This window comes from Trachinotus anak, unplaced genomic scaffold, assembly GCF_046630095.1.
Source record: "Trachinotus anak isolate AG129_WGS33_773 ecotype Australia unplaced genomic scaffold, CSIRO_AGI_Tana_v1 ptg000033l, whole genome shotgun sequence".
Classification (NCBI taxonomy): domain Eukaryota; kingdom Metazoa; phylum Chordata; class Actinopteri; order Carangiformes; family Carangidae; genus Trachinotus; species Trachinotus anak.
In genome coordinates, this window is record NW_027273884.1 from 8,215,905 (window position 1) to 8,287,993 (window position 72,089).

General features: G+C 41.3%; 2 protein-coding genes and 1 long non-coding RNA gene across 4 annotated transcripts; 2 read left to right on the top strand and 1 right to left on the bottom strand.

Annotated features, from left to right (window-relative positions):
* Nucleotides 1-17,810: 17,810 nt before the first annotated feature.
* Nucleotides 17,811-27,024, bottom strand: LOC139614099 (uncharacterized). The gene is made up of 3 exons (XR_011686901.1): nt 26,890-27,024; nt 24,479-24,551; nt 17,811-23,300 (listed from the first exon to the last, which is right to left on the bottom strand). It is a non-coding gene; the product is annotated as an uncharacterized lncRNA (long non-coding RNA).
* On the top strand, nt 26,578-33,830 carry dio2 (iodothyronine deiodinase 2). The gene is made up of 2 exons (XM_071471243.1): nt 26,578-27,068; nt 28,277-33,830. Exons 1-2 carry the CDS (start codon nt 26,844-26,846, stop codon nt 28,865-28,867), a joined length of 816 nt encoding a protein of 271 aa, XP_071327344.1. The 5' UTR covers nt 26,578-26,843; the 3' UTR covers nt 28,868-33,830.
* Nucleotides 33,831-35,456: 1,626 nt separating this feature from the next.
* Nucleotides 35,457-52,184, top strand: LOC139614171 (E3 ubiquitin-protein ligase TRIM35). 2 transcript variants are annotated; one of them, XM_071471342.1, is made up of 6 exons: nt 35,457-36,399; nt 37,975-38,070; nt 38,274-38,504; nt 41,202-41,224; nt 48,811-48,929; nt 50,407-52,184. In XM_071471342.1, the coding sequence occupies exons 1-6, from the start codon at nt 35,794-35,796 to the stop codon at nt 50,973-50,975; spliced, it is 1,644 nt and encodes a 547-aa protein (XP_071327443.1). In that variant the 5' UTR covers nt 35,457-35,793; the 3' UTR covers nt 50,976-52,184. The 2 variants fall into 2 exon arrangements, with proteins under 2 accessions (XP_071327443.1, XP_071327444.1); XM_071471343.1 differs by having other exon boundaries at nt 35,460-36,381.
* Nucleotides 52,185-72,089: the final 19,905 nt, after the last annotated feature.

The following is a 72,089-nucleotide window of genomic DNA, read 5'->3' on the forward strand; positions in this document are numbered from 1 at the left end:
AAATTTGGGTCAAATGTTTACAACAAAGGGACTTATGTTTATAAATTGGACCTTGCCATGGTGTGTAAGTTTTATGTGCATGTTAAAAAAATCCAAAAGATAATTTTGTCAGTGAAGTTGATCTGCAAACCTTTTGTTACTATTGAATGTTCTGTTGAAGCAAGAGATTTCTAGAATGCTTAAACAGTTCTTTGACCTTTTCCCACAGAAGAACATAGTTGCAGTGAAAATCCCTTCTGGTGTAAGAGCACTCTAGTTTCTGAACATTACAGCTAGATTAGTTCCATGAACTCCAATATATTTTTCAGTGCTTATTTGAATTTGTTTTTCCCTATTTTCAGATGCAGCAGGTCTGTATAAGCCCAGGCACAGCACGAATTTTGGCAAGTCATTCTGGAAAAATTGTGTTTCACAAAACCAGTATGGTAAAGAGGCAGATTTTTCATCAGTAGGTTCTCTTTGAAGTCATCATACCAATATCTGGTAATTGGAAACAAACCATGGTGGCTCAATTCAGTGTCCCGCACAATCATCCAATGCTAGTTTGGAACTAAAGCTCTATTTACATCCTAATAAATAGCTACAATTGGCTAAAGATTGGCAGAGTCCATCAGGCCTAAGAAGTTCAACAAGGCATTGGCCATCTTCTGCAGCATATGTGACTAACAGACTTTGCAAGTGTATGCCTGAGGCCACTTCAGCCAAATATGGGTGTATCAACTTGCACTCACTTTTGCTGTAAAACAGAGGTCTATCTGAACACCAGGGCCCATGACTTGTCCATCTAGTTTGGAGCTAAAGCTCTGTTTACATCATAATAAATAGCTACAATTGGCTAAAGAGTAGCAAACTCCAATGATCAAAGAAATAAACAGTTCTACTTTCTCCCTACAGTTCACAAGGAACCCCACACATGGACCTAACAGAGCTACCTATAACATTTCCTTGTACATTCTTTCCTGGGACCCCTCTCCAGCAGACATCCAAGTTACCTCAAAGGCACTTTGAGACACACCATTTCCTGGATATACAGTGCATCCAGAAAGTATTGTGTGGACAAAGTGAAGCGCTGTGAATACTTTCCGGATGCACGGTACAATTTGGCAAATGGTTTTGCCAACTAATGCTCTCCTGTTCACAACTGACATCAGCAGCCTAGACAGGAACATCAGTACACGGTCAGAGACATCTTCCACAAATATCTAGTTTAACACAGACCAGCTGGAGAGATCCTAAAACTGTTTGAAATTTGTTTAAAATGCAATGACTTTGAATTTGATATCAAACGGTACTTGAAAGTGGAGGGAATGGCAATGGGACACAGGTATGCGCCCTCCTAAATGAACCTTTATATGAGCCAGTGGGAGTGACAAGCACTAAATAAATATTTAAGTAAGTCTTTGTTACGTTTATGTTACGTTTGGGTCTGTATAGAATGGTGTGTTTGTGTATGGGGGTTTGTTTGCTTTTTTTTTTTTTTTTACCCCTGTGCTCTCTTCTTCCTCTTTCTGGCTTCCTCTGTCCCTCCTCTCTCCTTTTTCCTGTTATCTCCTGCAGGAATAGGGGCACCTGGAGTCAATGAATCCTCTGATGGTAGAAATAGGAGGAGGAACCAGGTGAGAGAAAGGGGAGAAATTAATTTTTGGCCTCCAAACCAGTGGCACATTGCTGGGGTTTCTTTTCCCAGTTCTGCTTTTTGTTCCCAGCATGGTTAAGAGTGCTGGGGTTTATTATGTTAATTTGTTTGCTAGTTTTCAGTCTTTGTTTTGATTTTAGTATGGGTTAGGTTTCATTTTCAGGTATAGTCTAGGGGGGACGAGCTGGCTACGACAGCCAATGGTGTGGCTGGCTCATTGCGTCCTGATCTTTGGCTTCTTTTGGATGGGATCTCACCCCCTTTTTGTTTGTTTTATACTTTGAGTATGTTATTATGGTTATAATAAGGCTGGTTGTTGATTTTTGCTTAATCAAGCAAAAATTTATATGTGCCGGTCCCTGGAGCCTTTGTTTGTTCAGGGAGGCCGTAAAAGCCTTGTTTTTATTTCAATTTTTAGACGACATCATAGGAGCATGGCAGCATGGAAAGGACACTGTCCAGGAATTCTGGCCAACAATGAAAAATTTAAGAAACACAGAGTTATCTCATCTCTGAAAAAAGATAAAAACTTAATATGTGTTCGTCAGAACCAGATTCTGCAGGCAACAGGTGCGGATATAGGGGGCAAGCTACTGGGCCTTCAAACAAGGGAAATACATGTTTCCCACTTGGGAGAGCCAGTGCTCCAATTATGGAGAGAGTCACCCTCCTCAGTCAAAATGTGGTATATTGCATCAGTTGTCAGTGTTGTAGTCTCCTCTATGTAGGGGAGACAGAACAAACACGTTTGAATAGATTAAGACAAAACATTATACACAATATATACAACATTGGCAAAGGATGACTGAACACCCCTTTGGTTATTCTAAATATCTGTCCATCACTGGCCTGCAAATGTGTGCCACATGCATAGAGGCCCAGAGAAAGAGACAGGAAAGGCTATGGATCAAGAGACTTAAAAAATAAAATAAAAGTCCCCTTTGGACTCAACTTAGTTTAGATATGGTTTAATGATTCTTTCAGGTTGGAACTGTGATGATGCCTGTCAGAAAAAAAAAACTCTTCTTGAATCCCCCTTTTTATCGTTTTTCCTTCTGCCTCCGTCCTCAGAAGACTTTTAAACTCCAGCTCCAGCCTTGATAGGCCAGAACTTGAGGTCATCTCCAGTCTCCAGACTCATCTGGGCAGCATGTATTATTATTATTACATTATTTGCAAATGATTGTATTATTTTTTATGCATAGATTGAAGCACTTATTGGCAATAAATCGTATACCGTATGCTGCTGCATTTGTAAGAAACATGCATTTGTGGGATGAGCAGCAGTGCTGAGTATGTGGGTTGTGCCCATGAAAGATTTGGCAAATCTTCTCTGCCAATGCCAAACAGCTTTTTTTGCTGTCTCTCTTGACTTGCACCTGGGGGTACCAGAAGCTTTCTTTCTTTCCAACAGTATAATATTTATTGCCAAGAAGCATTGTCACAACAAAGAAATTATCTACCAAACACAAATTTCCTTACTTTTTGTGCTTAGTTTAGATCAAGAGTAGGCTTTTTAAGTAAAGGTTTAATTACTGCAACCTTAAAAGCCTGTGGCACATAACCTGTTGATAAAAATATGTTAATCAGACTTAATATTTCCTTTAATCAACATGATTAAAGGAAAAAACATGAACAGCCTTGTGGGAACACGGTCTAGAAGACAAATCGATGGTTTAGATGAAGAAACTGTTGAAGTGAGCTCAGAGAGATATACAAGGGAGAAGCAGTTTAAATATAAACGAGGTTACAGTTGACTCTGAGGCTGCTGAACTGGACAGTACATCTGAGTCAGCTGTGGGGAGAAGATTGTGAATTTTTTCTCAAATAGATACAAATAGATATTTTATTTGTAAAGAAGCGCGAAAAGTCATTACTACTGAGGGCTAAAGGAATAGATGGTTCAATAGAGCTATGGCTATCAGTCACCCTGGGTACAGTGCTGAACAGAATCATTCTTGTTTTCCTCTATTAACGATGAATAATAGGAGGTTCTGGCTTTATGCAGACTTTTTTTTTGTATGTCTTTCCAAACTTTTAGAAATTCTTCCAGATTAGTAGAATGCCACTTTCTTTCTAGCTTCCTTGAACTTTGCTGTAAAGCTTGTGTTTCTGAGTTATACCTTGGAGCCTCCTCTGACTCATTACCTTTTTTCTCAGAGGGGCCACAATATCTAGTGTTGTACGCAGTGAGGCTGTATGTTAATATTAAAATCACTTACTATGATGACTTTATCTGTGCTGAGAACTAACTCAGATAAAAAGTCTGAGAGAAGTCTAAGAACTCAGAGTAAGGGGCAGGTGGACGATATACAGTAACTAGGAGTACTGATTTTTTGTGTTTTCCGGTTTGGGTGTGACAGACTAAGAATAAGGCTTTCAATTGAATTATGATTAACCTTAGGTCTAGGATTAATTAATAAATTGGAGTGATAAATGGCTGCCACCCGTCCTCCTCAGCCTGTGCTTCGAGGAATGTGAAAATTAATATAAGTGGGGGGTGTTGATTATTTCAGACTAACAGATTCATCCTGCTGCAGCCAGGTTTCAGTCAGACAGAGTAGATCTACATGATGATCAGTTATCAGATCATTAACTAGTAGAGACTTAGATGAGCATGATGTGATATTTAATAATCCACATTTTATTATCCTGTTATTTGATTCTAGTACAGTGATTGTTGATCCATTTTTATTACGTTTTCTAGTGTGTCAGACTGTGACTATGCCTCCTGGTCTCAACTCTGGGTGCCACAGCTTTGGCTTTCTAATAAACTAAGTCAGAGTCCTAGATATGAGAGCAGCTCCATCCAGCGTGGGATGTATGCTGTCTCTTCTAATGAGACCAGGTCTCCCCCAGAAAGTCTGCCAGTTATCAACAAAGCCGACATCGTTGGCTGGACACCACCTTGACAACCAGCGGTTGAACAATGACATGCAGCTGTACATGTCATCACTGGTCAGAATAGGCAGGGGCCCAGAGAACCAACACTGTTTTTGCATAAGTAGGCGCAGACTCCACATTAATCTTGGTGACCTCCGATTAGTGTAATCGGGTGTCATCTCTGCTGATGTGAATAACAATGCTGCTGTATTTATGCTTATCCTTAGCTAGCAGTTTGAAATTTGACTCAATGTTGCCTGCTCTGGCCCCTGGAATGCATTTGAGTATGGCCGCTGATGTTGCCAATAACCAGAGTTTGTTTCTCAGCGGGTGTGAGTGGGAAGTACCTGTTAGAAATGTGAACAGATCGTGGTGAACCGTGGACTTTTGCTTAGGATTATGCTCCTTCTTGTTACAAACAATCACCCAGCCACGCTGGCTTCCCAGCTGCTCGGGAGCTGCTGAGGGGAGAGTAGGAGCTACAGAAGGAGCTACACTGGGTTGGTCTGCACCAGCTACTGGGGGCTGACTAACTAGAGAAGCTAACGATATGGTTTCCATAGTGCAGAGGAGGCAGAGGAGTAACTAAACATGAAGCACAACAAGCAAAAGAGAGCAGGAGATGAGAGGGAGAGAGAGAAGCCATCGCTAACTAAAAGAAGGAGAGAGTTAAGCGTGTTCGAAAAGAACAAGTGTACATTTAAATGTACAACAGATAATTAGCAGTTGTAATGAAAAAAATACAACTAAGATAGCTGAATTCAGAGAGAGCAGCAACACACACAACACCAACACCAAGCAACCAGAAGTGACACAATACACTTACCGCAGCATGTCAGCTGTTCCTGTCTGTTCAGAACAGAGACATAAATATGCGACAGGAGGGAAAGATTGTCCATGAGCACATATTATGAAGCAGGAGAAAAATCTGCTAAACTACTTGCTTACAAATTAAAAAAACAACAACCAGGAAATGCAGTTCATAAAATAAAGGACCCTATAACAAAGTCCATACAGTATAAAGTAAAAGATATACAACAATCATTTGAAACTTTCTTTGTATATACAAAGCCCAAAATAGATGGAACAAAGATGGAAGCCTTTTTAAACCTGGTAAAATTATCCAAAGTGAATGATGAATGAAATAAGCTTCTAATTAGTAATATTACAGATTAATAAATTAAAAAGGCAATATCATCTCAAAAGTCAAAAAGGTAGCAGGACCAGAAAGGTTTCCTGCAGAGGAAATTAAAGATCTGCTCACCCATACAATGAAAGCCAAATATAATCATGTGCTCAGGACTGGCATTACTCCTTCTTGAAAAGAAGCAGTGATATCTCTGATACCAAAACAGAGTAAAGATAAATTTGACTGGGGACATTCAGATCTTTACCCAAAATATACTTCCCCTGATAATTACTTTAGTTCATACAGGCTTTATTCACCAAAGGCAGACACAATATAATATTTGTAGATTGTTACATGTGATTGAACAGATAAACAAAAATAAACTCCAGGCAGTATTATTGAGGCTTGATGCGGAAAAGGCATTTAATCAAGTTAACTTGGAGTTTCTTTAATGAATTTTGGACAAATTTGGATTTCATCAGATCTTTTATTAAAACTCTTAAAGCATTGTATAATAACCCAAAGGCCAAAATAAAAATAAACAGAGCCATATCAAACTCATTTGACTTGAAAAGAGGGACCAGACAAGGTCAGACTATTCAATAAATAGTGCAAAATAGTCATGGACTTAATGGCTGTCCATTAAGTCCATTACTGATCAAGATTATAAAATTTATTTATTTGCAGATTTAATTAGTCTGTCAAATCCTAAGAGTTCAATTTTAGAATTACTCCCATTCCTATATGCTTTCAATTTATTTTAGGGCTATAAATTGAATATTCAAAAGACCCAAATATTAAGTTTCAATTACATACCTAGCTGGACAATATGATCTATTGTCCAATAATATAATATCCAACTAAACTGGGACTTGGATCACATGAGGCACCTTGGTGTAAATATTCCAAAAGACATCCAAAATTGTACGACTTAAATTTTGAACTGTTAAGTCAGAAAATAAAAGATGTTATAAGGAGATTATGAACTGATAAACCATTTAACGAATGGGATACATTAAAATTGTGATACATTTGGCAAGGGAAAAAAACCAAGGATAAGAATTCAAACTCTACAATTGGCAAAGACAAAGCGAGGGCTTGCACTCCCCTGCCTAAAAGACTAATACACATCAACCCAATTGAGGATCTTGTATTGTTGGTGCAATTCTGATTATCAGTCAAGATTGAAAGAAATTTAAGAGAATGTATCTGGTGCTGTCCCAATTCAAGCACATTTAGGAGACAAAAGACAAATTAAATGCTTGTTGGAAACCGGTAATAAATGGATCAATGTATCTTGGTTAAATCTTATCACTAAGAATGACTTGCTCTTAGAGATAAAGATTCTGAAATGGTGGTCTTATGACCTTGACTTTACCCCAAATAAATCAGATCCGAGCTATAAGGGATGGGTAAATTGCAGGCTCTCCTCATACTGTACCTTTTTTAATCAGGGGGAAGAGTTTTTAGACATTGAAAAGACTTCATGGTTTAAGCAATAGTGACTTTTTTAGATTTCTTCAGGTATGTCATAACTTAAACAGTTATATGTTAGAAAGTCAAAAGGCATTTGAAAACAACGAATTAAGTTTTTATTAATGTTTACAGGACAGATTATAGGCTGAAAAGATAATCACTTTATAGTGGAGTTTATAGGGGACTTCAGGAGATTAAAATAGCAAATATGACTTATATAAAACTAAAATGGGAGATAAGCTGCATTTAGTCTACCATAGTATATTTATTTATTACATTAATCATAATGCCTAGTGCAGGGCATGCGCCACAAGACACTGCACGCACTATATGATGCAGACTTTAATTAGCTCCAGATCTATAAGTGCTCTTATTATTGGAGTTGTTCTGCCTTTGATGTTAAACGTGTACACAATATAGTAAGTCTTTAATTATTTTCGATGTTAGATCTTTACTTAATTACAATTCCCACATTGTAGGCTATATGGTAGTATGTGCATCATGTAAATAACTATTATATTAAGATTTGCATCAGCTGATTTTACAGCATCATATGTAAAAACTAAAAAAAAAGAAACAACTATTGCTGCACATACTTTTCTACAGGCCCTCTGAGAAAGTTGGTGTTTTGTTGTTGAACTTCACCTTGAACACTCCAAAGAAATTGCTGTGCTCCATTTGGTTGCTGGCTAACCAAGAGAGCTTCAGGGGTGTTGCAGACCGCTTTGATATGTCCAAAGGAACGCTGCATTATGTTTTTATCAGACATTTGCAAGGTCCTGTGTGGACTGAGGAAGGTATACATAAAATGGCCCACAGAGGATGAACTTGCAAAACTGGCTGTAGTGTTTAAGCTTGGATTTAACACAAAAAACAGGATGTCTCTCACATCGTTAACATGCTGCTTTATTCTGCCTACTACAGGTAACCTAGCCAACCACACATCACTCAAGGTTAACCCTTAACCTCACGGAGGTGACATACACTACATCCCTTCCCTTCTTGGATGATTTCTTACATCATAACTCAGTAACATAAATGTTGACCATAAACCAATTCTTAATACTGTTTTAAACAACATGTCAAACCCAAAATAGCATATTTACCTTTCAGTGCTATCTTTCTCAGAACTCATACACTGTATCGTGTTCTAACAACTAACAGCAACTGCATTGTAAACATAAATAAAGCGCAAATAAAAATTGTAATGATATTCTTCAGTTATAACAGGAAATACTTTCAAAACTTTTCATGCCTGACAACATAACCAACTTTCTCACCAAACAAAACAATGACCTGAATGGCGAGGGGTGGACTACCCTGCCATTGCCGGAGATCATTCTGCTCCATTATGGCAATGTCTATTTAAGTGACAAAGTCATTAAAGTGAGTGGGCACTCTCCTGACTCTCTGAGGTCTACAGTCCTGTGGAGAACTTTCATTCGTGGGTGTGTCAGGGGGTTGGGTATTCAGCTTCTCTCCAGTCACACAATTCGGCACAACTGTCTCTTGTCCAGGCTGAATCCAGTGCTTCACAAATGACACATGACGCATCATCTTCTTGCCATCCTTTTCCAGAATGACTGAGTTTCCTTTCCGGTCCTTCACGGTGTATGGATCTGGTTCAAATGGTGTTGAAAGTTTGTTCTGCTTTTATCTGACGGAGCAGAACCCTGTTTCACTGTGCTGATCTTTGCTTTTTTGCATTTGTCTGCATCCATGTGTCATTTCTCCTTCCTCATAGCATCTGTCATGCGAACAGCAGCATCTTGTCTCATAGATTCTCTATTTGCTTGAGGCCAATATAGTGTGACATGGCGATGTGTGATTCCACTCTCTTGAAGATATGTTCTGAACTCCTTAGACAGAAATGGAGGGCCATTGTCTGTCACCATGAATTCTGGGAGTCCATGAGTTGCAAACACATGTCTCAGACATTTGATTATGTTCACTGAGCTGGGGCTCCGGAGGATATCAACATTCACCCATCTGGAGTAGTAGTCTGTCAGTACCAGTAGATGGTCTCCTGATAGGAAAGGTCCACACAGGTCTACAGCAAGCATCTGCCATGGTGTGGCTTGGAGCTCTGTCCTTGTAATGGGGACATCTGATGCTGTTGAGCCATTGAGTTGACAAACATGACATGACCTCACCAATTCCTCTTCTTCTCAATCGATACCAGGTCACCACACTTTTGTTCTCAGCCTTTGTTTTGTTTTTACTAGGCCTTGATGTCCCTTGTGTGCTAACATCAGCGTCTGCCGTCATGCAGCATGGTGGTTTTGGCTAGCGGATTGGACTTTGGTGAGTAGATCGTCTCAAGGGGCTTATGGCTGGTGACAATAAATCTTCCATAGAGAAATACATGAAATTTCTCACAGGCCCACGTAATAGCAAGGGCCTCTCTTTCAGTCTGAGAGTACCGGCGTTCTACATCAGACAAGGCTCAGCTGGCATAATAGACAGGTTTGTGTGTTCCATCACTTTGCTTCTCCCTCAGTATTGCTCCTAATCCCACTGGACTAGCATCCACAATTACGTGTGTTGCAGCATCCTGTCTGAAGTATGCCATTACTTGTGAACTGGCCAACTGTCTCTTTAAATCCCTGAATGCCGTTTCCTGCTCAGGTCCCCACGTCCATTTGCAGGCTTGTCTTGTGAGCCTCCTCAATCGTTCTGATATAGTGTCAGATTAGGGATGAACCTGCCACAATAGTTTACTAGCCCTAGGAAGCTTCTGACCTGGCAGCATTTGTTGGATTTCCCTTGTTTTCCACAGCCTTAATCTGTGACTGAGCTGCTCCATTGTCGTTTTTGGACAGCACATGACTCATGAATTCCGGTTCTGTCATTCGGAATTGGCACTTTTTGGCATTGACTGTCAGCTGTTTCTCTTGCAGCCGTTGAAAGACTTGGTGCAGTCTCTCATCATGTTGTTGTATGCTTTCTCCTGACACGATGATGTCATCAGATAAGTTGTGCACTCCAGGAATGCCTTGAAGGACCTGTCTGATGATATGTTGGTAGATCTCAGGTGCGGATGAGATTCCGAACATCAGTCTCTTATATCGGCATAGCACTGTGTGTGTGACAAATGTGGTGAGCTCCCTGGCTTCCGGCTCCAGCTCTATTTGATGATATCCCACTTAAGATCTAACTTTGAAAACACAGTGGCTCCTGTCATGTCCTCCAGTATTTCATCTGTGATGGGGGTCTTTCTTGCACTATGGCTTCATTTGCTGAGCCACAGGTTTTACACTGTTATCTAAATGAAGTGCAAGCTGAAAATCTTTCATTGAACGGGCATTTGGCCTCCTCAAGGGGAATTGGAGATGCCTGAGGTACCTGCCCATGGAAGACCTTAACATGGTCCCAGTGATAATCACAGCTGCATGTGTTCTGCACAATTTCTGTTTAAGGAAGAGGGATACCAAATGGAGGATTGTGAAGATGTGGCTGGCAATGATGACAATGAATGTCAAGCAGTCGACCAATGCTACAGGTCAGGCAAAAGGGATGAACTTGCTTTACTTCTGGTATAGGATGACTGAAGTTCTGTTTAAATACTTTTTTGTTCACCTACGTTTTCACAAGTTTGTTTCATGAAAGAATGCAAATGTAAGATACTAAAAAGGCACAATGGTGTTGAAGATTGCATTTATTTCATTGTAGCACAGGAGCACATAATGCTGTTAAACAAAATAAATAAGCGATCAGAACATGGCAAGTTCCTATTCTTTTTTTGTTAAAGCATTAACAAATTGTATTAAGATGTCATTCCTTTCATTTGCCACTTCCATAGCTTGTTTTTGAAGCTGTATGACTTCTGACATCTGCCTCCTCTGCCCTGTGACATGCTGCACAAACCACAGAGCCGCTTCTGATGTGGACTTTCTCTTTTTACCATGTCCTGCTGATGGCTTAGGCTGAGAAGTGGATGGTCCTGGGCCATCTGGGTCTGATGAAGATCCTGAGGGGAAAGAATATAAAACCTGACTGTCTCAAAATGGTATTGATGAAGGCAACAGACATCACTTTCCTTCAACAAATACATTTTGCTGTTTTCACGTGGACACAAACATGTCTGCATATTGTAAATAAGAGTCATGTGCACACAAAGCTACTTCAAATGGTTAAGTAAACCTCTACCTACCTGAGCCACACATAAATCCATCCTTGAAATAATGCAGTTAGCAACACTAACTATTACATTGTATTATACATAGTTGTTAATAGAACATCACTTGAGTAATTGAATATAAAAGCTTAAAATTAAGACCCAACGTACAAGATTTTAGAGATGCATCAAGATACAATTCTCTTTTTGATTAACAAACTGCACTCATCTGTTGTGTCTATTAATGTTGACGTTGCACTAAAAAAGTCCACAATTAAAAATATCAAGTGACATCGAAGAAAATCACCAGAAAATGAGGACACAGTCTGGACAGGATTCCACGCTGGGATCATCAGCCAGGAGGTCCTCCATTGAAGAGAAGTTGACCCAGCTGCTGGTACCACTCCCAGTCTTCTTCTTGCTGTCTTCTATAGTTTTGTACCTAAGAACAAAAACCCAGATGCAGCAAATGTGTTCAAGAAGCCCCACTCCCAAAAAATGATAATGCCACTACCAAACCAACCTGTGTTATAATTGCCTGAACCTATTGTCACAGGCCTCTGCTCCAAAGTCATAGCTTTTAGCCAGCATTTCTGCTGCACCCTTTTTCCATACTTCTTGTTTCTTTAATACAGGAGACTGAAAGTCCTCAGCCATTTGCTATGCTAGACTAATTAGAAGCAAGGTTGTTTCATGTGTCCATGGCTTTGTAGCTACATCACATTTCTGTGCCTTAATGGATTAGGCACAGAAAATATGTGAACACCAAAATTGTGCTCGAGAAGAGAACTAAACTTAAAATCTACCTGTATGCATTTGCTGGGGGTTCAAGAGTGGTGCTGGAGCAGAGGCAGGTGATGGTCCAGTAACAAACAAATTTAAAGGTTGAGGAGCTGGGGACAACTGCAGTGACTGAAGAGCTAAAGACTGAAGAGCTGAAGACAACTGCAGCGGCTGAGGAGGCAGAGACAAATTCATTGGTGCAGCAGCAGTGTGTAGGCCTAGTGGTGCTTGAGGCTGTTCTGAAGGGACAGTTGACACTGAAAGGTGAGCACACATTTCACCAATGAAGCCAATCATGTAACTATGTTGAAATGCTTTTAAAAACATGATAGATTTTGTGGAAATAAACACATACAACAGCCCTGTGACGAAGAGCGCTTCATCACCTGACATTGTAGATATGGCACCATGCACTTTTGACTGTTAGGGATATGGAAACACATGCACTTCAATAACTGCACAAGCACTTTAATAGGAGTAACAGCACTTTATTGAAGATTTGCACAATACATTTGATAACATTGCATTTTGCACATTTGTATGGCTAGACTTTGCACTATTGATGATTGGAATATTTGTCTCCATGGTTATTTGTCCTTTTTAATTGTGATCGGATGGCGGGTGCTGTGTAGGCCACGCAGCTCCACCTAGAAAAGAGGGACATGGGAGTAAATGTGCAGCCATGTGTTAAGGAATAAGACAATGAGCTTAGAGTTGAGCCAAAATAATGTAATGGTTGATGTAATGTGTAGTATGTGCAATAAGTCTATGAAGGTGCAATGAGGGAGCATAAGTGGGTTAACTACTCACCAGTTTCTTTGTCTGTAGGGTGTTCAGGCAAAAGGCTTCCCCAGACAACAGACCCCATGTTTTATAGTTCCGGGGTAAACCAAGTGTAAATTGGTGTGGGGTGGTTCAGAGATGTGTATTTTATTGTAGTAGATGTAATGTGGGGTTTTGTTTTGTTTGGTAGCGAGGAGGTGAATGTGTGTATGGGGGTGTGAGGATATGTGTGTGTGTGTGTGTGTGCGTGGTTGTAAGAAAAGAAAGGGTGTTAATATGTGAGCAGGCACTGGATCCCTGTGAGTGGAGTCTCCCGAGGTAATTAGCCAATACACAGTATAAAAAGGCGCCATTTTAACAACTTGTGTGTTGCTGTTCTGATGCTGGGTGATGCTTGCTCCTGAAGAGGGATGAATAAAAGGCCTCATCTGTTAAATCTGCCAAACCTGCCTATGAGTCATTTTTTTTGCTGTATCGTCCAACTGTAATTGTGGTCCATCTTACAAGCCCATAAAATAAATTCAAATTAGATAATGATTAGCTTATTATATATAAAAAAGCAATACTATAAAATACTCACGACAAACATGTCTTCTAACATCATCCAATTTTGTAAACAACAAGTAATATGATGGGGTTTATATACACGTCGTTGCAGATTGGGTAACCCCTTTCCCACACCCACCAAACAGGAGAAAATGTATCTCAAAGGCCGTTGCACACCATTGATGGAACGTCAACGACAATGCAATGTTTACCCCATGTTTGGGGTAACCTGGAAAACGTACCAAAACAGTGCAAAATGTTTTGAGATTGAACGTGCCTCAGCTGTGCCCCTTTGTTCTCTCTCTTCGGTCGTCTCTTCATTGTGGGAGATACAAGGCTCTCAGCACCAGGTCAGCACCTGACTGCCACCTGGAACAACAGATCTCCTGCAGGCCTGTTCACAGGTCTGCTTCCTCAATGCTTCCTCAACAGAGTGCCTGCTTAAGAAACCAAGAGTGAACAAGTAATTCAGTGCCAGCTGCTATGACACCAAATCTGCCAGCTGAATCCTAAGCAACAGGAGCAACAGCAGAGTTAGTGTGGTGCTCCACACTAACTCTGCTCAAGAAGAACAAAGGGGCAACCAGTGGCCTCTTCTGCAACACCAAAGCCATACAGGACTTAACTCCACCAGGAAATCACACAGATTCAGTGGACTCTGTGAGCAACACTGGAAACACTCTTTTTGAGGTAAAGTTGATTGGGCGTAACCTTACCAACTTTATTGATGTACATGTACTGATCTAGTTAATGCATCTTGTTGTTTTGTCTACTTAGGTTGTGTTTAGCCTGTTAACTGATACTTGTATGTCCTACACACATACTTGTAGCGCACCTAGAACTTGCATGCAGCTTAACTTACCTTTGTGTCCCCCCACACACACCCACCTGTAGATTAGAGATTAAATTTTGGTACATTATAAATAATGCCTTAATTCTTTGTGGCATTGAGACAAGGTGCTAGAAACATTCCTCAGAGATTTTGATCCATATTGACATGATAGCATCATGCAGTTGCTGGAGATTTGTGGCTACACATCCAGGATGCAAATCTCCTGCACCACCAAAGGTGCTGTATTGGATTGAGACCTGGTGACTGTGGAGGGCATTTGAATACAGTGAAATCATTATCATGTTCAAGAAACCAGTTTGAGATGATCTGAGCTTTGTGACATGGTGCTTTATCCTGCAGAGAGCAGCCATCAGAAGATGGGTACATTGTGGTCATGAAGGGATGGACATGGTCAGCAACAATACTCAGGTAGGCTGTGGCGTTTAAATTATGCTCAGTTGGTACTAAAGGGCTCAAAGTGTGCTACCACCACAAGCCTGAACTGTAGATACAAGGCAGGATGGATCCATGCTTTCGGAATGACGCAGCAGAAATCAAAACTCTTCAGACCAGGCAACGTTTTTCCAATCTTCTGTTGTTCAATTTTGGTGAGCCCATGTAAATTGTAGCCTCAGTTTCCAGTTCTTAGATGACAGGAGTGGCACCCAGTGTGGTCTTCTGCTGCTGTAGCCCATCTACTTCAAGGTTTGACATGTTGTGCGTTCAGAGATGCTCTTCTGCATACCTTGGGTGCAACAAGAAGTTATTTGAGTTACTTTTGCCTTCCTATCAGCTCGAAGCAGTCTGGCCATTCTGCTCTGACCTCTGGCATCAACAAGGCATTTTTGCCCAGAGAACTCACTGGATACTTCCTCTTTTTCAAACCATTCTCTGTAAACCCTAGGGTAGGATAGGGTGCAGGAAAATCCCAGTAAATCAGCAGTTTCTGAAATACTCAGACCAACCCGTCTGGCACCGACAACCATACCATGTTCAAAGTCACTTAAATCATCTTTCTTCCCCATTCTGATGCTCGGTTTGAACTTCAGCAGGTTGTTCTAACCATTTCTATATGCCTAAATGCATCGAGTTGCTGCCATGTGCCTGGCTAATTAGACATTTGCATTAACAAGCAGTTGAACAGGTGTACTTGTTGCCAGTGAGTGTATATCTACTAGTGTCTTTATTGTTGCAGAAGAATCTTGCGAACCTCTTCTCAGTAGAACTTACATCTTTCAACCTTACTTACTTTTGATGTGGTAATTTTGGTTGTAATTATTAGGTTAATTATTATTCAAAATTCCAAATCAACAGTAATCATTTTGAGACTACACAGTATTGGCTACTTTTGCCATTAAGGCTTGTGCCCATGAGGATAACACCAATTAATTTTGGAGTTATTATTTAATATTAATATTTTAAATAATAATATTTTATTATATTTTTAATAGCCAATAAATACTGATGCCCAGCAACACCAAATTTGGCATATAGTCTTGTAGGACTGAGATACACAATTCCATTATAAATGGGCAAGATTGGTCAAAAAACATGGCCGCCATCTGTTCAAAAACTTGGGTGGGGAAACTGTCCATAACTCAAGTTATCTTAGAGCAATCCTGATGAACCTCTGGGACATATGCCACTTTGTCCTGAACCTAAACACCAATACACTTAATACTTAAGTTATACACTTGTGAAAATATGAAAAAATAAAAATAAACAGCACCCCTGTGCAATTACTATATGGCAGACAAAATATTTCCAACATGGGCACTATTGAATTAATATTTTTCTAAGTCCCTCTATGGACTTCTACATTCTCTTGTTTAAGCCCTGGATTTTTATGACCAGTTGAGCTCCATGTTTTTTTGTGTCAAGTATGTCACAATCTGCCAAAACATTATGATTTATTACTGAGCAATTAACATCGCAATTAACATTGCTCAGTAATAAATACGATATACAATCTAATCACTTAATTTTAGAAGTGCTTTAAATGATACCAAATAAGTGAGGTTGGGAAAGTTGCTTGTTGGACAGTACATTCTAAAAAAAAAACAACACTGACCCTATGTCTATATATATTTGCTCATTTATATTTATTACATAATGGTTGCATTTAACCATACTCCATACTCCTAGTGTTCATGTTCTGCTGATGAAATCAATGAATTAATCATTTACCTGGTTGACAGAGGATGATTTTAATCTAAAAGGACTAGTGAATCTTGGAAACCCCAAAACAGTCTCCATTGTAACTTTTTTTATTGTTTGATAACAGAAATGAAAAATAATTTCTAGAACATTCCCCCTGTGCAGTAATTTTTCAGCGCTTGCTGTGGCTGCAAATACACTTGCAAAGAAATTCACTTAAAAATAGTGTGGAATCTTCAGTGCCACTATTAGAAAAGAGGTGTTTATATGAATCATAACCAAATATGTTTTGACATTTACATTATCTAATAAAACATTCCTGGGAATTCCATATTTGTGGTCATATTTATGAGGGGAGTCTCTTAATTAAAAGGTCTGTCATGCTCTTTTGAACTGTAGACGAGGTCTTTTTTTTTGACTAGCCTCTTACTTTTAGCATTTGTGCTGGCAGCCATTCAGTGTCTGTGTGTCTAGACTGGTTAGAATGACCTCTGCTAATCCCTTGTCTGAAGGGGGAGGAGCAGGATAAAAATAAGACTTTGCCCCTGGCTCATGCCCTCTGTGCCAACATAATGGTGACCATCTGGGTCTGTTTGTCTTTGTGCTAGCATATGTGTCTTCTTGTGTTCATATGTGACAGATGAAATAATGTCATTCATGTCAAGTACTAAAATGAACCAAAATGTATTGGTGGGGGGCTGCGGCTCAGGCGATAGAGCAGGTCATCCATTAATCACAAGGTTGGTGGTTTGAACTCTGGCTCCTGTAGTCTGCATACTGAAGGGTCCTTGGGCGAGACACTCAACCGCAAATTGCCCCAGATGACCACCATCAGTGTGAGAGTCTGTGTGTTGCAGAAGGGCTATGTACAGAACAAGCACTGTGTGAATGTGATCTTAATGACCACTTAAAGAGCTTTACATGACAATGTAAAGCTCTTTAAGTGGTCATTAAGACAAAAAATGCAACATATGAATGTGGTCAGCAACAATACTCAGACTATGACATTCAGACAGTGATTGATTGATATTAAATCATTCAAGAAATCATCCCCCACACCATTACACCACCACCGCCAACCTGGACTGTTGACACAAGGCAGGTTGGGTCCATGGATTCAAACTCTGACCCTGCCATCCGCTGCCTCAGCAGAAATTAAGAGTCATCAGACCAAGCTACTTTTTTCTGCCTTCTGCTGTCTGGTGAGCCTGTGTCCACTGCAGCCTCAGATTTCTGTTCCTGGCTAACAGGAATAGAACCTGACTTTGTCCTTTGATGTTGTAGTCCAGCTCAAAGTTTGACATGTTGTACATTCTCAAATGTTTTTTCTGCTTACAACAATTGTAAAGAGTGGTTTTCTGAGTTACTGTTGCCTCTATACTAGCTTCAACTAGTCTGGCCATTTGCTCCTAACCTCTTATCAGACAAAAGATTTTTTGTCCATAGAAATTCCAGGAGATCAGAAGTTTCAGAAATACTCCAATCAGCCCATCTGGCACCAACAGTCATGATGGTCAGAGTCTAAGTTTACATGTTGTAAGGTCTTGTATGTTGTTTTAATTGATTTTCAAGTAGTTATAAATTACACCAGAGTAACTTAATATTTAGGAGAAAATTTATTAATATTTAGTTTACTAATGCAGTGTTGTATTTTGCATGTTATGCTTCAGCACTGTTGGTTAGAGGGAGACTGATATGACAGTAACAATGCAAATGTCAGGGTTCAGTGATTAAAAACTACAATGCTGGTCTAATATGTTAATATGCATTTTGATGGTTGCATTTTGGGGCAGTTCACTGATGTTTTGCCATGTACAGTATAGAGGTTTAAAGTACAGAAGAGAGAGAGTGACCGATCTAAACAATGTAAGACCTGTTCTTGTATTTGTATTTATTTGTATGAGTTGGCTTGTAAAAATGATCAGCTGGCAGTCTTTGTGTTGGAGCCGTTGGCGCCAAATTAAACGTCTTTAGTGTTATTCATAGGCAGGCTCTTGCACCACTGCCGTTCAGAAAAGGTTCAGTTGTCCTCATTGGCCTCTGCCAATGCTGCAGAGAAGATCTGTTCCTGGTAGCAGTAGTTCTACTCTTTTCCCGGGTGCAGTGAAGAGAGAGCTATTGAGTTCCTTCCTGCTGCCCCCACAGCAATGGTGAAGAGAAGGTGAAATGAGCCTTTGCTGCCCCTGCAGCTGGGGTGAAGAAGAGAGGAAGGGGACCATCTTACCTTTGTTTTGTCTATGGAACAAAAGACAATGCGGTCTCATCCTCCATTTTGAGTTTGTTGGGGCCAGTGTAGGCCACTGTACCGCCCAAAGTAAATGCTACAGTCTCAGCACATGGCATCATCTCTAAATCCAGGTCCAACAGGTTCTTATAATATGAGTATCTTCATGACCCAAGTGCAGACAAACTTGAAACAAAAGCAAGTAAATGCAAATAGGGGTTCCTTAATAACTGCAACTAAGTCCAAAAACTTACAACAAACTGGTGCAGAATGAAAAAAACGAAGAATCTGAAGTGAGGTAATCCAAAAACTGGCAAAACCAAGGAACATGAGGAAACATAAGCGGGGGATGCCAGGCTGGCCAAGATGGAGCAATTACTCAGTGAAGAGAGTCTTCTCTCCACAGATCAGTTGCCCCCAGCTCAACCTACCTGTCTCAGGCATGAACGAGTGAGGCTGCCGCAGTTGCCCCCTCCAGAAAGAGGGCTAAATCTGAGGGCTAAATCAGGTGAAGAAGATATCAGCTGGGCTGGCCCAGATGAGATCTCTTGCCCTGACCCTCCACCATTGTGTTCAGATGGAGGATGCTGACACAACTGTTCCATCCTTACCTGAGTTATCCCCAAAGGAAGATATCTAAGTGATGGCCTCAGCCACCCTCTTTCACAGTGATGAGGAGGAAAGGGTTGTTCCATGTCTCAAAACTGGGTTCTCCCTTCTCAGCCCAAAATTCACTGGATGACACAGGGGCTCTATCAGGGTGTCATCCATGTGGCCCTAGCTTGTCTGCAGCTGGATGTGCCACCAGCTCTGTCCCATTTCACAGGGAAACCGTCATGATGGATGCCTGTCTACTACGTTAAACACTCAGATTTATTTACTTATTGATTCATGTGGCAGTTATGTACAGTTACTATTACTATTATTTGTCACATGATGTGTAGTGTTAGTCTAAGTCTAGTTAGTCTAATACCAGTTTATTTTGTGAACCACTCTTCTGAATCATAGAAATAACAGAGGAACATAAGAATGTAATCCCCACAAATTGCCTCTTCGGTGTACTAACCAAAGCACAGCAGATGCCAATGTTGTGTTATGTAAAGCAGACGCTATTTCCATATCTGTTTGTACACCCATCTGTTACTTTTTTTCCCATTGTCTTAATGTTGGACCAAGGCTTGTTCTCAACCCTGATACCCCCTTTTTTGTTTAGAATCTAACATTATCATTGTATGAAAAAGAATGTACTTTTTCTATGTTTAAAAGTTGTAGAGTTTAGCTTTAATATATTGTAAATGCTTTCACCTAACTGTGTGTGCTGGAGGTAACCCCAGTCAAGTGACACTCCCTATATAGGTTTATATAACAATGCTGTGAAATTTCTGACAGCCAAACCACCATGAAGGTCAAACTCTAGCCAAACACACTGCAGACATTACATGGATGAACTCTTAAAAACCAACCCAACTCTTTCGTAATATTATATAAGGTTATGCCATCTGCACAGACTTACTCATTGTTACATATTTGCCCAGTCGATGGTTAGGGTGATAGGGGTGGTAATAGAGTTCAGCACACTGTGTCACATGTATTGATTCCTTCTCTTCCAAGTAAAATCCCCTATACACACTCTGTCCCTCGACCCACATAGTATCCTGTTGGGCAGTGGACAAAACAACAGAAATGCAACATGTGATTTTCCATTTAGTAAAATGGCCCTGCAATGAGCACATAAGGGTTTGGTTTGGTTAAACTACATTATCATTTAAAGGTATTCTGATTAAATTATATTTTTAATATAACTGAACTCATTTTAGTTCAAAGTTAAGTGTTAATACAACCTCAAAAATTTGATTAGAGTTGAATCAACACATGTCTGTGTTCAAGGATAACTTCACCTAACATTGCATAATCTCACTCTGTCAACAAATCCTGCATGTTGCCCATGGCTCTTGAAATAAAGGCCAGTCTGTTGCACCCCATTAGTAAATGTGTAGGAATCAGTTAATAATGGACTTTAAATGATCCCCTCTTGAAGTAGTAGTTAGACAACTTAGTTCTTTGTTTTTGGTCATTTTGTAAATTTAGTGTAAACACTAAAGCAAATTATGTACAGTGTGAAACTATCAACATATTGTTTTCCAGTTCACACTATTGGTAAAACATTTTTCTAATCACTGACATTTAGAGATAAGTAAAATTACACACACTCAAGATTTACTGTACAGATGAAGGTAGATAAATGTTTATTGATACAGCACCACAATCCTCTGTCCTTTTAGTTTTAGTTTTTATATGTGTAGCATTGAGTTTGTGTTTCTCAGTATTAAGACCTTATTTTCCATAATCCATTACTTAGTGTCACAAATTTGATTTTTGTTTTCACAATATCTGTGGTGCACAAAAGTATGTTAAAATGTTGGCACATGGTGCTAGCTTTCTTGGTGATGGTAACTGATACAACAGCACAATCAGTCTCTCAGTGTCTGTTTTTAGATTGATATGGCATGTTTACTGAGTACACATCTGGCATTCATATGGAGGCATGTGCTGTGGAACATTCCAGTTAATCCATTCACAGAATATATGACATACTGAGAAGTTGAGCCATACCTGGAATGGAAAGTTGGCGAAGAATAAAAGGATTTTCATCTTTGATATGCGGCAAATTTAAGAACAAGCTACAGGCAGGATTTTATGATAGTGATCTAATACGATGGTGGAAAGACATAATGTGTATATTTCTTAAATTCTTCTGGGCAAGTGTCTTAGGTGGAATATGAACTGTCTTTGTAAATGTGAACCGTAAAGGAGCCGTTTGTACACTGTGCTATTGCTATATAGCCAGCATTAGCATTGACAGCTGTTTTCTTACCAGTCTTGCCGAGACCTTCAGCCATTGTTGTTTTTACAAGACATGAGGTTATAACACATCCTCTGAGCAGCTACTTCCTCATGACAGACTGTAATTCCAGTGACTCGCTATCAGAAAGTGACAAGATGGGCTAACTGCAGCATGCTAACTTCAATAGAAGAAAAGAAGTGATAGAAATTAAAGCAAAACAAAAAGCTTGCATTCCACCACTGGAGACAGCTCTTGGCAAGTAAAGGAATTGAGTTTGATACCTGCAGTGTTTCCACTAGACTGATAGCTAAACAGCTGTTAATGCTAACGTTAGCTATGTAGCATAAGCAAAACTTACAAATAGCTACTTTGAGTTTATATATAAATAACAAAGAAAAAATGGCATGATAGGTACAGTTCAGATCGTAAATATTTGAACAGACTGTGTGCTTCATTACTTTTTACTAATTACTTTTTACTAATTTTTATAAAATAATAGTTACTACATTAAAATGCCAAGTCTCAGCTTTAATTTGAGTAAGTTTGAATCAGCACAGAAGAAGAACTGTGTGGGAGATAGAGCCCTTTCAATACTTAGTGCCCAAAATTTAGGGGTTCAAAGATTATTGGACAGATACACATGAAGTCAAACAAAATCTTCAGATTTAATATTTTATGGGAAATCCTTTGCGGTCAGTGACTGTCTGAGGTTCATCAACAAATGCTTTGTATGTTCTGTGGTGACTATTCTGTGGTATTATAACCTCCACCTTAATCTAAATAGAAACTTTCAAGTGACAGTGAACCACATCTGAGCTCTTCTGTGCATGACATGAAACAACAAAGAGACAATTCTCACGGTCTGGACTGTATATTTGAACACAATTTTTTTTTTTAATTGGTTTAATTATATGGTTAACAACAGTAAACAACAGTAAGCAAACAGCCTGCAATGTTCAATAGTGGCAAATCATAAAGTTTGATGGCAGTGGCTGATTGTATGCTAACAATTAAGCCTGGCTCGATCTCAAGGCAACAAAATATTTGCAGAGTACAACAGTCTTGAGGGCAAAATCCTCATAAATTAGAAACTTTTTTTCCACTGAGGGAGACCACAGGATGTCTGCATCCATATCATTTCCATTACCAGGAAACTTTGACAAACACATAAAAAACAATGGTCAAAATAGCAGCAGATTCAGATTTTTAGTCCCTTGCATTAGACATGCATGGGATCTTCCATCTCCCATAATGCAACTGAGTAGCATGTTTGATTTGACCCTCATGCTGGAGAAACACTGGATGTGTTGTGGGTGTGTGGCAGCTACGAAAGGTCTTGGTTTTCATTTCGGCGCCCATGTTGACGGATAAGAGTGACACACTGCCTGCCTGAGATGCACATTGCTCATGTTGCAGAATCTAGAAGTTTGGCATCTCAACTATTTTTCACACATGATGCATCTTGCAGCAAAAACAGAGAAAAGAGCTGTGGATGTCATTTTGAAATCATACCAACAATGTTACACAAAACTGACACCTTCCACTATAGTCTCTGTGTCCAGGCTGAATCTGAACATGACATAGCATGACAAGCTAATACAGTTTAGAAGTCAATTTCAATTTGACACCAGTTAGGTTTACATTTGTATTCACATAAATTGTTCTATTCTATAGGTTAACTAATGCAAATTACAAAATGCTCCATGAAAACCAAGACTAAGGTGATTTTATATTAAGGCCTGTAACTCATCAGAAAGTATTGTACCCTCTAACGTTGTTCGCTCTTCTGCTGATGACGTGTCTTCTTCAGGTCATTGTGCCTACAGGGTCAGTGTTCTCTCACACGTCATCTTTGTACAGCAAGTCCTGCTGCAGGATGAGAAGGCTTCCTGTAGATTATAGATATGTTATCTTTATCATTGATGCAATTGCTGTAGTAGTGTAATCAGTGGGGATTAATCAACTTGGACAAGTGTAACACCAGCATTTGGATTCTGAGCAACAATGGTCCTTATGAGGTGTTCATCAGAAACGGTGTCACCCAGTCTCATTGTACAAGTACTGAACCCCAGTCATCAAGAGATCGATGTCAGTGACATGCCTGCTTCTCATTATCTGATCCGGGGAGAGATCATACCTGCATGTGTGTACAAATACATACAGCTATGAAGAATTAGGACAGATGGTGCCCACAGTATCAGCTGCAACTGACCATTTATCAACTCAGTTGTAAAAAGTTACATTTCACATACTATCACACAAGATTATATTGACTAGTGAACTGCAGAACATATCTGTTTTCATACAATCAGAGGCTATTTCCTATGCAGTCTACCGATAAGATGCAGCTGAATTACTGATTGAATTACTGACACGACTGGGCATCAATCTCATTAAATAGGTCAGTCAGGACAATAATAGCATCTGACACTTGTTCCTACTGTGATGTGTAATACTGAGTTGTGTCAGCTTGAACATGTTTTTTTTCAATATGGTATTTTGGAAAATAAGTTTCAGTTCAGCTCAGTTCACACACACAGACACAGTGTGACTTACTGTGTGTGTGAACCGAGACAGGAAGTGGAACACTCCAGATCTTTGTTAAGATTTCTTCAGTATCACGATAATTCACTGATAATTATCCATGGAAACATTATATTTCCTGTTTCTTGTAATAGATTATCTGTTCATACAACTGAAGACCTTTTAATGTGATGCTAGAATTTATTGGTTGCTTTCATTGTGGTTCTCACCTGTAACAGTATGTACATACATAGACATATACACCTGTTAACCTAAAGATTCTCTTTGAGTTTTATCATGTGATCATCATCATCATCTTTTACTCCTCCTCATCCCCGTTTTAAAAATGTAACACAGTAATGTTTAGTCCGAGGACATTTTAAATTGTCAGGAGCACTGGGACACTTCCTGGTGGCAAACGGCCAGGGTTTGGACTCGAAATCAGTATGCAACAGGTGAGCCAACATGAAACTTGAACAGCAATAATAATACAAGGAGAAATTAGTTGATGGACCTCACACCTAGGTCACACTGCATACTTCACCTGTGTGTGATGATACCTCTCTGAGCTGCTGCGGCTCCACACTGCAAGCATTGTTGCTGTTCCATTTTCTTCTCTGAAAAGTTGTAACAGAAAGAAAGGGCCCAGTCTTACATTCAGCACAAAGCAGCACAAAGCAAAGTGTCTTTGTTAGTTTAAGACTGATGCAGTTTTCATTTTCCACTCAAGTTGTTTAAATAGCAAATACACGTGCCCATCTGAGCACTCATGGGTGAGTTGGTCTTAAAATGAGGTGTGGTCTGGAGCGTTGTTGGTGCTTTGTTATCCTTGACCTACACAAACCTGGTCTGAAGTCAGTGGCTCAGTGTTTCAGTGTTATTTTAAGGACACATTATCAACAGAGTAATAAACGTGTGTGGTGACTTTTACAGACAGCCAAAAAAAAAAAAACCAAAACACTATCAGTATAAATGACTCTTAAACTCAGGTCCTGTCCTGTGCCATTGTTTTGTGCTGTCTGTCATTCCTGTGCTGAAAGTCTCTCTACTCCATCTTGCTGCTCTCTGTCTGGACATCTTCATCTTTCTCCTTCATGTCTGAACAAGTTTTAGGATTATTCTTCTGAACTGACACTAAACTGATCAAATGTGCAGTATAGAGGAAAAATATCTCAAATTCACTTCTATATTATTCTTCAAAATATTTACTATTATCTGACAATGACACAGTGACAATGTATAATCCTGTATTGTTAATCTTCCTGGCTCATCGTCTGGACATCTAGTTGAAGCTCAGAGATGCGGGAACTTCAGTCTTGAGGAGTTGAAGCTTTTATTTACCGACAAACCTAGAGTGAACAAACATTACATTGCTATGTTCACAGCTGCTAACTGCTAACTAACAAGCTAACTCTCTGTTCTGGTCACCGCCTCACTTCTCTCTCTCTCTCTCTCTCTCTCTCTCTCTCTCTCTCTCTCTCTCCCTTGCTGCTGCCTCTTAACAATGATTGCGCAGGTTTAATTTTAACTCGGGACTGCACATGTTTATGATGCTGTAATATCATAACTGATCTCATTACAGGAGAAGCTGAGTCACGGACAGTTTACCAAGCTCACTTTAGCTGTAGCTAATCACCAGTCAAATACGCAGGATTATCCTCAATGATCAAACCTCCACATTAAACTGCTATCCTCTCTGCTTACAGCTCCAGTCTTTGTTAACAGGACACGGCCACACCCACGAAAATGACAGAAATGACAAATACAACAGCTGGAAGTCAAAGTAGCTTCAGAAACAATACCCTGCTGGCACCACCAGAGGGCAGTAAATTACATGATGAATGCAAATAGGCATCATATCTTTGATGGGACAGAAAGCTGTTCTGAGGTCAGATGTGAGGAGAGATATCACTTCACTTCAGTATCATTATGATTGATGTCTGTTTTTAGCTTTAATTGCTCAAACACTGCTTGTCTTTTTTGTCCTGACAACACAACACTAGTAGGAACTAATCATTCTTTGTTGTGCTAACTTGATTTTATTTAAGTTCAGTTTCCTAAATTATACTGAGTAAAGTCAACTGTTCACTTAAGTCAGACTAACTTGTTTTACTTAAGTTGCTAACACTTGAAAAGAGCAAGTTAATTTTAGTTGACATTTTTAAGTTGGAACAACTTCATAAAATGAAATACACACAACTAAATTAAAGTAAACTTAACAAGTGGATATTGAGTCAACATAACTTAGAACTAATAGTTATATTTTCTTAGTTGTTTCAAGGCAATCGGATTCCTAGATTTTTTTATGATCAACTCTACAGTTTTTACTCAGAAATACAGGCAGCACAGTAACATCAGGAATTAATTGGCATCTGTGACATGATCAGGGTCAAGGAAAATATTGTTTCAAATATATTTAAACAATAATTAGAGCTTAAAATGGAGTGGACACCTGTAAAATATCATAAAATATAAATTTATGAATCTGTACTTTGTTAAATTACACATGGCTTCATGACTTTGTATTAATTTCATTATAAATTTGACAGTAGCTGCATTCGAAACGGAGAAAACACAAGAGGGCAAAAGGCCTAGCTGTGAACAGAGCTGAGGGAGGAGAGGAAAAAGGAAGGAGGGGACACGGGGTCTGCGCTACCTCTGACGTCAGAATCTTGCTGCCAAGATAAGCCGGGAGGTTTGATATGAAGTACAATGTTCGTCCTTTTAAGTGGAGTGATTGACACCCGGAGGGTAACGCAACAGACAACGTCTACCTGGTACACCTGAGTCTGGTTCAGTCAAAGGAGCAGACACTATGAGCGGAGCAGCTGAGTCCTGCGCAGTCTTGTGCGTAATGAAGGGCAGTCTGAAATAATTCTCCCGCCGCCATATAAAGGCAGAAAGGGAAAATGGGAATGGCGAGTGAGGATCTGCTCGTGACACTTCAGATACTACCTGGTTTCTTTTCTAACTGTCTGTTCCTGGCCCTGTACGACTCCGTGGTGCTTCTGAAGCGCGTTGTGTCGCTGCTCAGCAGCTCCAGGTCCGCCGGCTCCGGAGAGTGGCGCCGTATGTTGACCTCAGCGGGGCTCCGCTCCATCTGGAACAGCTTCCTTCTAGACGCCTACAAGCAGGTAAAACTAATGATCCCGTGTCCATTTAATGGTGCTTAAACTTAACTTAAGTCCCACCTGTCGACCTCTGATGAAGTATCAGGGCCAGTTTCTGTTTTTAGTGACGGAGAAGGATGTTTTTTTTGTTTGTTTGTGTACTGATGCAGCTGAGTTCATAGGTGTTTTGATTCATGTTTGTTTCTCATAGTTAGTTAATTAGTTAAATGTCAACCAACCGATAAAATCACAGCTGTACACTTTGTTCTGGATTCTTTTTCCTCTTCATCATGTTTTTACACCATATCACAGAAAGTGTATCTTACTGGTAAAAGATTAGTTACACTAAGGTTGGTTAATTGTCAACCCTCAGTTTAGCTGCTTGTAAGAGTATTACTCTGTCAGCAGTATTACAGTGTAAAATACTGTATCATAACTGCAGGTTAACATTTACTTGCATTGATTTTGAAGAAAATGTCAGTTGTATGACAGATGTTTATTTATTGATGTTAATGTTTCAAATTTGTGTTTGTTGAGTTTAATCAATGTGAAGCTGTCAGTAAATTAATTTTATTGTTTATGTAAAAGGAGATGTACTCTCATTAAAATGTTCATCCTTCTTCTTCGCCTCCATTCAGGTTGGATGTGTGGCTGTTTACAGCCTGTGCTTGACTGACATTTTTACCTCCTCTCTGTTAATTGTACCTGTGAGGACAGGAATGACCTTTATGATCCTCTGTGATTCTAATTAGCTCATGAAGTTTCATGAACTCATTTACATCCCAGCTGAATGTTGCATTCACACACTGTCACTTGTTGGGAAGAAGAGAAAAAAAAACATCTGTTATTCTATTATTCACTGGTCTTTGTTGCAGTAGTTGATTACCAAGTGATGGTGACACAGTCGACTGTATTAGAGTTAATATTGGATTTCATCGCGATGGGACTACCAGATGTATCATTGTATCTGTAAACCGGAGTAATGTGCTACTACATTTGTCTTCTTATAATTAGTCTAGTATTTGTATAGCTGAATATTCTATTGTGAACAAGTGTATGTAAGTAGGCTGGAAAATAAACTGATGAGCTGAACATAAATCTTTAACAAGAGAGAATGAATTCAGGAGTCCACCCGGCTTTACAGTATGACAACTATGAAACACAGTGGGTAAAAGGAAAACACTGTGTATCTTCTTGATGTGTGAACATTATTGACTCTTTTTATCCCTTAGGTGAAACTTGGCTGTGATGCACCCAACTCCAAAGTAGTGAAAGTGCCTGACGGCCCTTGGTGTAGCAGCAGTATCAGTAATATGACCAATGTGTCGACTGGTGCCAGGATCCGAAATGGGGATGAGTGCCGCCTTCTGGATTTTGAGACATCAGATCGCCCTCTGGTGGTCAACTTTGGCTCAGCCACTTGACCCCCCTTCATCAGTCACCTGCCAGCTTTCCGACAGTTGGTGGAGGACTTCAGCAATGTGGCTGATTTCCTGTTGGTGTACATCGATGAGGCTCACCCATCTGATGGCTGGGTGGCGCCTCCCATGAGCTCTTACTCTTTCAATGTACGGAAGCATCAGAACCTGGAGGAGCGGCTGGGAGCAGCACGCAAACTCATTGAGCACTTCTCCCTGCCACCACAGTGTCAGCTGGTGGCTGACTGCATGGACAACAATGCTAATGTGGCTTACGGTGTGTCCAATGAAAGGGTGTGCATAGTACAAAAGAGAAAGATTGCCTACCTGGGCGGTAAGGGGCCTTTTTTTTACAATCTGAAGGATGTGCGGCAGTGGCTGGAGCAGAGCTATGGTAAACAGTAGCTGCACAGAGGACACTTCCCTTTTTCAGTTGGGAAATACATTTGTTTTAGCATAAAAAGAAAAAAGAAATTGTGAAGCAAAAGCCAAGTTTTCACACACCTGTCTGTTCAAACTGAGATGAACCTGCGCTGATGATCCACGGTAACGAGGCAGCAGGTTGATTAGAAGGTGTGTGTGGTTTCTGTATTTATGCCTATTTTTGCTTCTGAAATCATATTTTACATGATTTCCATTGATATTAAAAACCAAATCACTAAAATAGGGAAGAAATCACAAGTTCCTATTCTATAAAAATGTTTTTAATTATTTTATGGAGATTTTAATATTTTAATATTTTTTAACTGTGGTCACATGTTGTTATGCACTATGTCAACAACTTAATTTTATCTGTAACCTATCTACCCTCCTTTCTTTTTGATAACTGTTCATTCATACAGTAGACACTGACCATTGTTGTCATCTGACACCTGTACCGTTTTTTAAAATTCATTTTCCTGCCTATAAAAAGTATTTAACCCCATGGGAGTTTTCATGTGTACAAAACTGAATCAAAGTAGATCAAATGTGGCTTCTTGACACTGATCAACAGAAAAAGACCCTTTGTGAGTATAAGAGTAGTGAGAATTCACGTCTATGTCAGTGTTTGGTGGAGTTACAGCCTCAGTCTGGAGGACAGGTGTTTGTAGGTTCTGCTTCACTGGACACTGCTCTGTCAGGTTGTATGTTGTACGAACCATCGTTTTCAAGTCCAGCCACAAATTCCCAACTAGCTTGAGATGTGGTTTGTGACCAAGCCACTCCAGGGCATCACTGCTGTTGTTTTTAAACTATTCCTGTGTAGCTTTGACTACATGCTTGGTTGTATTGTCCTGCAAACAAACCCAAGTGGCAGGTTTCTTGCAGACAGCATCAAGTTTTCCTCCAGGATTTCTCTGTGTTTTGGTGCATTAAATTCAGCCTGGTTAAGCCTGGTTACCTGGTACCAGGTAACCCCAGAGCACGATGCTGCTAGTACCACGCTTTGTAGTGGGAAAGGTCATTTTATGTTGATAGCGTTTAGACTGAGATTTAGCCTCCTGAAAGAGACCTGAGCTTTCTCTAACCCTAACCATAATTCCAATGCTGCATGAATGACAAGAAATACATCAAATCTAAGTAAAACCTTGATAATTGGTTATTTTAATGTTTGTGCAGCGCTACCCTGGTGAATGTGGCTAACTTTATCTCCTGTCAGTGATGTATGTAACAAGACATACACGTTTTTTTATGTATCATGTTCATGGGCACAAAACTACACATGAAAGAAATGTGTAGTTTTGTGCATTTTGTGTAATTTTTGTGTGGATTAGGTATCAGATCATTAATTCTCAATAACGTGGCCAAGCAGTGCTGACTACTGGACTTTACCTCCTGCCAGCACATTCACTTCAACAGCCTCTCTCATCCCTTCTGCCAAATAAAACAGAGTATCCCCTCTGCATGTACAGAGGGGATACTCCCCCCCCCTCCTCGACCAGACACCGTTTTGAACCAGGCACCAGCAGTGAACTTAATTGCTTTATTTCTCATTGTAATACTTAGTATTGGACGTGGTTACAGCCCCTTTAAGTCTTTCTCTCTGTCTCTCTCTGGTAACCCCCCCACACCTCTGTGTTTGACTTTGAACTAAAATCAGGTGATCTGACCTCTAAAACCAATTTGCTGCATCACTGATTATTTAGCTGTGCTCTATTAAAGGGTGGCAGTATTCATGTAAAACATTTTTGGTATTCTTTATTTTTAGACCTGTTTTTACTTTACACTATAGAGTCAGTGTCAAAAAAGCCACATTTAACCTACTTTGAGTTAGTTTTGTAAAACAATAAAACACAAAAACACCTTCAAAATACTTTTCATAGAGACAGCGAATTACTGAATGTATACATTAGAGATCATGACATTTAATCATAATTGTACATTATGTCCCAAACAGTGAGGAGGAATGTGTGGATATCAATTTAATTTTTGGGCTTTTTTTTTTTTTTGTGCTTTTATTGATAGGACAGTAGAGAGTGACAGGAAAGGGGCAGAGAGAGGGGGAATGACACGCAGGAAAGAGTTGGGCCGGTCGGGCGTCGAACCGGCCTTCGCTTGCTAAGAGCATCCGCTCATGTGGTACGCACCCTAACCACTCTACCATCGGGCCGCCTGATATCAATTTACTTTTAACTTAACCACGACCCTATCTCCCAGATATTATATTTATGTTACTAAAGGAAACACTTGTGCTGGCAACATCTTATCCAACTTAGGAAGTTGTACTGTCTGGTGTGGTATAGACGTCATATGGAGGTGGCAGGGAGGATAGTTGGAGTATGAAGTGTAGGACTGACACCAGTCATCAGGGTCTCATCCTGCCCGTTCTTCAGGTCAGGGAAGATGTGGTTCTGGTTAAATGTTGAGTTTGTTTTCCTTGGCTTTAACAAAGTATTTCGACTTGTCTCAAAAGATTCATATTATGAAAAACAAAAGATTTGCGGATATTAAATGAACAATTTGCAACTTTGCAGATAAGTTTATTAAGAATGTTTCCTCATTATGTTGATTAAAAAGAAATCAGATCGGCATTATCTCTCTTTCAAGGCATGTTCTACGAGCTGGCAGGTTTGAGCACCACCACAATCTTCTCCAAACTCTTTCTCTGTTGCATTTACAATAACTTCATGTTTCTCAATGATGAGCCCGAAGAAAGTGTCAAGCAGGGTGATCAACATTATATTAAATGAATTTCATGAGATGACATGCATTCCTAATGTGGCTGCAGAATCATTTGTAGTGAGCTTTAAATTCTTGAGGTGGTATTTGTAATGTGCTCAGCATTGTTGCTAGATAACAACTGATGATGTTAGACGCATTCAGTGGAAAGAACCTTCTTATTGTTATATGTGGAGTTACATGTTGAACAAGAGAGGTGCCAAAGGGATGTTAGGTTTACGATTTGTAAAAAGCATTCACCATGTATTTATTTTTTTTTTTTACCTAAAGTGGCCTGCAAACAACAAACACCCCTTTCAATCTACTCAAGCTCTATTTTCATTCACAACAAATGATCATTGCATCTTCATGGGTCAAGAAACCTTGGACCTGATCCAAAACAGACACAAACCACACATACTCAAACCTAATACATAGACACAAGATTGACTGAGCCAAACGTTGGCCGTCCTTTATTACCGGTATCATGAAGCTGGTTACCTGTTTAGCTACAAGCACATTCATGTGACAGGGAGTGACATTATCAGAACCATGTACTTAATAAGATAAAACAGTGATATCCAAGAGAAAAACTGGTTAGTGACAACAGAGGGATTCAACAAGGTGAAATGTGAACAATATAATAACAGAGCTACAACAGCACAAGAAGCTATAAATACTAGAAATATCTCCAAACATCAAAGTAAGGCTAAAGCGAAATAAAAGTGCAGGGATTATTATATATGTATTTAAAATACAGTGAGGATTTTTGTTGTCTAATGATGGACAAACTTGAATATGTGATGAACATAATAAAGTTAAAAGTAAAGTCAGACTAATGCAGAGAGAAGAAGAGAAATGTCGTTAATGCCTGTTAAGGTCTGTCTGAACGTTGCGTAATCATGGGAAATAATCAACAGTGTGTGGATTGTTGTTCTTATAAGAGACATCAGAGGGTTATTGTGTTATTGTGAGCTGCACTGATAGAATAAAGTGTCTAAAAGCATCAGCACTGTCAGGATCCTGTCCAGAGTGACAGAGTCATTATGTAATTATTTAATGGGTTACACTTTCCCATTTGTTACAAGCTCTTTAAAATCAGAGTGGACATACAGTCGACTGATCTTTTAAAATAGCTATTTTTCTTTAATATTGTCACATATTGTAAACTCTTGATAGTGATATCCTGTAGGAATGATGAATTCTTCTAATGATCTAATTGGACAGTAGTTGGTAGTTGTAGTTCTTCCAGTGATCTGATTGGACGGTAGTTGGTAGTTGTAGTTCTTCCAGCCAAGTTACCATAGTGATTTAGTTAAAAGCAGCTTAGTGATACCAGAGAATCTGAGTTAAGACCAGAATTAAAAGGAGATTAACCCACTAATCTGGCTTCAGGATAGAGGCCCCTGGTCCAAAAGGACTTCAGGGCAGGCCCAAGTAGAGAGAGAGCACCAGTTCTGGTAATAACTTGATGGTTGACTTGATGAGCAGCAATGAACATCCTGAGAATCAATTTAAAATTATGTTGTATAAATTAATTTAAAAAATAATTTTATAATTTCCTCCCTGCCTAATTTTTTTCTGCAGTTCACTGTCCATAGAAACACACAGATCAGGACCTACAGAGCCTGTTACTAGGTTACAAGGGACTGAGTGGACCTGTGGCCTGTCATGTTTTATAACTAAGTTTCAACATGTATGATTCACTTTCAAATTAGTTTTATGACCAGACCAACATTTTAATGTAGGCATCAGCTCAGATATAAACTTTCAGATTTTGATGACATGGAATCATTAAACATCCTTTGAATGAACATGTTCAGGTTAACTGTCAGTTTGTGTGGTACTTAGATGGAAACAGAATGTGTCATCATCAGTCATCACCCTGAAGTGACAGCCTTTTAGTTCTGCAGGACACAGATGGTTTGTTGTGGTCACAAGGACAAAGGTGTGCAAATGAAAACCTTTGACCAAAGAGTCCCTGACTCAGTCTCTGGTTGGATGTGAACTGCACCTCGTCAACATGACACATGACACATCACATCTGCTTTCACTGTCAATCTGCTAAAACTATTCATATTTCTATAAGTGATACATCTATGTCATCTATGTTTTCTGTTTCATCTTCTGGCTTTTTTTTTTATTACTGCTTAGTGCAATGTTATATTTTTCTAATATGTCAAAGGAGAGAAATGAAGTGGAAAATAAAGGCGAGTGTTTGCTGCTGAAACAGTTTTATATGTTGTCTTTATGTCCCAAAGGGATGTTGGATGTCTCCATCCATTATCTATACTGCTTATCCGTGCGGGGGGCTGGAGCCAATCCCAGCTACATTGGGCGAGGGTGGGGTACACTCTGGACAGGATGCCAGTCTAGGCAGGGCTGACATATAGAGACAAACAACTATTCATGCTCACATTCACACCTACGGGCAATTTAGAGTAACCAGTCAACCTGATGTGCACATCTTTGGACTGTGGGTGGAAGCCGGAGTACCCAGAGGGAACCGACAGGGAGAACATGCAAACTCCACACAGAAAGGTCCCAGGCCTGGGGTTCAAACCCAGAACCTTCTTGCTGTGAGGTGACCTTGCCATCCAGAAAGAACAAACAAACAAACAAACAAACAAACAAACAAAAACCTTAAAAATTTCCTCATCTTTTTAGCTGCCATACATACAATTAATCTTAAGTTCCTAATAATAGCAAAAATGAAGGGCCAAATTTTTCACTGGATGGGAGGGGGCATGCCTCCCTCACTTATCAAAAATCCTCTTGCTGCTTCGCTTATTTATTTCAGTGTTGTTTAATTTCCTCACTAAAACCTCTCTGAACACTGTAGTCTTACTCCAGTCATCATAATCCAGTTGTAAGAAGAGGCGGTGATGAAACTATGATAACATGATAATATGTTATGATTCAGGGTTAGGGTGGGCCTTTCAAATTTTTTACCTTTTGTCTATGCAGCTACAATGTGGACATGTATTTTTTTTACACAGATCTTCTAATTATGGTGACAATTTTCAAGTCGATAATTCCAGCTGATGGCAAGTTGAGCACATGCATAAGATGGCAAACCCACATTCACCAATAGCAAATCAGATTTTGGTTAATACTTGACCCTGGAGCATTTGCATCAAATTTGGTGAAATTCTCTTCACCATATTTTGATGTGCATGGTTTTGGCCTTTGTGGCACCCTCAATGGGTTGGGCTCAAAATACTTGGGGGGCCTTGAGATATTGACTGACAGTTATGATGATTGGACAGATGTTTAATGAGTTACAGCAAATATTCGAAAATATTTTGTTTTATGCCAGCCATGTTTTTCTTGGTTATTATAATAGAACTGTGTATCTCTGTCCCCTAAGGCTGTATACCACATTTGGTGTTGCCGGAGTTCAAATCCAAAAGCTCTATTCATTTTAGTGTTTTTCACATGATGCAAATTAGTAAAAAATCCAGTATGGCAAACTTTTATGATCCAAGAGGCTTTTTTTGCAGAGCACATGTCAAATGTTAAGTCAGCGAGAAGGGCATGGCCTTTCTAAAATTACATTTTTGAACCTTAATTACAGTGCCACTATTTAGCCCATTGGGCTAAATAAATAGGTAGCACCAAGAGTAAGTGTGCTTGTATGTAGGAATATGGTAGTGAGCAGGTTGACAAAATCAGAAATCAAAAATTATCCCTGGACACTGATGCTTTTTGAAAACATTTCAGTTCTATACAACACCCTAAATCTAGACAGGTTTTCAGTCTGTGTTCAAAACTGACAAACTCAGGTACACACAGGACAATCAGTATACACATTAAACATCTTTTAATCTTTTAATATACTATTAATAAAAACCATTGTTCCACAGTACAACCCATTTTAAATGACCATTCACTTCTATTAAATCAGCTTTGTTACGAGAGGTTGTTACTTCCATTCTTCTATGAGTCTCCTCTTACCTCTTGTTTTCATTTCAAAAGTATTTTTATCATGTCATTTTGTTACCACCTCTCAGAGGGGAGGGGTGTGCAACAGCTGAGGGGGAGGAGTTTGTGGTTACTGAGAGCACAAATGCTTTTGAAACCTGTTGCAAAGCTCAGACCTTAAGACACAGTCAGGGGCGAAACATAAAATGTCGTTCAGCCAAGTAGCAGTCACACTGTACTAATTTTAACCAGCTAGCCTCAACACTGGCATGGCTGAGAAGGTCAGTCAGGCTGCCCATGGAGAGGGAGAAGAGCGGGTACAAGACAAAGATACAAACTCTCCTGCTGATCAAAACAGAGACACTGTCACTGTTGGGGAATCCTCAGACATATATTCCACTGAGGTTCAGCATCCAACCCAACCTGAAGAAGAGTCTGAGTGTCCAGGCTGCCAGTCACAGGGAGTCTTGACATTGCCTTGTGGCCACAAACTTTGCCCCACGTGCATTGAGCTGAGCCAGGGAGAGCTGGGCCAGGCCAGCTGCACTATCTGCTATGGATCACAGCTGATGGACTCAGTCCTCCACACTCTGCTGGATGCCCTTTTCCATGCCCAGCCCAGGAGACACGGGGTCATGCCTGGAGCTGAAGAGGAGAGTGTCAGGGGAGCAGAGGATGGAGGAAAAGCTTGGGGTGGAAATAGGCTAGTGGAGAAAGAAGAGCTGTGTGTGCAGCATGGAGAAATGCTCACCATGTTCTGTGTTCAAGAGGAGGAGCTGCTCTGCCAGCAGTGTCAGACAGATGAACATGAAGAACACCAGTGCTGCTCCATAGACGAGGCCATTCACAACTGTAAGGTCAGGCACAAGAACGAGGTCAGAAACACAACAAACAAAGTTCAGAGATCTGAACTGTAATAAAAAGACCCTCCTCATGTTTACACATCAACATCAGTTTACTATGAGACGTACTACTATGCAACAGTTATATAAAGCTTCTGGGAGAGCTTTGTCAAGTCTGAGAAAATAACCATGATGATGTCATAGTGATGTCATCATCATTGTTTCTGCTTAGGTTTTGACACATAACAGAAATCCTTGATTACAAGCTGCAGCTGTGACGGAACCCGACAGTTTGGATAAAAGATTTTATCAAGTTGCATTGTGGGAAATGTAGGATTTGTGTTTGTGAGGATTATCCCTTTGTGGGGTCTAAAAGACAGGATACCTCAGTTTCTGCTGTAAATCTGCATAACTCCTGCAGCTTTATAGAAATGATGTTGGGAGGAAGCTTCATTGATTTTTAAGTGTAACTGAGTCATTATTCAGTTTTAAACACTGATTGTTATTGATTTAATCCATTCAGTTCTGTTTGTCACCTACTGACTGAGAAAGTTTTGCAGTGATGTGTAGGTTGGGATTAGGAAAGTCAGATTGTTTTCTGGGTAAAAGCTGCTTTTATTTATTTATTTTTTTTACACTTGCTGACAGACTCACTCAACAACAGGCTGAAAACAAAACGTTGTGAGCAGAAAGTCACATCCAGCACACCTGGACCAGACCAGGTGTTATGTTGTGTCCTGATAAATTCACATCTGCATTTATTTATGTCAACAATGGATTAAATGACTGTGTAAAGTCTCAGGTATCACCACAGCTACAGGGAATCAACAACTCTGCAGTTTAAAAATCAGCTAATGCAGCTTTAAGTCCTGTATTCACTCTCCTTTCATTAGTTGTGAACAGGAGGTGTCGTTCATAGTGGAGTATTCAGAACTGCCTGCCGTCACTGGAAACAGGTTGACCAACCAAACCAAAAACAATGAGCTGAGAGAGGCTAAATGGTGCGTAAATGTTGGAGATCTGAGGTTGGAGGTCTGTATTGGTTCATCATTTGAGCAGCTTTATGATTAACCTGTTAGAATACAACACGTTTAGAAACCGTTTTTATCATCTAAATATATTTGTCTTTCTTATGACTAAAAACTGAGTATTGGAAACAAAGCCAAGTCTATTGGGCTACAATTAATGAACACAATATCTCATTCTTATGACATAACAGAAAAGTGTAAAGGGAGTTTTGGTTTGTTTACATCAAATTTGAATTTGAATTTTGTCCATTTGATTTTGATCATTGAAAATTGGCAGAGGCCAAACTTGCAATGTTTCTTCTGTTGAGGCCTGTGAGTGTTTCAGCTGCATTTATCTATTTAACACCACCTCCACCTAGTCCACTGTGGGCTTAGTGACCTCACACTGACCTCAGCCTATGAGCCCTCACTCTCACATGTGTAGAGGACTGTCTTAATAAATTGTTGGCTAAATACATGCACATTGCAGCCAGGATGAAAATTCAATGAAAACTGCACATTTGTGCGGCACCATGAGTAAATCTGGTTTGTTTGTGGTCATGTATGTTGTCATGTATGAAGTATGATAATCTGTCCATAGAGAGAGCTGCGAACTGCTGTCAGAGGCCTCCAGGAGCAGCTTGAGACTTTAACCTCCATCAGACAGACCTGGGAGGACACTGCCACTCACATCAAGGTATTGCATATAGGAAAATTATTCGTTCTTCAAATCAACAGGGTGTTCGAAAACTCACTAGGAAATCACAACTTCTTGTCAGTTATACGGCTGTTATAAAAACTCTATGTGAATTAAATGATAAATGAAATGTATAACTGTAAAATGTTTAAGTTGTTATTGAAGAAATCTTCTGACATGATATCTCATAACCATATTGTCAGAGCCAATCAGTACAAACAGCCAAGATCTTGAGGGATGAGTTTGAGAAGATGCACCAGTACCTCCATGACGAGGAGGCTGCTCTGATGTCACAGCTAAAACAGGAAGAGGAAGAGAAGAATCAGAGGATGAAAGAAAAGATTGACAGGATCAACAATGACATACAAGTTCTGACTGACAGTATCAGAGAGACAGAAAACATGATGGGCTTAGAACACTTCCTCTTTCTAAAGGTAATTCCTACACAGGAACCAGGTGACTCTTTACCGTCTGCGTTTGTATTTACACTCACCAACCACTTTATTAGGAACACCACACTAACACTGGGTAGTTCCTCCATCTGTAGATACACTCAGTGATCTCTTTATTAGGAACACCAGTTCTTCATGTCTAGGCTTCACCAGATGTTAAAACTTTCCTCTGAGACTCTGGATTCTGGATCCAGGTCTGAGACTGAACTGGACTCACTGTCATGTTGATGAAACCAGTTTGTGACATGGAGCATTATCCTGTAGGAAGTAGCCATTAGAAGATGGTGAACTGTGGCCATGAAGGATGAACATGGTCAGCAACAACTACTCAGACAGACTGAGACATTCAGACCAGGACTAATGTGTTAAGGCCCAAATTGAGTCCAGAAAACATCCCCACACCATCATACCACCACCACCACCTGGACAGGTTGGTCCATGGATCCAGACGCTGACCCTACCATCTGCTGCCTCAGCAGATCCAGATCCATCAGTCCAGGTCTTCACCTGTCCAGTGTTGGTGAGCCTGTGCTCACTGAAGCCTCAGGTTTCTGGTCTTGGTGACGAAGTGGACCCTGACGTGGTACTCTGCTGTTGTAGTCCATCCACCTCCAGGTTGACGGGGCTTTTCTGCACACCTCAGTTGTAAAGAGTGGTTATCTGAGTGACTGGAACCTTTCTGTCAGCTCCAACCAGTCTGTCCATTCTTCTCTGACCTCTGACCTGTTACATCAACACAGAGCTGCTGCTCACTAATGCTTCTGTTGTTGTTCTCCATTTTGAGGAAAAACTCTGGTGACTGTTCAGAGTGAAAATCCAGGAGACCAGCAGCTTCAGAAACACTCAAACCAGACAAACATCAACTGAAGCTCCTTGCCTGGATCTGCAGGAGATTACACACCACTGACATGTGATTGGCTGAGTGGATAATGAGCAGATGTACAGGTGTTCCTAATAAAATGCTCAGTGAGTGTATCTTGTGTAGCAGTTTTGTGTCCCAGGGAGCAAGACTTTTTGCTTTTTGCCACTAAAGTTTAGTCTTTGTTGCACTGTAAAGGCTTTAGCAAGAACCTTGTTTGAGACTAATTCATCCAGGTCTGTTCTGTTTCCACTCCTTGTCCAGTTCCTTTCCATGTGAAGAGGGTGCATTTGTGGTACATCTGTCAGCCTCTCACAGACCAAACATTTCAGTGCTTTTGTAGCTTTACATGTCATACATGACACACAGCTACAACCAGCTGGCTCTTCTCAAGATTGAACATAGTGAGTGAAATGGACAGTTGAATGAATGGAAATGTGGGTAAACAGCAACACTCTGAACACAGCCATCAAGCTGGGTCAGAGTTAGCTAGGGTTAGCTAACTTGCTACTGAAATCAAAGGGAATCATTGCTGTGGATTAGGGTTAGTGAGACTCATTGTCCACAAGAAATGATGCACAAATGTTGTATTTTGTGGTTCTGTTCAAAGACGCTCTGCTGGAGTTCACAGTCATTTACTGTTTTTGTGGCATTTTAGCCATGAACTTCCTCCAGACATGTTTTGAACTCTGTAAAACCCACTGCTATGATTCATATTTAGTTGAACATGTTTTCATAAAAACTGTTCTGAAGCTCATCTACTCTGACTTCCTGATTAAGAAACCTGGATCAGGCCTTGGCCTTGCCCACCACCTGCTTGCTCCAGGATTCCAGGTGAAAGAGCAGAGAGTATCCACATGGCTAGAGGAGGAAACATCAGAGAGACTCAGCCACATGTTTGAGCCTCAGTCAGACTCAGACTCAGATGACGAGTCTGTTGAGACCAGAATCTGAGACTAGCAGACGGATCAGAACGGTTAGCATAGTTAGCATCTTTTAATTGTTTATGTTGTTTGTTAGCTTGTAACCGGCAGTGGCTGACACAGTGTTAGTGGTTGTGCTAATGCTAACTCTGGTTCTCTGTATTGACAAGGTTTCAGGTGTATTTAGCCCTGCTCCCCGTCCTCACAAATTGACAGGATTGGTTCCTTAGGTTCTATGACATATGAATCCCTGGCTGTCTGAATCTGTTTTTCTGAGACTGTCATTGATTCACTGAAGTTCAAGGTGGAAACACTCACACATGGTGTTGACTGATTATTTCACTCCTCATGTTGCATCATCGTATAAAAACATCACTGGGGGGTGCCTTGGTGGCTCACCTAGTAGATCGTGTACCGTTAGGGCTTAGTCCTAACTGCAGCGGCATGGGGTTCGAGTCTGACCCGCAGCCCTTTGCTGCATGTCATCTTCGCTCTCTCTCCCCCTAACTTTCCTATCTCTCTCACTACACCTATAAATAAAGGCCTAAAAAGCCAGGAAAAAAAAAAAAAAAAAATCATTGGATGTTAACAAGGTGAAACGCCTGATCTTCATTAGTGCTCTTAGACAGCACACCCCAATGGATTTTTCATCATTGCCCGAGTCGTGTAGTTTTAAAGAAAAAGTTTGGTGCAAGAGAAGAAAATACCCCAGATCTTATTTACATTGTGTAAGAGTGTATTTGTCTAATGTAATCGTGCTTACTCTTACCTTGCCACTGTGTGGTGTTTGTATGTCTGTTCTATGTTGCAGGTCAATGAGGAATGTTTTGTTTCCCTGTGTGTATGTCAAGCATGTGTTAAAATGACAATAAACCTGTATCTCCTCTGCCTCCACAGAATTACAAGAAGACCTTTGAAAGGTAAGCTCCTTAGGCTAATAAGTAGATTAACGTGTTCTTTAAGAATTATACATAATAAACATGAAAAACTAACTAAAATCAAGTTTTATTATATCGGCCTAACAATTTACTTGTTAATATTGATGGATTGGTAAAAGAAAAATTAAATAGATGCTAACCATTTAACGGTACGAAGCAGGACAACTTCTTTTCTTCTATTTCAACTCATATTGTCTATCCAAACAGTTATTTACTGAAAACGGGGGATGTTACAGGATGAAGGGATGTAACAATGAACAAGAAGCTTGATGTAGTTAATGTCCAAGAGTACTGAACACCCAGTTCACATCCACAATAAGTGATACACAGCATGTATATAAACAGTATACAGAGAATCAGGGCGATGACCCCTTACAATAATATAACATGCCTGTTGTCATAGAAAGGGAGTAGGACAGAGAGACCATGACAACAAGCATAACCAACTCAGCTATTCAAACATTGCTCAAAACAATACACACACCACAAGGACAAAGGGACAACTGGGTGTAACAATCATGACTATACAAATAAGCTAACAGATAGCCTGATGTGGCAATTGTAGCACACGCACAGCCCTGTACAGCAGATGTGTGTGTAAAAAGCTGACGAAGCCAACGAACAGTTACTGGACACTACGCATGTTCAACATAGAGTCAGTTTGCGAAAACTCGAACGTGTACCATAAGTAAAAATGGATAAAGAAACACATGGAAGCCCACAGGTATCTTCCACTGCCATTCTACTGAGCGGTCCTCCTCTGCAATCACATATGTCTGAGTGATGGCTTCACACAACCAGTGAGACAGCTGTTTAGTCGAAGGCTTTCCCTGAGAATGCTCTCTGTAATGCACAAACAGCTGCTGGGTCCATCTGATGGCTGCAGTGCACTGGACTTAGGCGATGAGATGCTTCCTCTTTCTCATTTCTGTGAGCTCCTTGGAGGGTTTGCTCTAAGGAGCTCACGCTGGATAGAGAAAGAGGTTAGAATCATAAGCAGGACTTGGCCTGCGCTCCTGTGATCTTGGATAATCAAACAGGATAGGGAGAAAACCCTAACCCTAATCCTAACCCTGTTTACTCTTTTAGCTGAGGTTAGAGCTAAAAGAAGCATTGTTTGTGTTGTTGGCTTGAATGGAGGCTATCCCAGAAAACTACGGGTAAATCCCACTGAGGCAGCATTGTGCACATCACAGTCCACTGTCTCCTGACTCCCATCAGAAAATGTTTAACTAATGGGTACACCAAAAAACAGATCTATCAAAACCTGCATGACAGGACGAGATGGCAGCAGCATACATTTTTAGACAGAGCCAGACTTCTGTCTACTATCAATCAGCTGGAGGAAAGTTAACACATGAGATAAGGGGCACAGTGTGGTATCTGTGCACCTCTCCACACACCAGTGATGAAAATCAGACCATTTTGATTTGAACAGGTTGTTGTGGATGTAGCTTGTACATCCTGGATAGTGTGTATAACTGCAGAAGGTTAACCTAGGGTTAGGGTTAGGGTCTACAAGTGTTCCTATTTAGGGGCCTGGCCCACAAGCATTGTCCTATCACAAGAAAATACTGGATCTGTGACACAGGAGGTCATGAGGCTTGCCCAACAACAGTCAAATCATTGTGGGGAATCAGGACACACTTGTAGGTTCCTGTCTTCTTTGACTTAAGTTATGAGGCGTGGTATGAGAGGAATGGGTGGAAAAGCATAGAGGATTTTCCAGAGCACTCATGGAGAACCACAATTCATACTGTGAGTTTTCATGAGAGGCAAACAGAACCAACCCCGCTTTCCCAAACTTGTCCCACAAGATCTGAGCAAGTGTGGGATTCAGCATCCACTTGTCTTGGAGTGAAATTCATTTTCCTCCCACAATCTGAGACTGACACATTACCCACATCAGTACAGAGACGTCTGTGTACACCAATATGTTTGACATCACTCTGCCCAGGGGAACTCACCCCCCACTGTGACAGGTCCAACTGCACCTCTACAGTTCTCATGTGGAGGAGACCCAGAGGAACTACCACGTGACTCGAAAGGCACATCACAGATAAGGCTCAACGCTGCATGACACATGGCAGGGCTGGCTCAGTGAGTCATACATTCAGGTGTTAATCACGCCTTTTTCGGTACTATGGTACCGGTACTACTTTCGGTAATGACCATCTGATGTTCACTTCTCAGCTGGCTCTCATGTGACATCCTTCCACTCAAATCCACACAGTGACAGTCAATCAATACAATAATTCCTGAATCTTAAATGTTAATTTCCCACATTCCCCCCTTTTGACACAAAGAATCAACACAATATATTTGGGAAATTACATAAGAACTCACTTAAGATTTACTGTCAAACAATTCCTTTGCATCAAAACCCCAAGGTTTCCAATCATTGTGTTCAAACAATTGTCTTTTTTTTTGTCTGATCAGCTGTTCTGTTGTGGCTTTTGTGATGACAACTTCTGGGGTTTCCTCATCCTGTGTGGATGGGATGCCAATGCCACCTCTGCCTTCTGTGTCTTCTTGTGCCCTCGATAATAACATTTCAATTCCATTCCTCTGATGACCAGGAATGGGTGTAGGAGTATCAGTATAAATTACATCAGTTTGATTGGTGAATGCAGGTGGGTGTATCAGTTCGTAATGTGAGTGCTGTGAATGTATGCAGACTTTTGGAGTCCATTAGTTGCAGGCTCCTGGGTATGTAGAAGCCATCTTACTGCTGACTTGATGGCCAGCTGTGAGTAGACCAGCTGTGTTGATCAATCCAATTAAACTGCATTCCAGATCTTATATCATCTTATATCAGAATTTTCCATCAATTTCCCACAGATTAAGTCATGTTTTTGTCAAATGAGGCATCGCTGGGAAAAGGTGTGGTAGGTTCTGATAGACCTAAAGAAGGGCAGCTATATGAAGCTTGCTTTAAGTCAGTGACTTTTTGACTTGGACTGCTGAGGCAGAGAAAGCCAGAGTCAAAAAGTCAATCATGGCCAGATGTTTTCCCCATGTGTGATGTTGTGCAGGGGTTGGGAGATCTCCTCAAAATTACAAATCCATGGACGTCAATGAGCCTGCTAAACCCAAGAAGGACATCATTTGTTTTTAGTTCACGGTTTTGGAACATCGAAAATTCCCAGGATCTGGTCTGGGTCCAATTTACAACCTTCAGGGGTGATTATATCCAAGATATCACACTGATTGTGACACAAGTAGCAACTTGTCTTTTGAAACCTTATGTCCATTTTCTGCCAGAAAACAGAGTAGAGACACTATGTCAGTTTGACAATCCTTCAGTGTGGGGGTACACACTAAAAGGTCATCCAAATATTGAACAAGTGTATAACCACACGGTGGCAACAGCCACAGCAAATATCATAGGAGGAGAAATCCTACCACGTTTGCATCGATGTGTATCGTTTACCATTGAAAGTAAAAACAAACCGGAACTGTAATACAGGATTAACAGGAATTCTAAATTATGCATTTACTGAATAAGTTACAGAAACCAACAGGAATTTGACAGAACCTATGACATTTGTGTTGCAACATTGGTACAGTTGGGGCTGGATGTTGAACAGGTTAATTTATTGTCCTGAGGGCTGGGTGAATATTGTCTCTTACAAGGTCTCAAAGTAGATTTTGACTGAACAACTGGAGTTGCACCTTTTCATATTTCTAAAATCAAACTTGCTACAAGCCCATAATATGAAGGCTCTTTAGATTGGATTAAAGAGATTTCTGCTCCTGAGTCGACAAGGAATGTCACATTAACACCTTGCACATTAAGAGTCAGTCTAAGGGGTGTCTTAAAGTCTAGTATTAACTGTACTGCCTCCACTGTCTCCTATGGTTATGTCAACTGGATTCCTGGTGAGTTAACAGACAGTCCTTGGATGGTGCATATGGCCAGAATTTCCCTGAGTCTTGTCCTTCTTGGTTAGGCTCAGGAGTTGGACAGTCACAAGATATGGGACCATAGCCTTCACATCTGTAGCACCTCTGTCTCAATTGAGCAATATTATTAGATCCTCTCTGAAGCCTGAATGGTGGTGGGCCCAGCCCTTCCCTTCCTTTGTCATACCCTCTACTGTGGTTTTGATAGGATTGTCATCCTGGTCCAGGGTTCTGTGGCCCTCCCTGCTGATGGAACATGAACTGAGCAATTTGGAGTCTTTTGGTCTGTTTGAAATCCAAATCTACCTTATTCCTTTCCACGTGTAAGGCGTTTGTTCAGACAGTTGTTATGGGCACAGTATCCCAGCCAACACATGTAGCCATGACACAGTTCTTGAGACCATCCACCAGAGCAGTCTTCAACAGGTCACTGTATGTCTCATTATCTTGGCCAATGCCAGAGTGAGCAGCAAAGACAATTTCCATATATTTCCATTCTGTGTCGTGTTGTGAATCTCTGGCCAACAGATTCTCATGGGGAAAACAGCACCTTGATCCAACTGCTGGGGTGAAGGACCAGGAGGCAGGTTGAATATTGGCCCATTGGAGGTTGAAACACCTATGACAAACTGCTTCCACCTCCTGCAAGGTTGGATTATACAGGGACAGTAACTGTTGCATTGCTGAGACCCATTTCTCACCTCGAGTCTTTTAAGGGTCAGGTAGTTCTCCTGCAATCTCCTTTAATTCATCTGGTTGCCACAGCCTGAATACAAGCACCTCTTGATTCCAGTGCACATGTGCCTATTCACCAATTGGCCATAGCTGGGGACTGGGGAATGTCATCATTGGCATCTGGTGCACATCTCCTCTATCCCCTTGGCTCTGAAGCCAGTGGTCTAAAGAGGCTGCTATGGGAGGAAGCGACTTCCTGGGAGTTGGTGTCTTTTTCACTGGTGAAGTATTCAGAGAAAAAGTGGACAGGTTAGGGTACATTTGTCCCTCTCCCCCCTACTCTCTGAGTTTTCCTTGGATTGTTTAGCTGCAGGGTTTCTATAATCTACCAGTGGTGCTGTTGTTGGAGGAGGGGCTGTAGGTATGGAGACAGCATGGAGGAGGTGTAGCCCTTTCTCTTGACCTATGTTTTTGTTTTTCTTTCTTTCTCTCATTTGTATTTGTTCATTTCGACATTAAACCTGCCACTGATTTTGCAACAACACCTCTAAGTTACACACTCATGCATAACTCTCCACCCTCTAGAAATGTCAGTATATAATCTCTTCCATAAATTTCAAACTCATTACAAAAACGTCTTGGATTATTGTATTACAATGTTACTTTTATTTCTAGTTTTTCCTGGAGCCTACTGCCACACATATAATTACATGAATATCCAACAGTCAGTGCCACAAAGGAATTACATGACCTGTCTTCCTAGGTTTTTACACTTCTACAGAGGATATGATTTAAAGCAAGGTACTCACTTATCAAAATAGATGGAACATCCACTGTCTGCCTCCTGTGTCTGATGTCAGGCAGGATCCTGTCCTCCGTTTGTTGGAGCAGAACTTTCCCAGAGTCTTCCTGAGACTCCAGCTGGCAATTAACCTTAAGTCTAGACTCAGGCCTCAATCAATGGAACATCCAGCCCGTCTTGACACATGATGAGGTTGGCTCAGTCAGTCATACATTCAGATGTTAATCATGCCTTTTCAGCTTCTCAACTGTCTCTCATATGACATCCTCACACTGATACCCACACAGTGACACCAAATCAATACATTAATTCCTGAATCTTAAATGTTCATTTCCCACAAGCAATACAAGACCAGAGAGGAACAAGCACCTCCAGGCTTGTGGGGGACAGTTTTGCTATCATGTTGACTGAATTCAAATGTACTGCCAGATAAATAGTGACAGGTGCCATCACAATCAGTTTGTCCAGATAAAATAAAACTCTGATGCCTTCCCTGCCTAATGGCTCCAGGGCTGATTCCATGCATTTCAATAGTGTGTGTGATGTGTAAATGGTTGTACGAATACTGGACCCCTCTTAATGAGAAACACAGGAATTTCCTGTTTGGAAAAGATAGAGACATGGAAATATGTTTCTTCTAAATTGATGCTCCTAAATGTTAAATGGATTGCACTTATATAAACACATTTGCAGTTTTCTCAAAAGGCCTTATAGTAACAGCTACATTCACTCGAAAGCCTGAGAAAACGTGGGTTTTCAGTTTAGCCTTAAAAGGGTCCATGGAGGGGGAACACTTAATTAAAAGACTGTTACAAAGTTTTGGGGTGGCTATACTGAACGCCCAATCACCCTCTCCCCTTAGCCTCGATCAAGGGACACCCAGAAGCAGCTGGTCTGAGGATCTGAGAGATCTGAGGATGGAGAGGGGGCAAAGGAGCTCAGAGATGTACTGGCTTGTCAGAAAGTGTAAGGCCTTATAAACAAATAAGAGAGCCTCGAACTCAATTCAATACTTGACTGGTAACCTGGGCAGGGATGCAAGTACAGGTGAGATGCTGTTTCTCGTCCTAGTACCAGACTACCTGCAGCGTTCTGCACCAGCTGTAGATGATATAAGGTAGGCAGGCTAAAGCCCATAGAGAGGATTTCGATAATCCAGCCAAGGGGAAGTATGACAACATTCAGATCATTATAGGAGAGGAATGGTTTGAGTTTGACCACGTTTCTTAGCTGGAAATAGTAACCTTTCACAACAGTATTAATTAATCTGTCAAATTTTAAGGCTGAATCAAAAATGACACCAAGAATTTTGGCCTGTGCATGGAGGTAAGAGGCCAGGAGTCCTACAGGACGTGTTATACCTGTGATGGAGTCAGAGGGACCAAACAAGACTGCTTCAGTCCTACTATCATTTAATACAGCTACAGCTATTGCCATCCATCCCGGACCCAATCAATGAGAAAGCTAACTAAGTTATTAATATCATTAACGCCAGGTTCTAATGGGAGGTATAGTTGAGTGTCATCAGCATGGCAATGGTAGGAGATATATTTTTGGAAGATGGAACGTAAAGGGAGCAAGTATAAGGCAAATAAAATGGGCCCTAAATGGAGCCTTGATGTACTCCACAGGGAGGTTTCCATATTTTACAGAATAAGGTCTCCTAGGATTAATATAGCAAATTTACCAGAGTGAAGAGACAGCAGCAGGTCATTGGAAACTTTAACACTGACTCTGTGCTGTGCCCTGAAACCTTTTTTAATTTTTTCATGACTTTGGATAAAAATAGCAGCTGAAGGATAGGCCAGAAATCTTTTTTTCCCACCACAACATTACTGACTGAGCGGCAAACTGTCGAGTGCAGTCAGTGAGGTGGGTGGTGACCTGGTCATGGGGAGATGCCAGAGTCAGACAGCATCTGCCAAAAAATGTTGCTTCTGGCAGCAGGATGGGTGTAAAAGAAAGAAAAGAAAGTCTTCACAAGGGCACATGTGCAAGGGGATGAAGCCAGTAGTGACAGGTGTTAGTGGGTGAAACCTATGAGAAATAGAGTCAAGGGATTTGCCTCACCACATACTGTACAAAGCCATGCAGACCTAAGGCAGTTGCACACATCACACACAATGCATATCATACAGATACTGTAGTGTGATGCCTCATCTTCACTCCCTATTGTTTGACCCAGGGCTCAGTGCAGAGTGGAGGAGCCTGAGGATGAAACAGGAGCTCTGTTGGATGTGGCCAAACACCAGAGCTGTATGCAGCACCATGTCTGGGACAAGATGCTGAGGATCATCCAGTACTGTGAGCAGAGCTTTACCTACAGAGCAGCAAATACTCGGATCCATCAGATTTTTTTGACATAAGCTGATATCATTTTCTTACTGGTGTCACGGCACAGGTAAAACTGGTAGGCCTAGGAGATTTAATTAGCACTTAGGCTTTCAGTCGCATAGGCCATCAACATACTCTGAATAAGTTCAGGTCAGAACTTTACTAGCTTCCTGTTGTCACTTCAGTCATTGTGTGATTAGGCTGCCCCACCCTGATCCTTTTCTTGTGTAACCAGCTGAGTTTGTTGTTGGTTAAGATATAGCCCAGAAAGAAACTCAACCAAATAACCCGAGGAAGGAATCTTAATCATGATCTCAACAAAAAGTCACTGCTGTCATCTGTGGCAAATGGTTCTAATATCTCTGCTCTACCCTCTGGTGTCTGCTCTTTAGACCAGCTCTTGTTAGGTTAGTCCTACCTTCTTGAAGTTTGGCAGCCAATCATGACAAGAACCTGAACCGTTACACCAGTATTGAAAGTAGCTCAGAAAACCAACCTCAGGAGGTTTTTGTGTGGCAAGTCACTGCTGGGGTTGTTAGTCCTTGGGCTGGCTAGCTAATGCTACTTGGATTGCATAGCAGTTGTTGTGAAACCTGGTGTTGCATGGCACAAGCATTCAGTGCATTTTGTGATCTTTGACATCTTGCTTCATACTACCAATGTTACCAGTGTTAATGTAAATTTGATACACAGATCCTATTATGTCACTCTTGTGTAGTTTCAACACTGTTCAAGCTACATTTGGTTTTATGCAGCAGAGAGTAGCCACATCATGTTATGTACTGTGTCCTTTGATAAATGTAACACACACTATTTAGACAAGAGCTCAGGAGAAAACTGATCAAAAACACACTAAAATAACACAAAGGAAATGCCAGAATGCTTGTTACATGAACAAAGATGAACTGGCACAGAGGACAGGGAGCACTAAATACATTAGGAGGGGGAAGACAATAGGGCACAGGTGCAACACATTTGGGTGAGGTCAACAATCACAGGAGCAGGAAGCACACAAGGGCAGGAAGTGTACATTTGAAACAGGGGGAAAGGTTAGACATATCAAGATAAAACAGGAAATAACACAAACTGACAAGAAAGAGAAAACATAACCTCAGTGTGCAGGATGAGTCGTGGCCGGTGTGTGGACACTAAACAATGAAAGGTTTCATTCACCAAAACCCTTTCTCCTTGGGCCCTGCCATTTTCTCCCATACAGGATATCCAATGCTCTCTGTACTGTTAAACTGAAATACATCATTTGCAACCATGTTTGCTAGACTCGTTGTTTTCAAATTTCCTGCTAACTGTCACACATGGTGGCACAAACTTTAGCTGGACTTTACTTGTCCTCTACACCCCCATGCGCAATGTGTATATGGTTTGTGTTGGCTTTTAGCATTGATTCCTATCTCTTTTTCTGTGTCTCTGATGTCCTCATGTTCCTCAGATCCAGTGACCATGGACCCTAACACAGGCTCGGTGTGTTTAGGTGTTTCCCCTGACTTGTCCAGTGTGTATGTATGCGAGGAACAACCTCTTCCTGACAACCCAGAGAGGTTTGTGAGTCCACAGAGCATCCTGGGCTCAGAGGGCTTCAGCTCAGGGAGGCACAGCTGGGAGGTGGAGGTGGGAGATAACAGTCACTGGTCTCTTGGTGTGGCCAGTGAGACAGTCCACAGAAAGGACTGGTCCAACTCTCATCTCAACCCCAGTCCTGCCTTAGACTCAGACATAGAGGCCAGGGGTGGTGTGTGGACTGTATCCCTCTCTGCTGGGGAGTATTGGGCCTCCTCTAACCCCAGCTCCCCCCTCAGACTGAGGCGAAGACCACGCAGAGTCAGGATTCAGCTTGACTGGGAGAGAGGGTGTCTGACTTTCTCTGACGCCAATGACAACACCCTGATCTATCGTTTTAAAAAACAGTGGAGTGGAAACCTGAGACCCTACTTCTCCACCACGTGTTCTAAACACCCACTGAAGATCACAGCAGGGAGGGTGACTGTCATCATAGAGTAGACCTCAGTCCTGTTCAGACCTGTCCATACCTGTTCCTACCTGTTCAGACCTGTTCAGTCATTGAGGGACTGCCTCCACTACTGACATCCTCTGCAACTCTCTCTCTCTCTCTCTCTCTGTACTGCTCTCTCTCTCTCTCTCTCTCTGTCTCTCTCTCTCTCTCTCTCACACACACACTCACTCACACACACACACACACACACACACACACACACTGACAGCAGACTGGTCTGTTTGATTGGCTAAAAACAACACCACATACCTGTTTATCTGCACTTGAAGCAGGAAATGAGATGTGATGACAGGTGTCACTGGAGACATTTTAAAGCAAGCGTGAATTGACGAGCTTGGAGCTGAACATTTGTGACTGGATCACATGAGACTCATGTGAATACAGGTGTGAATGGAGCCATATACATGTTTGTCAAATGTAAACTTCTTCGCTCTGTGTGCAGAACAATGATTGGCCCTATTTGACCTTACTTACCATACAAAACTTGCAGTAGGGGCAAGCTGCTAACTAACTAGTATATATAAACGTTTAACTATAGCTCAGAAACAAGTAAAAAATACCCCTTCAAAAAACTCCAAAGCTTTGTTTTTCTAACATGTTATATGTTCTTAATTAAAAGTTAGTTATCAAGGTCACTACAACCTGTTACATGTGGCTTGTCATAGGCCATACTGTATGTTGTGTATGGGGTTTGTTTTTCTATCTCCTCTATCATCTTTTTCCTCTCTAGCTCCTCTGGCACTCCTCCCTCCTTTTACCTTATCTCTCCTGCAGGAATGATGGCACCTGGAGTCAATTAGTCCTCCGAGGGAAGAAGTAGGAGGAGGACCAGTGTGGAGGCGGGCTGATTTTTGCCTCCAAGCTAGGGGCACGTTGCTGGGGTTTTGCTCTTCCCAGTTTGCTTTTTGTTCCCAGAATGGTCGAGGGTGCTGGGCTTTATTTTGTTAGTTTGTTATTTGAGTTTGGGTTGGAGATCACCAGTAGTCCAGTTTTTGGTTTTTGTTTTTGTTTTAGTATAGGTTAGATTTCATTTTGAGGTACAATTTAGAGGGGGGATGAGCTGGGTGTGACAGTCCGTGGCGTGGCTGGCTCAGTGCATCCTTATCTTTTGTTTCTCTTGCCTGGGATCTCCGTTTGTGTGTTTTCTTGGCACTTTGAGTATGTTATCGTGTTTACAATAAAGCTGGTTGTTGGTTTTTTTGCGTCCTTTTTATTTGCTGGTCTCCAGAACCTTTGTTCGTTTTAGGAAGTCATAACACAACCTGATTACAACCTGGGTGTCAAACATTTTCCCAGACAGTTAAATTTAATGAATCTGCTGATATTCAGTATTTTTATTAACTCATGCCACCAAAAGACCAAAACCAACAACACACATATCCTAACAACTGGGTGTCTATCAAAACCTGATATATCATATTCTTCTGTGCAATGAGGTTAAACTTTTGTCCAGGAACCATTAGAAATACATCAGTAAGCCTCACTATTGCAGTGACATGTTCTTTCATTACCATGACCACATGAACTCACTGTTTAGCTGCTGAAAATACTCACCTGACTCACCTGAGCACCACGTGTATTAATCCACCACTGAAAATGGTCTTTATTCAGGCTTCCTGTCTAAGTAATGTTCAGCTGTTCAGGAAATGATTAAGCATGTTTTTAAAGTCATTTTCTGCCTTGTTGTTCATCCCTGACTAAAACACCCTCTTGAACACTGGATGTAGAGCTGTACACTGTATCCGTGTGAGTGTGTGTCCATCAGTCAGTGTCATATGTTAACTTCCCACACCCTGTCCAGGTATGATGTGCAGATCTAGAAGTGAAACCAACTAAATGTACAGTCCTGTATAAAAGGCCCAGCAGTGGGAACCAGTTTCGGGGTGCCAGGCCCGCTCAGTGATCCAACCACACTAATGTCACTAAAGTCTCATTTAGCAGTCCCTCTGAACGAATTAACCTGTCCTACCAAGGAACTGATGTGGTTTTGAGAGTACAGGAGAGTCTACAGGGTCACCACGTGGTCACGCTCTCAACAAGTGGGCCCAATCCCAGTGTCCATGAGGTCTTAGGGCCATCCCACTTTCAAATCAAGTGCATGAGGGCTCTGGTGGAGACGCCTTGAGCCCTTACATTATTCGTAAGTCTGCATTTCTGCAGTCTTTGCCTGAGAGAATTACCCACAGTTCAAGAAGAAGTGGAAAGATAAGCGAAATTAACCCTTTTATCAGATGTAATCCAACATTACTGTTACCATTTACAAACAGGGGTCGAAGGAAGGGAGTAAAAAATAAATAAAAAAATCAAACATCCAGTGTGTTGGTGTCATCAAGGTAACATGATGTCACAAAGTACTGTCCCATTCCTCTTTATACCATTTTGAGCCCTTGCAGCCTCTGACACTCAATCACCAGGTGACATCAATTAGGTCTGTGAGGGTTCAGAACGAAGGCCTTAGGGGGACATTGGGATTGGGTCCTGGTGTGAAGTTCCGACAAGGGCTGAACAGTGTCACATGACGTCAGCGTCAGTGGTTGCTTTCTACAGGTACGGCATCCATAGTGACTCACCTGGTAGAGTACATACCATATAGGCTTCGACTGCAGTGGCCCTGGCTCACATCCAACTTCTGGATGTTTTCTGCAGTCATCCCCTCTCTCTGACCATCCTGTCCTGAATGGGAGACAAAGTATCTGTGATTCTGTCCCTGGTGACACAAACAACTGTTTCAGTGTCTGTGTTTGTCTGTGTTTCACAGCAGCTGCAGGTCCAGAGGAATCACTCTCCTCCTTATACCCAAGACTTCCCCCGAGGCAGACTGGTACAGTCTATAATTACTGTATGTTGCCAACTGTAGCCTATATAGTCTGTGTGAGCCTACATTATAGAATAACCAATATAGGTAACAAGGCAATAATCAGCAAATTGATCACGGTAATACATCCATTTGGGGATGAAAGTTAAGATAGTTATTTATTTTCTAATTTATAAATATGATTGATAGTCTACATTATTAATATGACAAAGCACATTTTGAAACATCTACATAACACACATCAGTCTATCCTGTATAATTCATAAACACAGCTTCACATTCAAAGAAAAAAATTCTTCAGGTCAACCTGGCATGGTTGGCAACCCAAGTTGTGAACACTGAATTACAATAATCAAGACAGGAGGAGGAAAAACATAGATGATTTTTTCCATTAACTGAAAGCACAATATCGTTTTGATTTTTGCAATTTTTCTCAGTTGGAGGAAACAGGATTGGACCATTTTATTTAGATGCCACTCAAGTTCATACGTTGATTGAAGAAAACATTTGCTCCAGGACAAATACACTGTTTTACTTTCTCATATGTGTTCTATGGGGCTATGATGAGGTCTTTTGTTTTATCATGGTTAAGTAGGAGGAAACATCTGAGATCCAGTCCTTGGTAGCTGTTAGGAATCTTACAATGTGAGGAGTTTACTAAGGTCATTGAGGGAAAAGTGCAACTGTGTATTGTCCACATAGCAAGGATAACAACTAATGAAGGAACCAAGGGGGAGCATGCACAGGGAGAAAAGAAAAGGACCAAGGATTGAGCCCTGGGGTGACCACAGGTCCCTGAGCAGGAGATGAGTCAAAATGATCAATGGCCACAGAAAAACTCCTGTCCAATGAGTAGGGGGAGTCGACTAAGGAGAATAGAGTGGTGAACAGTATTGAAAGCTGCACTTAGGTCATGAGGCAAAAAATCAAAGCATTCCCTGGCAACAACCCCAGCAAGGACCTGTACAAGTTGTTTGTATGCTACTTTTTCCAAAACCTTGTTGCAGTTTGAGAACTACTGATCTAAAGCATTATGAGTTATATATTATCTCAAAATAAGGAGAGAAGAAAAGAAATACATACAATAAAATATTCAAATACAAACACAAATGAAGCAATTAAAGCCACAATAAACATGGAGCAATTTTAGGAGAGGCTTCATGGCAGTGATGTTCACTGTTTATAACATCTGCTGCTGTCTGTCTGATCTGTCTTCTCACAGCAGCCACATCCATCTGTCCATCTGTCTGTCTGTCTGTTTCACGGAAAATATCACCTGATCTCTTCTGGAAGTGTCAAAGCAACGTGACACTCACACACAAATTCTCCAAGCATTTGGCAAATATATATGTATGCGACCTTTTAGACTCCCCCTACATGTGTACTCTCACACACACACACACACACACACTGACCTGCTTTCCTAAAATATACTATCAGCAGATCAAAGGCTGAATCAAGAAGTTAAGTCAACACTGTAACAAACAACTTTAGGGAGGTAGTTGTGTTGTGCATATGGGGGACCAGTTATGTTTATCACAGAAAATGCTGCTATATATATTTATTTCTGTCCCATCACATAAAAAATAGGCAGTATTTACATGTGAAATAACATATCAAAACTGAAGACAGAGCAGTGTGAAAACAGGGAAGGTGTCACGGTTTGCCCTGATAGATCTTACGTTTGGACTTTAGTTTTGATTCTCTGTTTGGACTCTTGGGTTAGGCTTTGGGTTATTTCCTGTTTTATTTTGAAGTCATTTCCGTGTGTGTCTCATGTCAATTTACTTCCTGTCTTTTTCCCCCTCCTTGTTGTTTGCCTGTGTTACACCTGTTTTCAACTGCCCTTGCCTTCCTTGTGTATTTAAGTCTCTATCTTCCTCTTTGTCTTGTCATTTTGTCTGTTCTGTTTCCCAGTGTCTTGTTTCAGTGTTTCTTTCACGTGTTTTGCCCTATTGTTCCCTGGATTGGATTTTGAATTCTCTTCATTTTCACCAGTTTTGTAAGTTACTTTTTGCTTTAACAAATCACCTTTTTTCCACCTTCTCCCTGGACTGTTTGCATTTGGGTCCTCACCTCCTTCTAAAATGTATCAGAAGGATCATCAATTTTTCCTTGAGGGAGGAAGAGGCAGGAAATGGTCTCCTTTTTCCTTACAAAAGATTGTAATTTTATTATTCTTTCTTAGGTATCAAGTTGAGTGCGGAAATGGTAATGAAACTAGAGCCATTGTAGACTGCATAGTAGGGTAATACAGGTGTGGTAATATATTGGTAAGGACAAAACTAAATGTAACCTGTGAATGTAATCTGTTGGGGGCACTATGCCATCTGCTGATCAGTGGCCCTAGGTTATATAAGGAGCACACCCAGGGATGGACTGGGACTTAAAAAACGGCCCTGGACTTTGATTAGGCCCGGCCCAAAGCAATCGGCGCGCGGAAACTCAACAACAACAACAATAACGCCTGGCATGAGCGTCACAATACTTTAGTTGTGGCTCATGATACTATACCATCCAAATTATAGCAATAGCACTGATGTTGACTAGATGTTGTGTTAAGAGCATAGTATTCTAGTTTAACTTGAATACTCACATAGAAATGAAGGTAACATCACACTGTGTCTGTCTGTGGAACCAGCTTATCTCTCTGTCCCTCATCATCACAGGTGGCCCTATCATGTTGGATGCTGCTAATATTAAACTGAACTTCAGTGGTGCTGCTGCTGGCTGTGCTGCTGCTGGCTGTGCTGCTGGCTGTGCTGCTAGCTGTGCTGCTAGCTGGCTGTGCTGCTGAACATTTCAGTTAATTTGCAATATTTAGTGGCTTTACTCTCTAAATGTCACATTTTTTTTCCCCTCGCCTTCTCAGCCCCACTCTTTTCTTTCCGTTTTTTACCAGCGTTATCTTCTTCTTCCGGCTCTCAACGAAGGCGGACGCATCTTCCCCCTCTCTCCTCTCCCTTTTTTTCCCTGCCTTGCATCTCACGTCTCGTCCTGTCTTGTCTAAACCTTGGAAGCCTCTCTCCGCACTGCTCTCTAAATCTAAAATCATGGAATTGGTCAACTGGTCTCTCAACGCAATTGACAGGATCTTCTCGACGAGAAGCCCGGCGGAACGTACGCTGCTGGTTACATGAGGGATTCCTGGGAGGAGTGGAGGGTCGTGTGCCTGGCGATTCTTTCCGTTGAGGACATCGAAGACCTCTATATATTCGGAACTGTGATATCAGGCTTTCTGCTGATTGGATTAGGCATTGCCCTGGTGTATCGGAAAATTCGGAAGACGGTGACAGCAGTCCAAATCCCCATGCTGCCCGACATAATTGATGGAGTGTGTAAAGCTGTAAGCACTCAGACTGTGATTGTGAACCGCAACTTGGGAACCACCTTGGAAGGAGCTGTCAACACCCTGTCTGTGGCAATAGACAGAGCTGTTAACGCTCAGACTGTGGTCATAAATCGCAATATGGGTCACATCTTGGAGAAGCTTTCAGCTTTGCAAAGGAGAATGGATGGAGATGACCAGAATGGACTAACAGAGTAAGCCGTGTCTATTGAAATACGACTGCTCGCCCTAACCCAAACAATCATAATCTAATCTGCGTTCAGGCCCCCGCAGCACCAGCCTTGGCCAAGGCCGGTGCTGGAACAACTCCCCCACGAGATTGCTGCAGTGAGACGCTTCTGCTCCTACCCCCCCCCCTCCTTCCCTTCCTCCACGGACACCTGTTGATTGTTGACTCCGTCCGGGACCCGGTCTCCATGGCAACTTGCTGTGTTATCGCGATGACACCCTGTGAACTGAGGCACTGATTGTGAACTAGATGAAGCGACTCTCCAGGCCTATGCACACACACACATTCACGGCACTCCTCACATGTACATATGCAACACACACCCCAACCCCCAACCCCATCCCACGCCTTCGCCGCTTCTTCCCATCCAGTGCGGCGGGCGGGGTCCGATGGCGGCGCCTCAATGGCAGCGGCTAAGGCTGGCTGCCTGTCTGTACTGGAACTAACTAAAATTAATTTAATTCAGTAAATTTCATTTAATCAAAATAATCTCACAGAATTTAAGGTGAGTAAATGCAATTTTATTCAGTGAAACTGGTTGCATAAACTTTGTGATTGTGGGTGACCCCATGACCAAGGGATTTGAACACATACCTCATGGGCATATATTCCATGTGTAGCAAGTCCCTGGTTCAACTCCTGGGTGGCTCAACCATTTGCTGCATAAACTAACTCAACTCAGTTGAATGAATTTAACTAATTTCTGACTCAATTAATTTCAGTCATCTTAATATAAATAAGTTTAATTGTAATTTAAAAGAATAAATCTAATTCAATTCAATTAATTTAACTCAACTTGATTAATTGTGTAAAGAAAGTGAAGTAGTTCAATTTAGTTGATTTAACTCACCATAATTAATTGAGTAATTTCAATTTAATTACTTTAATTTAGTGAATTTAATTAAATTCAATTTAAATTAATTTAAATTAATTTAATTCAATTAACTCAACTTGATTTAATTGGGTCAATACAATTTAATTTAATTACTTTAACTGAGTAAATTTGACAAGATTCTAGGTGATCTGATTGCCAGAGCACATACCTCATGGGCATAAATTTGCTGAGTTTTGAGTCCTTGGTTTGATTCTCAGCTGGATGGGCCATTAATTAATTTAACTCAACTCAACTCAATTAATTTAACTGTACTTAATTTCATTGATTAAACTAAATAAATGATTAGATTTAATTCAATTTAATTTAATTTCATTTCATTGATTTCACCCAAGTTCAATTTGGCCATGCTCAACCTCCCAGCCATGTTGATTAATTTAATTTAAATGAATCAATTTAAGTCAGCTTAATTTAATTATTATAAATTAATTCAATTAATTTCACCCAACTTAATTAATTTAACTCACTGTAAATTCATTTGTTAATTCAATTTAATGAATTTAACACAACTTATAAATAAATAAATTTAATAGGATTGTGGGCGACCCGATGGCTGAGTGGTGAAGAGTGCATGTCACAGTTAAAATAAGCTGAGTTGAATTAATTGAATTAAATTTGGTGACATTAATAAATACAGCACATAGTCTTGCCAGCCATGAGTGGAATTAGGTATGCACTCTAAAAGCTTCGCCAGTGGATCAATTTTATGCAATCATGAAATTGCATTTGCTCAATTAAATTAAATTGACTAGTCAGACCAGGTACTTCAAGTCAGACTAGCTGAGACTTGAACTGAGGACTTGCTGTTTAGGGAATTTATGTCAATAAGATACATACATTTCATAGTGCCAGTTGTCACTGCAAAATGTGCCAATATGAGGGGCCACTGGGAGGCCCAAATGTTTGGGCCCTTCCACACCCCAAACATTTGCCTGGTTTGCATCTTCAATGGTGCGGTGACTCTGGAGATCCTTCACTTGCAGCCAGCCCCAGCAACCACAGACTTTGCTAGCCTCCTGTCAGTTTCCCTGTTGACTAGCAATGAGCCAAGTCTTCTGGCCTCTTTCCACATTGGCTGACATCCTGTTGGATTCAGACCTTGAAGATCCTGTGCAGTCTCTTTTTTGGGGAACTCGCCCGGCTATTGCACTTATTTATCCAGGGGTCGGAGCCACTGTAAAGAAGCAAAAGTCTCAATGAAAGCCCAGCTCCACAGAAATTCTCAGCTCCAGGTTCCCAAATTTTCCAGCACTGCAGAGCCTCACCTCCTCTGTTCCTGCCCAAAGCCTAGACTGCTCTAGCAGTTTTTTTTCTCTTTTTTTTTTTCTTTTGACTCTTGTTTGGTGTTGTTTGGTGGATTGGATGAGTGAAGCCTGAAGAAACAAGACATATTGGCAATTTAACAATTATTCATTTAACAAACAGGAGCCTCAGTAGCATGTGGAGAAAGCCACAACAGCCAACCTCCTCCTCATGCTGGTCATCAGCCTCACACTGCTGTGCCATCCCATTCTTCAACCAGCCAGCGTGGTTGTGTTGGTCACTCTGGCATGAACAGCACGTCCAAGCTGATCCCACAAGTGTTCAATGGGGTTGAGGTCAGGACTGCTGGCACGCCATTCCATCCTCTCCACTCCCAAATTCTGGAGGTAGTCTCTGATAAACCCCGCTCTATGGGGGCGAGCGTTGTCATCTAGGAGGATAGAGTTTGGTCCCAGACTGTGGAGATATGGGATTGCCACTGGAATTGCAGAATTTCATCTCAGTATCTCTCTGCATTGAGATTGCCTTTGAGAGTTTCTCCAGTGAGGGAGATACCACCCCACACCATCACACTGCCTCCACCAAAAGATGTTACTTGGCGCAGCAATCACTAAAGCGTTCTCCGTGTCTTCTCCAGTGCGCGTGTTGCCGACACCAGTGCAAACAGGCCTGATGGTGAAGGGCAGTCATGGCAGGCCCTATGAGACTGGAGATTGGCTGCGTGCAGTCTGTTCCAGATTGTCTGCGCAGAGAGCTGTCGGGCATGTCGTCCTGCAAACCTTGACTGCAAATCTGTAGAAGGCTGCCTATGGTTCCTAAGTGCTGACAAGATGAGGAAATGGTCTTCTTAGGGTGCCGTCTTCTTGGGACGCCCACTGTCTCTGACATCCCCCATTATATGGAACTTGGCCTTCAGTTTGCAGATGGTACTAGGGCTCACTCCAAATAAAGCTGCAACTTGGTTTTGCGGAACACCAGCTTGAAGTTGTCCTATCGCATGGGCCCTATCCAGATCAGTCAAACATGGCATGCCGATTCTTGGAGCAGACACCAACTGACCACTGTAGCAGGGCCCCGGCTCACAGACAATTGTCAGCACCTGGGGGTACAAGAAGCTCAAAACAAGAGTCAAAAGCAACAACAAAAAAAAGCTGTTTGGCATTGGCAGAGAAAATTTGGCAAATCTTTCATGGGCGCAACCCACATACTCAGCTCTGCTGCTGCTCCCACAAATGCATGTTCCTTACAAATGTGGCACCATTTAAAAGGGAAATAAACAGGCTTTCCAACGGTTCAAGATTTCTTGCAAAAAAGCAACAGTTTATATTAGGATTAATTATAATATTTCATTATTGTGACTTTGTAAGTTGCATTTTAATATAGTAGCTAGGCAAATTGGAAAACATTTAAAACACTAAATACAATGTTGGGTAGTTTAATCATATTTTACATTCTGATAATATGATGCACATGTTGCGTGCTTTCAGACCTCTGCAACACTAGCTAAAGTGATTCAAATAATGAATGAGCTGAAATAAAATGCCACTTCAGTGTGATTATCAAGCTGTAGTTCATATCTAAAAATGTAATCTGCACACTGTCAGATAAATGTAGGGCAGTAAAAAAAAAAAAAAAAAAACAAGTAGCAAAGAAAGTAAATACTGAAAGTACCTCAAATTGTGAATGTTAATTTGTTCAGTCACCGCACTTACCTACATTCCACCACCTGGGGAACATATTGTTAGTGAAGACTAGCCCCGTGATGATGAATTGAAGTGAGCTCATGAAATGGTAAAATGGTACTTTCTTAATGAGCACATGACACAATTATATAAACAGATGTATTTCCAAAAAAACTTTCAGCAACTTGTAGAAAAAGTGGTGAATATTTGTTTATGGAATCACTGCCGTTGTGTAAGTGTGTGAGTTACCAGTGAGGCATTGTCAGTGAAGGCTGCATTACTTCATTTAGCACACTAGGTGACATCATATCACCATAAAACTGACTAAAATTAAGTCTAAAAAACTGACAATGGGAATCAGAAAAAGTGTTTGTGTGTGTGTGTGTTGTTGACAGTAGAGCTTTTTTAACTTGTGCACTTTATTCTATCAATGCTAATCAATGAATGATAATTTTACATGTTGGTGTGATGTTGAAAATGGTCGATTCTGCTCTTTTTTAAATCACACATACAGCTGATCTGTATAATTACCCAGTTCATTTTTGACAGAACTTTTATGTGTTCCTGGATAAGCATGAATGAAGTTTACAGCCCCTCCCAGCAGCTCTCTCTGCCTCTGCATGTTTGTGATGGGGAGTGGATTTTCCCTCCTGTCCCCTCCCAATCCCATGACAGAGTAGAAAAAATTCCTGTCCTGTCTCACTCTCAGAAGAGTCCTCCTGTCCAATCCCATTCCAGTGTTGTTCCCATATTAGCTGTAGTGGCAGGTGGCTCCATGTGTGACTGATCTGCATGATGCGCAGATTACAGATGACCCACAAATGCCTCACATGCAGTTTACTGGTACTCACTAGCCAGACAGCTGCACTCAGAGAAGTCTCCAATCCCCACTCAGTTATTGCAGTGCAGCAACTCAGTCAGCTGTGTGACCAATAGTTTGGTGAGTTTGATGAGGGTGAAAAAAGATGTTCTCAGATTTATGGGCTCTGAAGTGAGCAGCCTCTCTTCATGTGTCCTCAATCTGCACACATCATGCAGACAGAGCACACAGGAGAAAAAAAAGACAGCATCATGTTCAAAATAAAGAAAATGTCCTTTTGCTCAGATTAACTACATACTTATGTATAAAAACTGACCTATTGTTGTTATGTTTCCTGTCCCACAGGATTCCTGAGAAATTGTCAGCCTCTGCTGTGTGTGTGTGTGTCTGCTCGTGTTAGACACTCAGATTTATTTACTTATCAATGGAAGGTGCTTTCCCCCCAAAAGAAAGTAGACTCAGAGCCTACAGATGGATTCTAGCTGGGGGCGGGGCTTGAAGGGCAATATGAATCGTGGCAATGACAACAGCAGTAGGTGAAAGCCTAGCCCTCAGGTGTACAGTGTGACATCAGGCATTACAGCAAGAATGAGCAGAGCGCAGACAGCTTGAGTTTGTCACTATGAACAAATGATTTCATGGACACACTACATGTTGCAATGAGAAAAGTATCCCATGTGCATGTGGCAGCCGACTCTAGCTTATTGTCTAAGCTGGTTTGCAGGAGTTCATTTAATGTGTCATTTGAGGTTAGCCTGATAGCCTTCAGCTGTGGAACCAGCTCCCAGTGTGGGTTCGGGAGGCAGACACCCTCTCTACCTTTAAGATCAGGCTTAAAACTGTCCTGTTTAGTAAAGCTTATAGTTAGGGTTGGCTCGGGTATGTCCTGACCCATCCCTTAGTTATGCTGCTATAGAGCTAGACTGCTGGGGGATTCCCATGATTCACTGGGCTCTCTCTCTCTCTCTCTCTCTCTCTCTCTCTCTCCACTACTTTACGCCATTAACTTTGTATTTTTTTCTCTCCCGTAGTTTGTGCTTCTCCTCTCTCTTCCTCTCTCTGTCCTCATTCTGCAGGTATCTCTGCCTCTGGAGCAGCAGGATCCAGATCCACCACTACTCATCATTACTATTAACCACTGTTATCTGTCATCATTATTGATAACACCATTACCTATACAGCTGTTCCTGGTCTTTCTCTCTCTCTTTTCTCCTCTCTCCTCCCCCCACCCCCCCTTTTTTATCTCCTCCTAAAAACAACTGGTCGAGGCAGACGGCCGCCCACCCTGAGCCCGGTTCTGTTGGAGGTTTCTTCTTGTTAAAAGGGAGTTTTTCCTCCCCCTGTCACCAAGCGCTTGCGCTTTGTGGGAACTGTTGGGTTTTTCTCTGTAACAAATTGAAAGTAAGGTCTTGACCTTACCCTGTAAAGTGCCTTGAGATAATGTATATTATCATCTGGCGCTATACAAATAAAATTGAATTGAATGTGCGAGTGACTCTGAGTAGTAGTGTTTGTGTTTGTTATCTATTGGAAAGGATTTGGTACACAAAGAAGGATCTCTTTGCATTGCGGTGGATAAGATGCGGAGATCAACACCCCATTCTGGCAGAGTTGAGGGCACCATACTGGGGCTGCAGTAAGCTAAAGGCTAGGAGACAGAGATACAAGCCCTGCATACCATCTATCCTAATGGGGAACATCAACTCCCTGAAAAACAAGTTTGAGGAGCTTGAGGCACTTGTGAAAAATCAGTGTGCTTACCAGGAGAGTAGCCTGATGAGTTTCATGGAGTCCTGGTTGGATAATAACATCTCTGATTCCTGTCTGGACTCCAGCTTCACTGCAGTACAGGCTGACAGGGATGTGAGACCAAGCAGTAACAGGAAAGGTGGGGGACTGATTGTGTTTGTGATCAATAGATGGTGTAACCCAGGACATATCACCGTCAAGGACAAGATCTGTTGTCAAGACATTGAACTGTTGGCACTTGGTCTTTGACAATATCATATTCCGAGTGAGTTTTCCTACATTGTCACCATTGTTGTTTACATCCCACTTCAAGCTGCAGCAGCAGAAGCGTGTGATGTCATCCATGACACTGTCGTGAGATAACAGAATCAGCACCCTGATGCATTTGTTGTTATTTAAGGGGATTTTAATCATGTCAGCCTCACCTCTCATCTACCTGGCTTTGTACAATATGATGATTGTCCCACTAGAGAAAATAAGACACTGGACCTTCTGTATGCCAATGTTAAGGAGGCGTACAGTGCTGTAGCTCTTCCATCACTTGGTAGATCAGATCACAGTCTGGTCTTCCTTCAGCCCTTTTACATACCCCTTGTAAGGAGGCTGCCTACAACTAACTGTACTTTCAGGAGGTGGACACCAGAGGCAAGCGAATCTCTGAAGGACTGTTTTGAGCGCACAGATTGGGCTGTACTGTTGGGAATGCTGGATGATGACGGCATGGACTGTAATGCTGACAGTATGGTAGAGTGCACTACAGATTACATTAACTTCTGCAAGGACGCTTTTATACCGGTAAGGACTGTACAGTGTCTCCCAAATAATAAGCCCTGGATCACAAGCAAAATCAAGGGGATACTGAATCAGAAGAAGCAGGCATTTAGGGAGGGAGATAGGGAGAAGCTCAGGCAAACAACACATGAGCTGAAGAGGTGTCCAAAGCAAGCTAAGGAGGAGTATAAGAAGAAAATGGAAAGCAAGTTGCAGCACAATACCACCAGGGAGGTGTGGAGGGGAATGAGAAGGTGGTTGGCATCTCCCCTGCTCCAGCTGGTATAGCCCCATCTGTGCCCCCCCGCCCATCCTTCCCCTCCTCTTCATGCTGTCATGCTGTAGTGTAGTGGCACCAGTGACGGCGGCAGTGGCAGTAAAGGTGGCATCAGCAGCAGTTGCGACACCAGCGGCAGTACCACCTCCTTCAGTGACAGCTGCAGCAGCTATGACAACAGCACCACTACCACCACCAGCAGCACCACCAGTGGCTGCATTACCACCCCTAGTGGCAGCAGGGGCAGGTGCAGCACCACTTCCTGCAGTGGCAGTGGCAGCAGCTACAATAACACCACCACTACCACCACCAGTGGTGGCAGCAGCAGCAGCAATGGCCACGGCTACACCTCCACTACCTCCACCAGCAGCAGCAGCAGTGGCTGCACCATCACCACTAGCGGAGGCAGTGGCAGCAGCAGTAGCTATGGAAACACCAACACCACCAGTGGCGGCAGCAGCAGCGGCAGCACCACCTCCTGCAGCTGCAGGAATGGCAGCAGTGGAGGTGGCAATAGCAGCAGCGGAGGTGGGAATGGCAGCAGTGATGGCAGCATCACCAGAGCTGGTAGTACCAGCAGCAGCAGTGGCAGCACCGGCAGCTGCACTTGTAGCGGCAGCAGGTGCAGCAGTAGGGGTGAGCCTTTTCTTCACGATTGAGGAGGTGAGAGCGGAGCTAAAGAGGCTACACCCTGGTAAAGCAGTTGGACTGGATGGTGTGTGTCCACGGCTACTCAGGGACTGTGCAGATCAACTAGCGGAGCCCCACCAGTATATCTTCAACAGGAGCCTCCAGCAAGGGAGGGTCCCTGGTCTGTGGAAGACCTCCTGTCTTGTGCCAGTGCCCAAAGTAGGGCGCCTGGCCAAGATGAATAACTACAGACCAGCGGCTTTAACATCACACACAATGAAGACACTAGAGCGGCTGTTCCTTTATTACCTGAGATCACAGGTGGAACACGGCCAAGACCCTCTACAGTTTGCTTTTCGGGAGCATATTGGTGTGGACAGCATTGTCCTTGACATGCTTGACTGGGCCCACTAACATCTGGACTATCCAGGGGGCTGAGGATTTTTCAAGTGTGTTTAACACAATTCGTCCACACATACTCAGGGAGAACCTTTAGGAGATAAGGGTGGATTCCTTCCTCACCACCTGGATCTCTGATTACCTGATGAGACAACTACAGTTTGTCAGCCTGCAGAACTTTGTGTCTGAGATGACAAGCTAATTAAAAAAGCCGGATCAGTGCTCAGCAGGAGTCTGGACTCTGTGTGGACTCTTGTGGAGAGACGCTCAATGAGTGAGGTGCAGAGCATCTTGGACAACTGCAACCATCCACTCCACAACATCTTGGTAAGGCAGAAAAGTAGCCGCAGAAAGCGACTCATTTCAGTGCGCTGCAGGACTGAGTGTTATAAAAAATCCTTTATCCCCATGGCCATCAGCTTCCTAAACTCCTCAGTCAGGGAAGGACTCATGACCATCTCCTCACCCCCACCCATACACCAAGCACCTTAATTACATTTTTGTATTTATTGACTTTGAGCACGGTTGCCTGTGTTTATGTGTGATTATGCTTCTAGGTTTTCATTGTCATTCATTATTGGGAATAATGAATGAATGAATAATTTCCCTATGGGGATAAGTAAAGTATCTATCTATTTTATCTGTCCTTGGCATATATATTGGCCGTATATGTAACGTGTCAAAAAGTTTTGCCTTATACTACCTGACGCTGCTGTGGACACAGGCTCATGAACACTGGACAGGTGAAGATCTGTTTTGATGGATCTGGATTTCTGCTGAGGCAGCAAAAGGTAGGGTCAGAGTCTGGATCCATTGACTAACCTGTTCATGTGATTCTGGACTCACTTTGGGCCTTAACACCAATTAGTCCTAGTCTGAATGTCTCTGTCTGAGTGTTATTGCTGACTATGTTCATCCTTCATGGCCACAGTCCACCTTCTTCTAATGGTTACTTCCTGCTGGATAATGCTCCATATCACAAACTGGTTTCATCAACATGGCAGTGAGTCCAGTTCAGTCTCCAGGCTGTAGACACCCTTTGGTATGTGGTAGAACAGGAAACGTGCAGCTGACAAATGCAGAAATTATGTCAACACTGACTAGAATTACTTTATATATATTCACATATATTTTCAATAAATGTTTCATTATGGAATGTCATTTACTCGTAAAGCATGAAGCAAATTCATTGTCTCTTAATGTCATGTAAGCTTAAAGGTTCTGTAAATGACATTTTAAACAATCATACAGCAGCAAACAACTATTTTTCTATATAAAGATATAGTGGTGTCATGGCGTCCTGAGCAGAGAACAAAAGCACACCCCCTCTGTGTGTAGCAATCTGAGTTTGTCTGTTCTTTGTTTTGATATCCAGTCTGAATGTGCTGTATGTTAGCACATGTGAGTCTCTCCTGTTTAACCAGGCACCATCCACAGGTGAGATGGTAAAGTGCAGTACACAGTATTCAGGTAAAAGCGACCTTCCAGAATCTCCTCTAAAGCTCAAATCCTGGTTGGCTAGTGGACTGTCAAAACATCCATAAAGTTTTTACCTGCTCCATTAGTATCTTTACCAGCACCATCAGTGTCCTTACCAGTTCCGTCAGTGTCTTTACCTGCTCCATCAGTGTCATTCATGCAGCCAGTCCCAGTGGCTTAGTCCAAGACAGTTTCTGAGTTTCTCAGTTTCTTTCCCAGTCCAACCGTGGAGTACTGGTCTGGGTTTACCAAGATGGAGAACCTTATGAGCTGCTAAAGGCTCCAGCTGGACTCAGAACTGGTTTTCTTCTCATACATGTGTCAGTAACTTGATGCTACATAACGTCAATCTGTTTTTATTAGTGACAGCTACAGTAGCATGATTTACAGTATTCAGCTAATTCATAATATTGCAATTCTGGGAATAGTTCACTTACTGCCAGAATTGCAATCATGGTAATGTTAGCATGGGCTAATACTTTTGACTAGATCATTTCTTGTGGGCTCATGTGTAAACAGTGTAACTTTATTCAGTTGTGCATTTCACTGGGCTTCATAACAGTTTGCTGAGAACATGAGAATGGCAAAGGAAGGCCTTAGGTGTGTGCGTGTGGGTGTGGTGGGGTGTGAGGGTGTGGTGGTCTAGTGCGACATCTTGTGGCAGTGACAATCGTTTACAGAACCTTAAAGTGTAGTCATATTTGTCAGTCTGCACCACAGAAATGTGCACGGTCTGTACTGAATGGTGAAAGATGGTTTATATCAAATCACCCCAGATGGCCCCTGATGAAGTTATGGATTTAAGTGCACAGTGAAGGTTTTTTAAGTAAGCTATGAGTCAGGCTCATAAAATGGGAACAACATTGTGTACTTTGCAGAAAACATGTGTAAGAGGGTTAAATGTGGTACTTAAATCAGAGTCATGAGCTTGTAGTTTCCATTATATTAGTTATTATTAAATTCTTATCTAACACCCCTCACCCTGTCCCCATGCTTCTTCAGCTCCTTTCCCCTTTAATTAACAACATCCATGCACATCATTATAATACCCATAAAACACTTCTGTGGTGAAATGAGTGTTGATACCATGATATACCATTAACATGCCATGAAGCTGCTCTCATATGACAGAGCAGCCTGGTAGGCATCATGTTTTGTCTGTCTTCTGACCCCCCAGAGCCCTTTGAGGCAACTAAAACAGCAGGAGTCTGGAACTGTGACCTGCAGGGGGACACTTAGAGTAGTGATCCTCATGTTCTTCAGCATATGTTTTGGCTTGTGGTGAATTTTCTTCAGCATTTAATTCATTCATGAGCTTTCTTTCTCTGAGCATGAGTTTTCCTTGCAGAATATCTGTAATGTCTTGTCCTCAGGAACAGGCTGAGGAGCTCAGACATTTAGAACAAGCTTGGATTACAGCTGCTGATTGTTCTCATTAAAGGAGCTAGATGATGTGGTTTGAACATCTGGAGGTGGAGGTATACATGCACATCCAACTGGAAAGAGACCCTGGGGCAGGCCCAGAGCATGCAGGAGAAATTACATATGCCAGCTGGCCTAGGTCCGCCTTGGCCTCCCCAGAGGAGGAGCTGAACAAAGTTGCTAGATACAGGGATGTCTCAGGTAGTTTGCTAAGCCTGGTAGCACCATGACCTGGTCACAAATATGTCGCAGAACATTGATGGATGGATTTTTGAATTTTTGCATGAACTTCACAATGGAATATATACAGATGATTGTCAACAAAAGATTTCCATTGATCCTGATGACCTTGTGACCACTGAGAGACACCTTGGTCCTCAATGAGGTACTGCATCATACAAACTACTGCCTTAATTACCAGAAAATCTGCTGTACAAATAGGATGAAAATATGAACATATCTTTTTCTGACCCCACACCAACAATAGGACAAAAATGTACACTTGTCCCAAAGAACCCTCAAAAACTAAGGACAGATAACTATGAAATGTGTTAAGGATTGTTCATGCTCCCAAGAGGATGTAGTGATGTAGCCTCACTCTCCCTCTACAGTTGAAAACTACTAGTGAGGCTCTGAGGCATTTTTAGGTCCAATGTCATTTGGACTCTAAGAAAAGCACAATCATTTGTTTCTGCTCGATTCCATTTCATAGTAAGGATTATAATTCATTTTCTTTCACTTCCCATGAACATTGCAGCCTCTAGAAAGTTGGCTGTGCAGATGATACAAATGTAGGTGCTGCCTATTTTAGTGAAAACACAGCAATATCGTATCAACTAGCAGTAAATAAACTGAAAAGACAACTCTATAACAACTGAGTAGCATTGACTCATGTTCTAACACAGGACCTGTGTTAATATTCATCTCTGTCACTCTACCATTTCCTTGCTGTTCTCTGCAGTGTTCAAATGAAAGAGAAAAATACCATGAAGAGGGAAAATTGGGCCAAGTACTGGAGTGTGCACCTGGGACTCCCAGAAGGTGTTAAAACACCAGGATCCCTCTCCTGCAAAGCAAAGGAGGGATCATATCAGGCTAGCAGGCTAGCAGGTGCAACCTTCACATTAAAGAGGGGCCAGTGCCTCCCCTAATAAATGTCTTTATGACTGCATCTGTTTTCAAGTCGTGGTGGTAAAGTCAGTAAAAGGGAGGAATGTTTTATGGGTAGCAAACACAGGGGGATTTCTCTACTAACCCCAAGTACAAGTGGTATAAACAAGTGTTCCACAGAAAGACAAAGACTATAAAAACTACAGAAACAACACTACCTCTTAAAATGGGATGAGACAAAATATTCTGTGGTTATTTCAGTAATGTGGGGCAAACTAAGAGTGTGTGTGTGTGTGTGTGTGTGTGTGTGAGGGGTGGGGGGTGGGGGTGGGGGTGGGGGGGTAAATATAATTAATATAATATAAAAATATAATAACATTAACTATGCATTTCAAGGAAAATAACAGCTGTAATGATAATGATTACATAACAGAGGGCTTTTGAAAAATTATAACAAAGCTTAATTTTACAAAATGAAATAAAAAGTGTAGCTTGATTCCAACAGTTAACTGACAGTCTGACATCTTAACAACTGAACAACTTTAACATCTGCTTTTCTCTTTCTTCCCTCTTCTATCAACTTTCCTCTGACACCATCTCTCTCCTATGTGTATCTCACTCACTGACTAGAGTTGCAGTGATTGGCTGAGAAGAGTCACAAGTTGGTAAAATAGATAACGCTCCATCAAAAAATAAGAATATAAAATATATAAATCTAAAATATTTAATATAAGTATTACATAAATATTTAATATTATATTACATTTATTAAATACACGTATGTTTAATAGTATACATATTAATACATTTATATAAGATAAAATATAAAACTGACCACATTTTTTAAATGATTAACTTGAAAAAATATCAAAACTTAGCCTGATGGGCACACATCTGTACCTGTAATGTTGCTGCTTATTCAAATTAGTTTTTTTTGTATGTGTTGCATCCCCTGATTGTTTTTGCTTTCACTCTAATATGTGCTTTTTTAGGAGCCACTGTTGTTTTCATCTACTTTATGCATAAACTTTAATGTGTCAGTCTTGTTGGGGCCATAGTTAATTTACCAAAGCTGAAATGATGACAAAAACAAGTGTTAGTAGTTTGTTGTAAAACAACCTTTTCAGTGACATCACAGGTACATCCTCTCTTCTCTTGGTGTTGTTTGGATAACGTATCTCATGATGAGATGTGGTTTGTCCACTGAAACTCTGTGTTTGTGTCTATAACAGTAACATAGCTGTGAAGTGACTCAGTATGTGAAACTTTACTCTGTCTGAGGTAATGGTTTAACTTGACCAAAGGTCTCAGCTTGTGGTCCTGCTGCTGTTTGTATTCAAGGAGGGATTTTATGGTATCACACCTGTTTGTTTGCTTAAACTATGACTCATTTGCCCCTGTCTTGTGTTGTTATAGATGTTGGCCATCTTGTTCTGTTTTGTTGTGGTGTGTAATGATACACCATGGAATAACAATGCAGTCATCTCTGAGCTTCTCACCATATGTGCTTGGTGGTTTTATTGCCTTATTCTATTAGAATTTAAAGGGAAAACACTGGTGCTTTCAATAAATGTTAAAAAAAAAAAAACGAAAACCAAAGTTTGAAATGGGCAAAGTACAGTACATGCCAGAGATATTGCATGAACTTTACCCTTTGCTCATGCCCCAATTATTATATAGACTAATGTCATTTGTTGGTAGAAGAAGTAAGCCACCATAACAGCACTGACATCTCACTTGTATACTGTGCTGTAAAGTCCACATCATGGCAGCCTTGAGGATTAAGAAGTAACCTCTCTGGAGTCTGGAGTCCCCAAAAAACCCTGAGCAGTGTGAATCCTACCTGCAGGAGATGTCCCTGCTCATGAAAGATGTCGAGCTAATGTTAGATGAACACCAGTTTGCTTATAATCAGGGATGTAGCACTGATGATGCAATCCTTTGCACCTCACACTTTATTTCTAAGCACCTAGAAGACACAAGAGCTTATGCTAGAACCAGAATGAGATAGGCTTATTTATTAAATGGTGTAATACCATGGTCTTTGACCCAAGGCAAGTGACGGACCACAAGGCAGTGGTCATTAAAAACAAAAAATCACTCAAGTGTCCTCATACAAATACCTTGGTGCCATTATGAAACGGACAAAAAATGTATTTTGGACTCTCAACACCTTCTCTTTCCTGAAAATGAATTCCAACCATCAGGTAGAAG

Excerpts from the sequence above, each read along its gene's own strand:
- LOC139614171 (XM_071471342.1), top strand. The coding sequence starts at position 35,794 with ATGGCTGAGAAGGTCAGTCAGGCTGCCCATGGAGAGGGAGAAGAGCGG. Across the intron at positions 38,071-38,273 it reads ACACTGCCACTCACATCAAG|AGCCAATCAGTACAAACAGC; the intron begins GTATTGCATATA and ends CCATATTGTCAG. Across the intron at positions 41,225-48,810 it reads TACAAGAAGACCTTTGAAAG|GGCTCAGTGCAGAGTGGAGG; the intron begins GTAAGCTCCTTA and ends TGTTTGACCCAG.